At 35.1% G+C, this 71,357-nt stretch overlaps 8 protein-coding genes across 9 annotated transcripts; 5 read left to right on the top strand and 3 right to left on the bottom strand.

Moving 5' to 3' along the window:
* Positions 1-2,229: 2,229 nt before the first annotated feature.
* On the bottom strand, positions 2,230-3,173 carry LOC110804100 (histone H2A). The gene is made up of 2 exons (XM_022009664.2): positions 2,856-3,173; positions 2,230-2,690 (listed from the first exon to the last, which is right to left on the bottom strand). Exons 1-2 carry the CDS (start codon positions 3,069-3,071, stop codon positions 2,448-2,450), a joined length of 459 nt encoding a protein of 152 aa, XP_021865356.1. The 5' UTR covers positions 3,072-3,173; the 3' UTR covers positions 2,230-2,447.
* Positions 3,174-11,475: 8,302 nt separating this feature from the next.
* Positions 11,476-15,050, bottom strand: LOC110804104 (glycine-rich RNA-binding protein 4, mitochondrial). Of its 2 annotated transcripts, none has more exons than XM_022009670.2 (5): positions 14,877-15,050; positions 12,598-12,745; positions 12,267-12,335; positions 12,066-12,172; positions 11,476-11,959 (listed from the first exon to the last, which is right to left on the bottom strand). In XM_022009670.2, the coding sequence occupies exons 2-5, from the start codon at positions 12,689-12,691 to the stop codon at positions 11,912-11,914; spliced, it is 318 nt and encodes a 105-aa protein (XP_021865362.1). In that variant the 5' UTR covers positions 12,692-12,745; positions 14,877-15,050; the 3' UTR covers positions 11,476-11,911. The 2 variants fall into 2 exon arrangements, with proteins under 2 accessions (XP_021865362.1, XP_021865363.1); XM_022009671.2 differs by having other exon boundaries at positions 11,476-11,815.
* Positions 15,051-18,199: 3,149 nt separating this feature from the next.
* Positions 18,200-28,045, top strand: LOC110804099 (phosphoenolpyruvate carboxylase 4). Its single transcript, XM_022009663.2, has 20 exons — positions 18,200-18,507; positions 19,727-19,890; positions 20,157-20,271; positions 20,390-20,467; positions 20,569-20,637; positions 20,716-20,794; positions 20,874-20,950; positions 21,044-21,139; positions 21,795-21,936; positions 22,279-22,383; positions 23,253-23,326; positions 23,518-23,745; positions 24,609-24,734; positions 24,844-24,945; positions 25,025-25,171; positions 25,313-25,411; positions 25,536-25,624; positions 25,959-26,085; positions 26,164-26,370; positions 26,887-28,045. Exons 1-20 carry the CDS (start codon positions 18,355-18,357, stop codon positions 27,709-27,711), a joined length of 3,102 nt encoding a protein of 1,033 aa, XP_021865355.1. The 5' UTR covers positions 18,200-18,354; the 3' UTR covers positions 27,712-28,045.
* A 300-nt stretch (positions 28,046-28,345) lies between these two features.
* Positions 28,346-29,557, bottom strand: LOC110804092 (F-box/kelch-repeat protein At3g23880-like). The gene has a single exon (XM_022009655.1). It carries the CDS (start codon positions 29,555-29,557, stop codon positions 28,346-28,348), a length of 1,212 nt encoding a protein of 403 aa, XP_021865347.1.
* Positions 29,558-41,525: 11,968 nt separating this feature from the next.
* LOC110804103 (histone H2B-like) lies at positions 41,526-42,217 on the top strand. The gene has a single exon (XM_022009668.2). It carries the CDS (start codon positions 41,612-41,614, stop codon positions 42,041-42,043), a length of 432 nt encoding a protein of 143 aa, XP_021865360.1. The 5' UTR covers positions 41,526-41,611; the 3' UTR covers positions 42,044-42,217.
* An 11,144-nt stretch (positions 42,218-53,361) lies between these two features.
* LOC110804093 (uncharacterized) lies at positions 53,362-53,970 on the top strand. Its single transcript, XM_022009656.2, has one exon. The coding sequence runs from the start codon at positions 53,412-53,414 to the stop codon at positions 53,757-53,759; it is 348 nt and encodes a 115-aa protein (XP_021865348.1). The 5' UTR covers positions 53,362-53,411; the 3' UTR covers positions 53,760-53,970.
* A 1,103-nt stretch (positions 53,971-55,073) lies between these two features.
* Positions 55,074-57,012, top strand: LOC110804094 (xyloglucan-specific galacturonosyltransferase 1-like). The gene has a single exon (XM_022009657.2). It carries the CDS (start codon positions 55,204-55,206, stop codon positions 56,800-56,802), a length of 1,599 nt encoding a protein of 532 aa, XP_021865349.1. The 5' UTR covers positions 55,074-55,203; the 3' UTR covers positions 56,803-57,012.
* Positions 57,013-60,503: 3,491 nt separating this feature from the next.
* LOC110804096 (uncharacterized) lies at positions 60,504-66,924 on the top strand. The gene is made up of 4 exons (XM_022009660.1): positions 60,504-60,864; positions 60,968-61,111; positions 65,275-65,480; positions 66,454-66,924. The coding sequence occupies exons 1-4, from the start codon at positions 60,623-60,625 to the stop codon at positions 66,615-66,617; spliced, it is 756 nt and encodes a 251-aa protein (XP_021865352.1). The 5' UTR covers positions 60,504-60,622; the 3' UTR covers positions 66,618-66,924.
* Positions 66,925-71,357: the final 4,433 nt, after the last annotated feature.

The raw sequence follows: 71,357 nt of genomic DNA, 5'->3' as shown, positions 1-71,357 counted from the left end.
CTAACAATTTGGAACTTATATTGCGTGTTGGGTTATCTGAGGATTGCTTCACTTTGTAATAAACTGCTGCTTTATTTTGAAACACAAGTTTGGTTATAACTTATAACTCTTATGAGGTCCTGAATGTTGTCATGAAACTAATAACTTGCATTTGATACTAACTGCATTGTGATATATGGCAATAATGTACTTAGCTCCTCATTACTGATGAAAATGATAGTATGAGTTGCTGAGTGGATAATTTGTGAAGCTTATCCTGAGTATTTTGTGTGTGAAGACTTGTCTAATTAGTGATGCCATGACTGAGAGTTTCTTCCTGGTAGCTTGTTTAACTCAACCTGTTGCTTGTTACTAGTCAAGCTACATTGCTTTGCTTGCATTCTGTAGTGTCAGATTGTCTATAGCTGATTCATTATAAGCTTTAACAAGTAGTTGAATAAGCTGTTTGTAATACATGGATCAGATTGCTTTTGTATCCATAAACTTGGTAAGTAGTTGAAAACATGGAGAATGCTTTGATATTATCAGAATATCAGATTGCCTTGGTTGTGGTTAAAATGATAAATAAGGAGATTGTTGGTGCTGATTGTTGGAGCAATATGGTGACTTTGTGCAGGGAGTTGCAGCAGCCAGCAGGGCCTAAACGCAAGTAAGATTAGAAGGGCAATGCTTTGGTGAAGAAATCTACGGCTGTAGTTTTAGAAATCAATAAATAAATTTCACTGCTCCTTAATTATTATCTTTTGGATTGTAATAGGCTATATGCCTAAAACTTGATTTCAATATATGGATCCTTTTTCACCCAAAAAAAAAAGTTGTTTGTAATACTGGTCACAATAAGGTCTCAGTATATAGTTCTGCAGTCTGTACGATTCCTGACTTTATGGTATGTACAGTTAGACATTTGCGATTCCATCATCAGTAATTTAGTATGAAAATAAGCTTTCATGTACAATTACACTAGGGAATGGCTATGAATATGATGGCAGTGCCCATTGAATATGTAATTTGCTACTTCCATAACGGTTGATGAGATTTTCAATGGTTGTTTCCTTTTTGTTTAGAAACCTTAGTCAAGAAATGGTTTCATGTAGAAAAAGGAAATTAGTTCAGATAGAGCTACTTCAACCCTACAACTGCCTAGTGTGTTAGTTCTGACTTCTGACTTCTGACTTGTAAACTTGTCATATCTTTTTTTTATGCAAAGATAGGAATTATATTAATAGGAGGCGATGAAGGCCTCTATAAGAGTTTTCATACAACGAGAACAGCTAGAGCTGTCAAAGGCATCAACCAAAAACCAATAAAGCCTAGACAGTACAATGATTAACCTGGAGTTTATAATACAAAGCAAAAGAGGAGAAGTTAGACATGTTAGCAAACTGTTCACTGTACTTCATCCTTCAAGACCCGTCCAGCATCTGAACTAAGCAGCATCCCTTGGAATCGATTCTTTCATGTAATCATCAAGAACATTCGGGGGAGGTTGGAAGTGATAAGTCTTGACTATAGACATCTTACGACCAATCTCAGCAAGCCCATGAGCAACTACATCATGGAAGATGTTGACAGACCAATTCTTGTTGAGAAGGGTAACTACATCATTGATTAGCGAAGCGAACTGGTGATCTAGATATCCACCAGGATTTTCAAGCATGTATTTCAGTGTGCTAGCATCTATCTCAAGCTCCAGTCGAGTTATTTTTCTTTCCCAAGCTATAAGGAGCCCTTCCTTGATTGCAGTTAGCTCAGCAGATAATGGTCCTAGGCTCTTGAAATGAATATGTGCTATCATCAACTTTTTCTTCAAACTGACTCAAGTCTTGATTACAGAATCTCGTTTATTTTGGACAAATTTGCTAATCGGTTAGTTGATGAAATGGTAACTTGCTCTCAACATTTCAAAACAATCTTCATTTTTTGTTTTCCGAAAAACATCCATCTCTATTCTAAAACATCACTTGTATACTGCATCTACACTTCCAGATAATAAAACCACTTTCATTACTGTCTAATTCTTCAGAACATTCAGATAAGCAATTATCAAGTAAAACTATCATCTTCAATTTAATTCATCAAATTCAAAAACCACTAAGTTTACAATATGATTCAAGGTGAAACTTCAATTTGATTGATTAATTGAAATTTAGTTTATTACAAAGGTGAAACTTCAAGTAAAATTCAATTTCAATTGACAGGGCTAAAGAAGCAATAGATAACAAACGTAAGTAGGAGAAATAAATATTTTTGATTAATAACCATATGATTACAGAAAATAGACCAATCAGATATTGATCCAATTCCTATTCAACCCATTACTAATACAACCTTCCTATTTCATTAAAAACCCTAACTAGAACTCGTACTAACAGTAGATACAAAATGCAGTAAATCAAAACCCAACAAACCATCCATCTTTCTAACTTGGACCAGAAACGATAAACATCCTATGCTTTCTTAGGGGATTTGGCAGCCTTGGTCGAAGGCTTGGCTTCCTTGGGAGCCTTTTCTGCTGTCTTCTTTGGCAACAATATTGGGTTGATGTTTGGTAGGACTCCTCCATGAGCAATTGTAACTCCTGCTAGCAATTTTCCGAGCTCATCATCGTTCCTTACTGCTAGAAGAACGTGCCTTGGGATTATCCTTGACTTCTTGTTGTCCCTTGCAGCATTTCCAGCCAATTCCAATACCTTCATTTTACAATTAAATCAAAACTTAGAATCCAGATCCAAAATCAATTCATTTTTCAATTAAATCTGTGAATTAATCAACAACTATGTACAAAACAGATTCAGATTCAGACAAATTAACAGAAACAATCGGAAAATTGAAATGAGTTAGGAGAGAGAAACTACCTCAGCAGCAAGGTACTCAAGAACAGCGGCTAGGTAAACAGGAGCACCAGAACCAACACGCTGAGCATAACGACCCTTCTTTAAGAAACGCCCAATTCTTCCGACTGGAAACTGTAACCCAGCTTTGACGGAGCGAGTAACCGACTTCTTCTTGGGGCCTCCGCCCTTCCTTCCTGCTGCTCCCTTCTTACCCTTTCCTCCTGCTGCTGAATCCATTTTCTAGATTTGGAGATTTTTGAGAAACTTCTAGTGAGAGAAAGTTGAGAGTTATAGAGGAGAGAGAGAGATAATGAAGATTTTGAAGTGAGATGGAAGTTTATGATGGAGGGAGAGGTTTATATAGTGGAAGGGGGATGGTAGAAATGGGAGATGTTGGTGGTGGGTTTTGGGGGGAGATTTAATTGTTGGGTTTTTAACCGTTGGATTAGGGTGTATCTACGGGTGAGGATTTGTTTTGGTTGCGATCCGTGTGCTTTTGAATGGACCAATCAGAACCGACTATCAAAATTGCTTGAATTTTGGTTTTGTCAATTGGAATCCCGCCACTTTAACCCCCAATTTTGTTCACCTTGAATTTTCGTCCCTCTTTTCTACCCCCAATCCCCAATGTCAATTGTCAAAGTACTTTAGAGATGTTACCAAACAATAAAATTGTGTCCATTAGTTGGCCATTACTAATTTTTATACGGAGTACATGAAAATATATTTTATCAATTTTATATTTGTAACTTTTAAAATAATAGTGATACAAATTTGTAAGTTAGATATTAAACAGTATTGTATAATATAATAATTACTCAGTAAGTTTTTATTATTAACTTGATAACATAAGTACATATTAATATGTGGGACTTTGAATGAGTATATGAGCTAATGAACACATTGAAATGCAAATTCGAATAAGATTATAATGACAACATTTTAATTGAGTTGAATTTCTTGTTCATTTCAAGTTTTGGTGCATTGAATCGAGAAAGAGTTGTAATTCATTAATTAAAAACAAACAAGGTTTCGGAATTTAGATATACTTAAGCAACCAACGTAATGAGATGTTATTTATTGGGCCTATTTTGAGTTTTTCTAAAGGTTCACACATACCAAATTCTTAGTTAAATTCACTTCACTTCAATTTCTAGTGTGAGCTGCATTGGAGCGATGGACTTGATTGTCACTTTAATGGTGGTGAGGGTGAATTTTGTCTCTTTTAGATTAACCATTGTTAATAAGAACAAGGTATTATGTTAATATAAGTATTTTTTTATATATTGATTCTTGTGTTAAACAACAACAAGGAGTTTTAATTTATTAATAAGAGCATCCCCATTGATGAGTCTCTATTGTATTGGATTTCCTCAATCGGGATTAATTTATTACAAAGAGGCACATAACTGGTAACATTTTGCTTGCAACTGAGTTGATGAAAATATACCTTATGAAAGCTTACAACTAGTTGAATGATCCTTTTTTAAAAACTGTTATTTTTGAGTTAGGCTTCCCTGAGATTTTTCGCTAGATTGTGGCTTGTGTAATTACGGTTTCTTATGCAGTTCTCTTAAATAGTAAACCTGACAAGTCTTTTCATGTAAATAAAGGTTTAAGACAAGGTGACCCTATGTCTCCTTTCTTGTTCGATACATGAATGGAGTACTTTTCTAGATGTTTAGAGAATGCTACTATGGACCCCGTTTTTTTTTTCACCCGAGATGCGAGAATCTATAAATCTCTCATATGATGTTTGTCGATGACTTGTTGATGTTTGCTATAGCATATATTATTTATGTTCATATTTTGTTCATTGCTTTCTCTAAGTTCTCTAAAGCCTCGGGCCTAGAGGCAAACTGGGACAAGAGTAGTGTGTGCTTAGGTGGTGTCACAAGTGAAGAACTTGTCACTTTTAGAAATTTGTTTGGCGTGTTAGAAGGGGTTTTCCCCTTTACGCGTCTCGAAGTTCCTCTCGCAACTAGAAAGCTCAACTTTGAAACCCCTGATTGAAAAAGTGATGGCCAAGGGTTAGATTTTATGCTGCTAAACAATTGTCCTATTGGGGTACACTGTAGATGGTTAAATATTTCTTGATTGCTATTCAAAGCTATTGGAGTCAAAATTTTGTTATGCCCAAGGAGGTTATGAAGGAAGTCATAAGTATTATAGGACTTTCCTCAGATGGTTCTGATCACTTTAGAAAGCCTCCAGTGGCCCTAACGTGGCAGTGAGCGTTGGAATTTAAAAGACCTTGGTTATTGGAATAAGGCGGCTATATGCAAGAACTTTTGGACAATTTCTTTTAAACAAGACAAACTACGGGTCATGTGGCTAGCTACTATGTGAAACAAAACGATATTTGCACAATGATAGTTTCCAAGAGTTTATCATGGGCTCTTAGGGGAATATTTGATTGCAGGGAGGTTTTTGTGCAACATGGTGATCCTAGCAAGTTTGTAAAGCATGTAATTTCTCTATAAAGTTGGTGTATCGAGAAATGCAAGGTCAACACAATAGACGTAGGTTACATGGATATGGGTGATTTGCAACAACCAGGCTAGCCCAAAGAGCTTGTTTATAATCTGGATGGCCCTGCACTCTAAGAAATAAACTAAAGACAAACTGAAGGCGTGGAACATGACTACAACTGATGTTTGTGTCCTATGTTTTGGTGCAACATAATCAAATTTCCATCTCTTCTTTAATTGTTCATTTTTCTACGAGTATTTGGAATAAGGTACTTCAGTTGTTAAAACTATAAAGAAGTCCTCTGCATTTTGACAAAGAAGTTGAGGCTGCAAGTAGAGCTTGTATGAAGAAGAAAATTGATAGCAAACTGCATGGTAGGCTCTTTGAGGAAGTAGTGTACCAATAAGAGTATAAGACACAACTATATTTTTGACATGAGATATTGTGATGTACGCATGTCTTGTAATAGGACATAAGTGTTCTAATGACTATTGGTTACCCGTTTGGTGATTCACCAATTGAGCATTTCTTTTTCACAATAAACAATTAATTGGGGTCTACCAAGCGCAACACTACGAGCTTCCATAGCTACTTTTTCCCCTTTCCCCATAAAGCTACTCCCCCATATTCCAAACTTGATTGAGCAACCAACATGAAATAATTTCGATTATCTCTACCTACACCTCCCAAAGTTGTTTTTCTTTGTCAACGTCATCTACATTAAACATACAACATTAAGACTGTCTATTCATCTTATTTTCACTTATTTGGAAAGTTTGGAAAGTTTAGGTAAGATAAATTCTTGAAAATGAGGGTTATCAAAATATAATTTATAATTAAAATAAATTTTAATAAGTTGAGATAAGTTACATTCAAGAAAATCATGTGAATAGAATATTAATGCACCCCAAATCTAGTCATTTGATAACTAGTGATTCAACAAATTAGGTGGTTGTGTGAGGCATACATGCTAAAGCTAGTTATTGGCTCAGGAGTTGCCCATGTATTATATATAATATGAAACTAAATGGCTTTACCTTAAACAATTGTTAGTGGCATATGAACATAATAGCTTGATGATTATTAAATTTACAATTGGTGATAGGTGGAGTGGCCCACCAATCTTATATGGTAGCTAGTTATCCCCTTTCTTCTTTCTCAATGTGACAATGTGGGGCAAGTAGTTTGAACTCACACGTGGGACATTGTTTTCAACACCTTCAGTCACATGTGAGTTTATCTATTTCTCTTGCAATTTGGATAGTTCGTTCATTACTTCCTCATCGAGCCTTATCCGTTCTCCCACAACGAGGTTAGATGACCCCTACTCGAGGCAATCCATTTTAGTAGCATTGTTGCTTCAAATATCTCTTCATCTTACATTCTTCAATTCAATTGGTCCTTCTCTATTGGGTGTTTATAATTGGCCAATAATCTTGCTCTGGTACCATGAAAGAAAAAAAAATCGCGAGGGGACCTTAGCTAATACTCTGAGCCAATTAAAAAGGGATGCATGTGAGAGGGACTGATAAATATTCACTTTGGCTCACGAAACATCACACATGTCCTGTATTGAGAAAAGGGGACCTCAAACGTGGGAGGAAATGTTAAAAAATTGACCCATGAAACAATACATTCGAGTGGCCCACTTTGATAAAATAGAGAGAAATGCTCACTTTATAAGGCTAAAGAGCTACACCCTTCATTTTCTCCATATTGTTTTAAGGTGGAACTTTAGTTTGTCTTGTGAAAGTGGACTATCTCTTCTACCAAGGGGTGCGACCCATGTCTGTATTTAACAAGTTCATTTGTTTCCAATAAAAATGCATACATCCCACGTGACCGCCACACACATAAGACAATTAATGTGAACAATAACAAATGTAACTACATGATTACATTGAATAGAAAGTATAACTATTTGAGCGATTACAATTAATAAAAGATAACTATTTGGTAAAAAGTTAATTTCATACATAACTATCATATATAAGAAGTAAGTTATTGTATTGATTTTTAGTAACTCATTTTATGTGATGGTGATATTTTTTGGACCACATGTATCACATATGATGTGGCGCCATGTCAAAGTCACTAAGGACTAAGGAGATAAACATATAGGGAAAACATATAGCCTCTACATTTTTTTGTTAGCATATATCATTGTATATAATCTAATGTTTTTATTAAGTGAGACACTTCCTATATGTTGAGATTTTTATTAATCATATTATATTACCCCTCTTTTTCCATGTTATCCATCCCCAATTATTTTAATTTTCTTCTTTGTCATGGTCCAGGGGGCGTTTGGTATAGGGCATTCAGGAGAGGGAAAGAGATTTAACAAGGGTAGACAATTCCCTTTGTTGTTGTTTGTAATGAAAATTTCTCTACCCCTCTACCCCATGGCTATCTACTCTCATTCCCCACCCCCATAGTATTTACATTCCCTTTCCTTAACCCACCACCACACCACCACATCCATCAGGAGTACCCCTATTGTCACCGGCTTTGCTTCCCTACCACACCTCCTCAAACCATCGCCTACCACATGAAACAACCGTCTACCACATGAAACAATAACAAAACCCTTGCCTACCATTGAAACCACCACAAACCACAAAGAAACAACCCCTTACTAGCCGTAACCATCCTTCCCACCCCTCATAACCACCACAAACCATTTCCCATCCAACCCACATACCAAGAAACCATCTCCACCCACCACGAAACCACCCCCTTGACTCAGGAAAAAAATCCGTCATGCACTCCAAATCAAGATCACCATCCCGAATTCCACCAACATCCACCAAAAACTCTATAACCTTAAAAACTAGAAGGAAAAAAAAACTAAGAGAAAGATTGAGAAACACCTTTCTTATCAATTGTTATGGTTTTAGATCTAGAGTTTAAAAGGTCGAATTTGGCATTTAAAACCTCAAACTTGACCTTTAATGGCCGGTGGTGTAGAGACATAAGAGAAGGATGAGAGAGAAAGGGGGCGATGACATCTTCGGGGGAGGGGGGGGGGGCAGAATCTTCGGGAGGAAGCAACTGCGAAATTTTCGGGGAGAAGGAGGAGGCGACGACGACGACAACGAAAATAGGGTAGCCAAACAACCTCTTATATCAAAGGGGTTTTCTTTCCTTTTCCTCTCATTCCCTTTGTTGGTTTAATTTTCTTTACCCCGTCTAAAGCAAAACCGTTAGTCACACCGTCTGTTTCTATAATAATCAATAAACAATCCATTATTATCATTTTTATAATAATCAATAAGCTTCCAGCCCAAAGGCAAGCACGAGAGGTGCGTTATGGTTAGACTTGAAAAACAGGTCGTTTGGATTAGATTCGGGGCGGTTCATTTTGGGTTATTATTTTTCGGGTCGGTTTCGGGTATGGGTTGGGTCCATTTGGGTTTTGGGTTACTTTGGTTGTTTAATAACTGAGACGGGTCTGATTCAGGTCAGGATTTCAGGTCAATATCGGATCGGTTCGTATCAGATCAATTCATATCAGATCGATTTTTTCGGGCTATATCGAGTTTTTCGGGTTATATCGAGTTGGATCATATTTTTCGAGTTTGAGTTTTGATTAGGTTTTTAGATTTGGTGCTCACTATCATAATATTATCATACATTTTTCCTATAACAAAAAAGAGTATAAACTACAAAAGGATAAAAATAATAATAATACTATGAAATTAAATAATAATAAAATAAAAAATTAATAAAACACAAAATAAATAATAATACTATGAAATTAAATAATAATAATAATAAAATAAAAACAAATTAAATAATAATACTATGGAAAGCTAAATATAACTTGTACTCCCTCCGTCCCAGATTAGTTGTTACACTTTCCTTTTTCGTCCGTCCCAGATTAGTTGTTACACTTCTAAATAAGGAATGACCCCACAATTATTATATTGTCTCTCTCTTCCCACTAATTTTTTTTGTCCCCACCCCCTCTCTAATTCAATTAAAAAAAATACCCCACTAACACCTATCACATCCACTTTTTCAATAAAATAAATTGATAACCAAACAACCACTCAGTGGCGGCACCAGTAAGGGTTCAGTGGGTTCAACTGAACCCTTACTGGCCCGGAAGAAAAACTGCCACATTTTTAAAATTAAATGCCGTTTGTATATAATTAAATGCGCAAATATGGCATAGCAAACCTAGTGAGGTGGTGGTTTTGACATCAACATATTAAACCGAATGTCTTGGGTTCGATACCCTCTAGCTGCATATTTTCCCCTTTTTGTTTATAATTTTGTATTCTTCCCCAAACAAGCCCTGTCATTTTGAAATAATTTATACTGCATACAAACCTTTTTTTTTTCCTTTCCTCTTTTTCATTTTATTTCTCTTTTACATTAAATTGAATTTTTTTTGATTTGATTTTAAATAGGTTGAGATGAGATGAAGGGCTTATAGTATATGTTGAATGATTGTGCGTTAAAGTCACAAAAATCACCCGTTTGTTTCCCCAATATATATTCAAGACCACTTGAACCATCTCAAAATCTCCAATATGAAAATGAAAACTCGTCGAGTTCAATTGTATTTTTTTAGTGTCATTGTAATACAACATATTTACCACCGAATTATTAATTATGAGTTGGATTTTGATGTTTGATTTTATTATATGTTTTTGAAAAATTTCGAACCCTTAAGTGGTGAATCCTGGCACCGCCACTGCAACCACTTATCACCTAAAACTTTGTGCAAAGGTAAGTGTAACGACTATTTTGAGACGGAGGGAGTATATATTAAAACTAAGGAAAATTCTTATTGGTAAACCTATGATTTTATACATTTGATTTGGTAACCAGAAAAAAAAAAACTAAATTATCATTGATAGCCTTGAAATATTGTATTTATTAACCGTGATATTAGTGAATGTTTATGCTTTCATGTACTTTCTTTATGTGATTAAAATTACACAAACACCTCTACATTACCCCCAGACCCCAGTTATACCTACCAAGACCCTATCTTCTCTATCCATTCTTACACAGCTTACACCATATTAGACTCGTCATACTAAATTACTTGCATACGTTGGGCATTAATGCCCCCAAACTAATTGGTACATTTGCTTGCCTCTTTGAACTTTAATATCTGACATAAACCAAAATGAAAACTATAACATCAAGTAATCAACACGATACTATTACTCAACCCGCACTGAAGAACAAAGAATTGCAATGTAAACGTAAAACAACAGATTAAAGCGCACCGCACCACGAAATTAATAAGATTGAACAATAGAATAAGAGAGAAATTAGTGTACTGATTGAAATAGGAGAAAAGTGGACACGGGGGAACATATTCAAAATAAAAATCAAATGAAGCATTTGAGAAGAATAACTAGGAGGTGAAGAAGGGGAAAAGTCGAAAAATCGAAAAAGAATGTGGTGGTGTTGTTGAAATTGACGGTGGAAGGGTCACCACAACCGGCTGCGAAGAAGTAAGAGATGTTAATGGCACGGTTGTGGTTCTAAACGGGTGTAAAATTATGGATGGGGGTAGAAAGGACAGAAGGTGAAGATAAAATGATGTACTTTGTATTACGTAGGGATGTTTATGTAATTCTAACCCTGTAAAATAAATAGTTTAAGGTTTTGAACCCTCATTAATGTCACAATTGGTAAAATGTAATATTACAGGGCTATCGGTGATAATTAAACAAGTTTTTGATTACCAAATAAAAATAAAATACAGGGTTACAAATGAGAACTTCCTTAAAATTAATTGGTAAATTCGAGTTGCTCTTCGGTTTCGATCGGTTCGGGTTAATTTAAATTTTTCAGTTATTTTCGATTCGGGTTAATGTGGTGTCGGGTGAAGATCAGTTCGGGTTAATTCGGTTTCGGGTACTTCGGTTCAGGCCGTTCGGGTATCAGGTCAATACAGGTCAAATCACTTTCGGATCAGTTTCGATTTTAGGTCGGGTGTATTTGATTTTCGGGTTAATTTCAGATCGTCGTTTCAAACCAATTTGGGTTACAGATCGGATCAATCGAGTCAATTTTTCAGGTCTGGATCAGTTTTGACAGGTCTAGCTATGGTCATGGGTGGAGCAATATCCCCGTCTAGCATCACAGATTTACAGCAGGGTTTTGTTATTGTTTACCTAATCATTAACCAATCACACGATTAATTGTAAACCAGCATTTTAGCTCCTGCCTGCTTCATGGATTACATTACTCAAATAGATGTAACCAGAGAATTTCACGTTTATAGATTACAAACGACTCCAGTCTTAATGCATGACCAAGAGAAACAACGGAAATTACAACTCCAAGTAAATATTATCACAGACACAGAGGATCAACTGAAAAGATATTGCACGGGGAGGTTTTCCTCATTGATCCCATAGCTTGCTTACCACCCAAACAAAGAAGATGTACCCTTGTTATGTCACAGCTGCCAACAAACATAATCACCTCCAATTTCTTGCTCCAGATCATCAAATAAGCTCATGTTCCACATATATCTGGAAACATTGTATTGTATTCCATCAGTAAAACTAAAACCACTTCATTTACATAGGCAACAATGATTCAACCCCGAAAACTGAACAAATTCATCATCATTGCTTGTGAGCCTGATGAATACGGATATTCCTCCCATCCACTACCTGTTTGGTTGCATAAAATACGGGTTTAAGTGATAGCTTCACGTTCACCATGTTCAGTTGCTACATGTGCGAAATTGATGTCAGCCACTGGACACTATTCACTAACCTGGCCATCCATTTCTTTAAGTGCTGATGCAGCACTATTTTCACAACTAAACTTCACAAATCCATACCCTCTTGATTTTCCAGAGACATGGTGACAGATAACTCTAACTATAAAAGACAGATTCATCAATCAGCTTTAAAAAAAATAAGTAGAAGAATATTCAAGCCTTCAACAGGACTATTCAGTACAAGTAAATATTACCTTCAGTAATTTCACCATGCTGCGAGAAAGCATCTCGTAATACAGTTTCATTTGTATCATAAGAAAGTCCTAATCACAGAGGAAGAAATTGATTGAAATATGATGAGTCAGCAAGAAATCTACGAAGAAAAAGAGATTACTGGAATTAAAAGCCATCCAAGCATGGTATGATTCACGTTTTATGTGGAGAAGATTGACGTAAAGCTAAACAAGGAGTGGGATTTCAAAATTAGTAAATAAATATTTGGTTAAGCAATTGCATGCAAATGACTTCAGAAAAGAGAGGTGGGAATCGGGATAGATCAAACAGACAGAGAAGCATTGAGATTACCTCCAACAAACAAGTTTGTGCAAGCATACCGAGCAACCTGACACATTGCAGATGGGTAGGTTATACACTTGCAACAAAGCACTCTGTTCAACATTATTCTGCTTAGAATAGAATAATAGGGAGAGATGGAGCTGTGTTCTTCAACTCACTGTCAAATGAAATAAAGGACTTGTATTGTCAGGCAGACTGAACAGTGAACATAAATTGCAGAATGTGCAACATAATTTGCAAGAGAGGCTATAAAAATGAAATCACAAGTCAACGAAAGGACGGCATGACTATAGCCAAACCATCCTCGATCCAGAAAGAACTCTGAGGAAAGATAACACTGAAAAGACAGACATCAGGTCATTTGATGAAATTATTACTGCAAATGTCCCTGTCATGCATGATGAGAGCTTTGCCAAAATTCTAGAACTTTGTGAATCGTGGCTGCTATTTTTATATTCCTACTTTCACAACTAGTTTTAAACAAAGCCATGAAGTAATGGAATGATAACAACTTCATAATTGCTTTTACGTAGAACATGCAATGCGACTGCCAATATGAATGCATATCGATCACCAAGTAGGCCTTTTCCTTCTAATTTTCACTATCACTTATTACCAACTACTACACAGTAAACAGTAACATGGGTCGAGGTATAAAGCATCAAGCGTCCAAAAACAATATGGTTGATTGCCATTTGCCAAGGGAAAAATACAAGTAAAGACTAGAGCCCACAGGAGCAAAATATTCAAAATCCCTGGGTGAGTTTAATAGGCCCAACAGCAATTTCAAAAACGATTACAGAATTTAGAATTTGATGTGCTGGCTCTATCTTGGACAGATGCAACATCTATGAGCGACCTTATAAAACCAAACAGGGTTTCAGCAGACTGAATTGAAATTATAAGCACAAAACCTAAGAGAAAACTTTTAAGAATCATGATACACAAAAATCAAGGCAAAACAAGCAAATACCTGCAGGGGGGGGGGGGGAGGAGAAGAGAGCACTACTTTGGTAGTCACAATATTCCCATGAGATGGCTCCACATTATACAAACTTGTCAACTAGCCGGAACTTCAACCCTATGTTTCATAACTCACAAACTTAAAGAAACAAGAAAACAAGACAAACTAACCTCTTTGTAGTGCATTTTACCAATCCGGTTTAATTGCTCTCTTTCTCAAACCTCTAAGTAAGCTAGAAATGTATTCGCTTCTTCTACTCAGGCACATTAGTGTTTATACAACGCAATTATAGTAAGATCTGTCCTAGAAGTTAGAACTTATCTAGACTGCTTGTAGAATGTGTCATTTACCACTTCCTTGGACCTCGAAAATATTGATAATTTATCGATATAAAGATAATTCTTAGGCCAAAGAGAGAAGCAGGAAGGGGGAATGGGAGAAGAGATGCAATTCGTCTACTACAACGTTATATTCCAGTAAAGAGGTGGCGGAAGTCTCAAGCTTAGAGCCTCGAACTATGGCCAAGTCTGGATAAAAGAGCCTTAATTCAGTAGCATTATTTGCACAATACCGATGCACATAAAAAGCAAGAAACTTGGTGTTAGCATTGTTTGCTCTTCAAATTCCATACATATTCTTACTTTAAAACTCAGTTGATCAGTGAATCTTCATCCAAATTCAAGTAACACATGATATTGAGATTTTTTTGTCATACTTAATTATAAAAATGGCAGCACACCAGCACGAATCAGCAGGTTAAGTGGTTAACGGACAGCATGATAACACAGGTTTTCCCCTGTGATTCCAAAAATCACGAAATATAAATACGACTTCTGATTTATGAAATGAACCCGTTCAAACTACCCACAGCAACAACAATGTCTTATATGTCGAAACCTTAATCCCAAAAGCATGGGGTCGGCTCCATGAACCAAGAATTCATCTCATGTGGTCGTTCACAATTTTAATTACCCACAAACACCGCAGAACGTTATAACATGATCAAACTATCAAAGTAGAGAGATAGGAGGACGAAAATAAAAAGTAACGAAATAACTTCTGCAGGACATTTCATCGAACATGTGGCAGGCATTATCCATCTGAAGCTAATACAAACCCCCAAAATTGATACTTCAAAGTTCAAACATATATACCCATTAAACAGATTAAATTATAGGGTTTTCCATCAAATTTCTGCAGTAATGCGATAATTACATCCAATTTTTTTAACATAGTTTACTTTTTAAATAACAAATTTAGTCAAAAAACTGGTGAATTAGAGATCACATTACACATACATATTCGACAATTTAGCAAAATGTACCTGAAAACACTTGGAGATTAACTTCAAGTCGATAGAGATGAATGGGTACAAAAATGTTGCTTCAGTTCTTCGCTTCTTTATCCCTCTATCAGTGAAATGCTCTGTTCTTTTTCCTTCCTTTATTCTTTATAGGGAATTTTGAGCTCCCCCAAGTCAATTTTGGCGATTAAAGCATATTAAAGGTGTTTTTTGTAAATATATTGTCAAAATATATCATCTAAATATGAAATATACAATGGTCCTGTTTGGCAATTGGCTGTTGGCTGTTGGCTGTCGGCTGTTTTATTTGGCTGGTTTGACTGGCTGTTCAAGTTGGCTGCTTTTGTTGGCTGTTTGACTATGGATTGGTTACAAATATGTTTGGTAAAATCATTTTTGGCTGTTGGCTGTAGCTATGTAAAATGACATTTAAGGACATTTAATGTCTGTTATTCATTTTTCAATACACGTAATTACAAATAAATAAAATATAAATTAAAAATAAATTACTTTATGCAATAGTATTAATAATTAGTCTTTAATTAATACTCCGTAATTATTAACTTTTAATTATTAATTATTAATATTAATTATTAATTATTAATTATTAATTATTAAAAATTAAAAATTAAAAATTAAAAATTAAAAATTAAAATTAAAATTAAAAATTAAAAATTAAAAATTAAAAATAAAATTAAAAATTAAAAATTAAAATTAAAATTAAAAATTAAAAATTAAAAATTAAAAATTAAAAATTAAAAATTAAAAATTAAAAATTAAAAATTAAAATTAAAATTAAAATTAAAAATTAAAAATTAAAATTAAAAATTAAAAATTAAAAATTAAAATTAAAAATTAAAAATTAAAAATTAAAAATTAAAAATTAAAAATTAAAAATTAAAATTAAAATTAAAAATTAAAAATTAAAAATTAAAAATTAAAAATTAAAAATTAAAAATTAAAAATTAAAAATTAAAAATTAAAAATTAAAAATTAAAAATTATTAATTAAAAATTATTAATTATTAATTATTAAAGATAAAAAAGTAATTTAGATAGTAAAAAGCCAAAAGCCAACTCCAAAAAGCTAGTGTTACTAGCTTTTCATTTTTGGCGGAAAAGCTGGCTTTTCAGCAAGCTAAAAAGCCAGTTACCAAACATATTTTTTCGCTGTTTGACCAGATTAAAAAGCCAATATCCAAAAGCCAGCAAAAAACCATTTGCCAAACAAGGCCAATGTATTTTTATATTAAAATTAATTACTTTTATTTTTATTTTTTTAAAATGTCAGATAGATGTGCATGTCATGTTTGGATTGTATAGTAGTTCATTATATTTACGAGAATGTCACTTGATTGACATATTTCACAATCAAGGAGATCGTTTAGAAATTTCTCGGGAAATACTCTTCAGTAGAAATCAGCTCTTGTAAATTCTCAATGGTAGCAAAATATTTGCTAAATCCTCCCAAATAACATTACTTTTTAAATTTTCTGTATGGTGGAATTATTTTTGTGATTAGCACCTAAGTAAAAAAATATACACCGACATAATTAACCAAGTAAAAATATAAGCACCTAATTATTATTCCGTATTTTATTTTATTTTTAAAAAGTTTGGTCTTCGCAGCATACTAGCATGGACAAAAAAAGAAGGGAAGAGAGCGGAGAGGTTGCGTGGGTGACTGGTCGGAGGGCCGAACTTGAGTCAGTGGTGCCGTTGCAGTTGGATACATGTCGTTTTTCAATGGTGGTGGGTTAGAGGAAGAGAGAGAGAGAGGCGGGTGGTTCAAGATCTTTTACGGGAGTAAGCTATGAAAATGAACCTCGTAAGTCGTAATCAACGGCTTCCGGAAGGAAGCAAGTCTCAAGAATGGAACAACAACCTCCATTTATTTTAAGATCACGAACTGCATCAAGAGCTAAAATTTGGATTGATTTTCTTGATTAGAAGAAGTGCAGTTGAAGTGTTGAAGGTGAAGATGAAACCAACGTTGAATTTGTTGTTGTTTCGTTCAGATATTTGAGTTTTGGTTTCTTATATATGATCTATGGGTTTCAAATTAAGCTTGTATAAAGTAGAAATTTTATTTATTATTCTTTTGTTACGTTAATTTTCTATTAACCAGATGCTAATTTTTGTTATTAAGTGCTAATTACAAAAATACTACTCCCTCCGTTCCTAAATAAGTGTCACATTTCCATTTTTGGCGTTCCCTTATAAGTGTCACATTTCTATTTTTGAACATGTACTTTTCCCACTTTTCCATACACTTTTCACACTTTTCATACACTTTTCCCACTTTTCTATAAATCATAATTACTTTTACTTACACATTCTACACTTTTCCACTTTTCAATTCCCACATACACTTTTATTTGTACTTTATTCAATTAAACAATTATCTACTTTATCCTTTCCCCAAAAAAAACATTCTCAATCATTAACTCTTACACACTTTACAATTTTATTAATTACCGTGCCCGAGCCCAAATGTGACACTTATTTAGGAACGGAGGGAGTACTACTAGAGAGAAAATTTATAAAAGTAATGCTATTTAGGGGATTTGACAAAAAATTTACTACCATTGAAAATTTGCAAAAGTTCATTGTTATCAAATAGAATTTTCCTTCCGCCTTTTTTGTTATTTTTAGTTGGAATGGGTAAGAGAATTAGGCTTTGTTTGATAGTCAACATTTTATACTCAATTCTTGAGAAGTAATGAGTAATAAAAAAAAAAAAACACAACATGCAAGTTAAATCTCAATCAAGTTTCTTTAAAGTAAGCCTATTGTTTACAGAGTACTCCGTAGTAATTTAAAACATGTACTTCGTATTACTTTACAATCATATGAAAACGTTATACGAAGTAGTAGTAATTGCAACTTACACAATCAAACACATACAAAAGCACTAAGCACATTATACTCATTTGAAACACGTAGTATTGCGTTCAATTTATCCAACAATCATGTTTTATTAGATAATCGTTTCATTTTTAACAACTATGAGGGACGGCTCCATACATAACATTTACATAGAATAGAGGTACGAGCTCAATACAACATAATTTTTCTTAGTCTATTCTAATCACAGTGGTTTAACACGTGTCTAACTCTAATAAAAACTACCCTTTGAAAGAATATTCGTGCAAGATACCATAAATAAAAAAGGGAGTAATAAACTCCAAATTAAAAAATCAGAAAAAGGTTTAGAGTTTTTTTCAAAAGAAAAAAAAGTTTGAGTTGCGCCAATGGCAAGAACACACTCACACACATGACACGTGACATGACACAGGTTCCCTTAACACGGGCACAACAACTAAAATAAAATGAGAGATCCTCCCTGAATTTCTCCTTACCAGCCTCATGACACTCTCCCCTTTTCCCCTCCCTCTTACACTCTCTCCTCATTCATCAACCTGTGATTCCTTCCGTCATCCTCCCTCAATTTTCTCTCTCCTCCATTTTCATCTTCAATTTTTCTGGTGACAGTTTTAATGGATACCACGGATGATATTGCAGAGGAGATTTCATTTCAGACCTTCGAGGATGATTGCAGAATTCTTCGTAGTCTTTTCAATGATGTTCTTCTCAGAGAAGTTGGCTCCGATTTCGTCCATAAACTCGAACGTATTCGAGTTCTTTCCGAGGTTCGAATTTATGAATATTTCATTTTTCTGTTTGTTGCGTTAAATTTTAGTGTTTGAGATCAATGCTGTTATGTAAATTCATGATTATTATCACGAGAATTAACAAATGATCGGATTCTTACGATTATAAATTGTTTTTATGGAGTGTAATCGGCTTTTGACATCTTCTATTATGGAACTTAAATTTTAACCTTGATCAGCTTTTGAAGTTTAGAATTTAATAATTTATCATTATACTCGGTGGTGAATGGTGGTGGCCGTTTAATTTAATCGGTGGATTCGGTGGTGACTCGTGAGGCATTTAACTTCCAAACTCACTACCTGTGTCTGATTCCTCATCCCGGCCACTCTCCCGTGGGCTTGTATCCCGTGTTGGCAACTTGGCATTTCTGATATAGGGCCCGAGTAAGGGCCCATCGTATTTTAATTCGTAGTGCCTTGGCGTCTTGTATATATATCCTCACCACATTTCTAAGTTTATTTTTCTTACCTTAGTTTAAACAAATCGGTTAGCAATTTGCCAATTTAGCAAGAGTATGGGTGCAATTTAGATCCTACACCCAGGAGGTTGATAATATGTAGAGCCACGCCCACGGCCCACCCTTGGGACAATCACTGCACCGCCTTTACATGTTGCCATGTTGGATTATTTTGATCTGCTTATATTTCGATTTGGAATATTTTGATCTGCTTATATTTCTGAAATACTCCGGAATATAGGATGACCAACTTTTTAATTTATCTTTTTTATAAATCATTAGAATAAAAATACTAGTGATGGGATATTCAACAAATTCCCATAAAAAGAATAATACTTCCTCCGTCTTTTAATACTCGCAACGTTTGTTAGTTTCACGCATGCCAATGCACAATTTTGATCATTTATATCTTAAATTCTCTTTATGCAAAAATTATAAAAAGTTGATATTTTGAAAATATACATTGAGACGAATCTAACAAGATCCCACATGACTATGTTTTATCTTATATAAAAAGCACTAAGAATAGTCAAAGTATATTATATGAATAGTGGCAAAAGTCCAAACGTTGCGAGTATTAAAAGACGGAGGACGTATACAATAAGGTGCCTTAATAAGCTTTTGAATAACATGAGGATACCTAAGCTGGCTACTTGTGTAGAACTGTTGCTTATTCTGTCTCAATATGGTTGTTCACTGTAAATTTGCGTATTCTCATGCTGCATTTTGAATATCTGTAGAGTGCATGTAATATGAGAAGTACTGGAATTGAGGACACAGCTGAGTTGCTCGAGAAGCAGCTTATATCTGAGTTGTCCAAAATGGGTTTAGAGGAAGCTTTGATGCTTGGTCGAGCATTCAGTCATTATCTAAATTTGATGGGCATTGCTGAAACTCATCACAGGTATGGAATGCTTCTGTAGACTTGTGATCCTTTCTGTCAACTGAGAGACTGAGATTAAATGTTGAGAAATAATGTATTAAGCTTGCAGTAGACTTCTTTGGGCAGGTTACAATATGGAGTACCATATTTTATGCTATACTTATGAAATTTAGTTTGAGCAGTTGCTGATAAATACTGTTTTTGCATCTTCTCTTCTGGGAATCCGAACCTTACTTTCTGTGAACTCTTCCCTTAAACAAATTTTAACTTAAGCTAACCCAATGTAGGTTACGCGAACAGAAAAATGTTCCACAACTATCGAAATCATGCGATGATATCTTTAGTAAGCTGATTCAGGAAGGAGTATCTCCAGACGACCTTTACAACCATGTTTCTCAGCAGGTTTGTTTTCAGAAATGTTAATATGTAGTATTGAAAGCATGATGACCTTCTGCAAAAATATCTCCATTTGCAAAAATAACTTCTAAACATGTGATTTCTTGACAAAATGTATTTGTAGGAGGTAGAAATTGTTCTGACTGCGCACCCCACACAGATTAATAGGCGTACCTTGCAATATAAGCATATTAGAATTGCTGTAAGTTCTTCTGGTTGATCTGATATCATGGCTGCAAGTTTGATGCTGTTGGCTGTCTTTGAGTTGTTAACAAGTTTTGCAATCCTAAATGTTTCGTGCAGCATCTTTTAGAGTATAATGATAGACCTGATCTTAGTCATGAAGATAGAGAGATGCTGATTGAAGATCTGGTACTGTACTGCATTGACCCTTGCACAGTTTCATTTTTACTACTGCTTAATTGATTTTATAGATCATTTTTTTTTCAGGTAAGAGAAATAACTTCAGTTTGGCAAACAGATGAGCTTAGACGGCATAAACCAACTCCGGTAGATGAAGCTAGAGCAGGTAATCTTGCCTGACCTTTAGATAAAAGTAAGCATACATTTCGGGATTGTTCTTTCTCAAAGTGGAATTTCTCTTGCAGGTTTACATATTGTTGAGCAATCACTTTGGAGAGCCGTTCCTCACTATTTACGCCGTGTTAGTAATGCTTTAAAGAAGGTAAGCTGCATTGTGAAATGGCTGTATCTTTCCCATATAAGAGCCGTCTAACCGTTTCTAATGCTAGTAATCCTATATGTAATGCTCTTGTAGCACACTGGTAAGGCACTTCCTTTGACATGTACACCCATAAAGTTTGGATCATGGATGGGAGGTGATCGAGATGGAAATCCTAATGTGACTGCCAAGGTAATGTTATGATATCTTGACAATAATATTGATTCCTGAGAAGTATAAAGAAATGTCCCCAGGTCTAGAGTATTGTATGTTTCTCTTGTCTAGTTACGCTCTTTGAGAACTGGTTTCATGTGTAGATTATGTACACCAATTACCATGTCGTGGCAAAGTTTGATTAAGCATATTTGTAGTATAACTTTAACTTCAAAATTTTATTAGAGATCCAGCCTACTACAGAACAATGTGTGAGGCTTCCAGTCAATTAATCTCCTTCATTTGTTTCAAGCATCAAGCCCCATTTTCCCCTCTAGTCTGTTCTATGGTCTATATTTTTGTCATATTTCCTACATGTTCAAATAAAACTGTTGAAAGTCTTTAAACTGTGTTTCTTGAGCTGGTCTGTTCTTCTTTATGTATTATGGCAAGGTTGTTCCAGGGTTTGTGTAGAATCAAGCCCCACTTTCCCTCTAATGTGCTCTTTCTGTTGTATTTTTGCCTACATCCTCAAATATAACTGTTAGAAACTGTGTTTCTTGAGCTGGTCTGTTCTTTTTTATGTGTACTATGGCAAGGTTGTTCCACAGTTTGTGTAGATTCTTTTGTTGAAATATACAATCTATCTCCTTTAAACGGTATGCACTAATTGAATTTGTTTCTGTTTTGTTAGGTCACAAGAGATGTGTCTCTGTTGTCTAGATGGATGGCTGTGGACCTTTACATCCGTGAAGTTGATAATCTTAGATTTGAGCTTTCCATGAACCGTTGCAGTGACGCATTACTAAAACTTACACATGACATCCTAGAAAAAGGTATGTCTTGCCACACTTCTCTGTGAATTTGTTTATACAGGTATTAGGACTGAAAACATATGCATGTGCCGATGCACGACCATGTTATACGATTGCTTATTGATCTACTGTATTGGAAAGGAAAGCTTGGAAGAATTGTTTATGTGCCATCATAAAAGTTAGGTTGCTAGCGCTGGTGTAATGCGAAAATTGTGATGCCGACATAGGTTGCTTATCTTAGAGATTACTTTTAACACCTAAAGTTGGTTTTGGTCAGTTTTTAGATGCTAGTTCTGCAGAGTTATATTTTCTCGGTACTGCCATCATCTAAAATTTTATTTGCTGCTCCTGTTTCCATCACAGAAAATGCAGCAAAAGATAAGTATGACAGCTGGAATCAACCTATACAGAGGAGTCAGTCAAAATTTCAGTCAATGCTTCCCACGAGAGTTGATCTTCCTCCCACAGGTGAAAATGGTTTTACAGTTCGACTGATCCCTTCTGTTTTTTTCCTTAGTTCAATGATCCTATTTGTGTTTTCACTCCATTGCACTTGTTTAGTTGCATAAATCTTATCCAAGCCGATTTTATGAGTTGTTAATTCTCCTTGCTATTGTTTACCAAATTTATTGGACTTTTATTACGAGTTTGCTTCTGTAAAACTTTATAGTTTCTGTATGCTTTCTATGTTTGCAACTTCATTATGTTTTTGGAGAATGCAACGTTTACTTTTCTTTGGCTCTGGAATGTAATTGTAGAACTTGAAAAGCTGTTAGCATGAGCAGCTATTATGTAAATACTTACCATTAAGTGAAACAAATTGGAAACTTCATGCCTACTGGAAAGATGCAGAAGAAAAGGCGTTCGGGATAGACAGGATGTTTTAATCACATTAGGTACAAAGGCCAGTTGCTGTTGGTTAAGATTAATATAATCAGAACTCAAAAACAGATGCTCAAGGAAATTGTGTTTTTAATTTTTAGCAATGTGGTCCGCCTGAAATTTTTCACCGAGCAAGCCAAAAGAAAGTTAAATGTTGTTTATTGTATACAACCTTGTCAAAGTCATTTTTTTTTGGAAGCCAAATACGATCTTGAGAAATATAGTTTTTGGTTTCCGGAGACTTTTTCTTCGCATTTATCTTGTCTGTTTCTATCATTTTTGTCTGCTGAGGTTGATTGCATTTACAAAGTTTAGAAATCACCCAGCAGCAGCCTTTTCCTAGTGCGGTGTCTTTCTTACCCCCCACCCCCAATGGACATTCTGTCCTTGCATAAAAGGTAAAGGAAAAGCAAGAACTTGCTCTTTATTTTTTAATTATTTGACTTATCGTGTAGATTGCAATAATGGGGATTCTCAGCATCCCAAACTGGAACTTCCTGGCACTGATTACATGCCACTGAATCGACAGGTACTAATTTTTCTGGAATAAGTATTTGATTAATCATGTAAAGTGCTGCTTCCGTAATCGTTTCAAAAGCAAAGCACTTTCCTGCGTTATGTTAGCCCTCGATACTTTAATATCAAGATATTTTGTAATATTTCTTCCAGCGTTTCCCATTATGAGATCAGAGTTTTTAACTTCTTGGTGAAAACTTTCAGGACAGTGCAAGAAAGGCCCACATGCCTTCTGTGGAGGAAAATGGATCTGCAAACACTCAGTCATCACCAATATCTCGCAGCTCCTCGAGTCAGCTGCTAGCTCAGAGAAAGCTATTTGCGGAGTCTACTGTAGGAAGAGCAAGTTTCCAGAAACTCCTGGAGCCAAGCCAGCCACAACAACCTGGAATCGCTCCTTATAGGATTGTTCTAGGAAATGTGAAGGACAAGGTAAAAAAATCTTTAGGAAATTGTAGATGATTGGGCGCTAACACCCGTTGGATCCTTATGGGAAGTCACTCAGCAAGTTTACCAACTTTTTTTTATTGACGATTTGAAACTTACTTTAAATGCGGTAAACTCAGGAAATGAAATTTAGTGCTTCGGGTCCTCAATAAGTAATTCTCACTTTACTGGATGCCCATCTAACTTAGGTCTAAGAATCATTAGTGTGGACCAAAAAGGTCATGATAATAATTTTTAAAAAAAACATGAGATTATTGGCTAAAGCGAGGAGTAGAATGTGCGACGGATTCTGCTTTAAGTTAGAGTGGAACACTATTTGATGTTAAATCTATGCAATCGTATTCATGCCCCTAAGCTGGATTATGGTGATTAGAAAGGTTGCATCTGTTTTGTTTAATTACACCATGCTGGTTGATGGAATCATGGTTACATCTCTGCCAACCGCAGTCTCTGGATTTGTTCATATTAGTCCATCATTATTACGTAGTATAATCTAGATATTCTGTGGTCTAAATCCCCATGGACCATGGTTTCCTTTTATGTTGAGGGTTTTCCTCTTTTCCCACTAATATTGGTGTATCCTAGTTTAATTTCGTTCTACTATCTTTGAATTCTTTAGTAGCTTGTGAAATGGAAGGGGAAGTAGCGACATCAAGGTGAAATTGGAATGCATGGAAGAAATATGGGGAGACATAGACTTCATCTTATTCTTTTAAAAAAAAACAAATACGAAGTATAAATTTGACCGTAGTGATGCGTTCTTCTGTTTGAAGTTTCAACTTTCTTGTCCGTTATTTATGTATACTGGGGCTGATTAAAGATGCGTGTGTATTGCTGTTGTAATCTAGCTTATGAAGACCCAGAAGCACTTGGAGCATCTTTTGGAAGAGCTTCCTTGCGAGGCAGACCCTTCTGATTACTATGAAGCATGTCAACAACTTTTGGAACCCTTGCTTTTATGCTATGATTCTCTGGTAATTAGTATAACCTCTTCCACCCTCCCTCTGTGGTTCTTTGTGATATTTCCCGCCATCATGGTTCATTTTATCCTCTAGTTTGTGCCTAATAATGTAACTTCTGCAGCAATCATGTGGATCTGGAGTGCTAGCTGATGGTCGGCTAGCTGACTTGATACGGAGAGTCAGTACATTTGGCATGGTGCTAATGAAACTAGATCTGCGACAGGTAATTTTTAGCAGCTTCAATTTCAGAGCTTAAGCCTACTTATATTAATTAGTCTATTTTTCTCATGAATATTTCCTAGGAATCTGGCAGACATTCTGAAGCACTGGATGCAATTACAAATTACTTGGACATGGGTACATACAGTGAGTGGGATGAGGATAAAAAACTGGAGTTCCTAACCAAAGAGCTGAAAGGAAAGAGGCCTCTTGTTCCATCAAGTATAGAGGTGTCGTTATTGTATCTTGTTGCTGTGCTATGTGGATTTAATCTTATTGGCTGTACATTGTTGAAAATATTGTGGTAATGCTGTTCAATAAGAAAATATACCAGCTCTAGTTAATTACACCTGTGTCTTTGATATTGCCAGGTTGCTCCTGATGTGCAAGAGGTCTTAGATACATTCCGTGTTGCAGCTGAGCTAGGGAGTGATTCACTCGGAGCTTATGTGATTTCAATGGCATCCAATGTATGTCTAGCCATTAACAATTATGATTTTTGGGCTGGTTTTATCTTAAAGTTGCCAATACGTCAATTTCCTTCGGTGTAACTTTCAAATGCGCTTATAAGATCCTGCCTTCGTTATGTTTTAGGCAAGTGATGTACTTGCTGTTGAGCTTCTACAAAAAGATGCCCGACTTTCTCATAGTGGAGAGCTAGGGAGGCCATGCATTGGGGGAACGTAAGTGTGAATTCATTGCATTCATATTATATTCTCCTGCTGGAGGTGATGATTTTGCATACACTCAAAATACTCAATGTTTAGGTGGTACAGAGAATATTCCAAAATAAGTTTTTTAAAACTTTTTTAATAGTAAATTCTGGCCCAGTTTATGTATGCCTTTTTTATATATATATACTTCATAAGTCATAACTATTCATTAATAAGAAACGAATTAGGGATCGTCTCTGTATAGATAAGCATCTTTATATATCAGTTTAGGGGAAAGCTGGATGGGCTTTGTTGTCATTGATTATTTATCTCCAAAATGCAAATGCCTTATTTGTTGGAATAGGTTGCGGGTGGTTCCCTTATTTGAGACTGTAAAGGATCTTAGAGGAGCTGGATCAGTTATCCGGAAATTGTTGTCTATTGATTGGTATCGGGAACACATCATAAAGAATCACAATGGACACCAGGAGGTAAACATTGTCAAAAGTTATGTAATTTTCTTTAGGATCCTAACTAAATTTCCGGAGCTTGATATATTTTGTGAACAGGTCATGGTTGGATATTCCGACTCTGGCAAGGATGCTGGGCGCTTTACAGCTGCATGGGAGCTTTACAAAGCCCAAGAGGATGTTGTGGCAGCATGCAATGAATATAATATTAAAATTACTCTCTTCCATGGCCGTGGAGGGAGTATTGGTAGGGGTGGTGGTCCGACTTATCTTGCCATTCAATCACAGCCTCCTGGTTCTGTTATGGTACGTATTTTACAACTGGTTTGTATTAAATTGCCTGTTCACTTACCGAATGACAAGTGACATTCTTGTATTGTCACCTTCAACTCTTAGAATCCATTTTAGCTTATCTGAGTCTTCCCTAAACAGCGTTTCTACTAGTATCAACCAGTTCAGGGTTAGTGGGGTACTTCAGAAGAATCTGGATCTTCCTAGCTAGTTCCCAACTATTATTGTCCATAAACCTAGATTGAGTTGTTCTTGAATTAGTTTATTCATTGGTCTTGCTGAATGTGCAATGTTGTGTTTCAATAGTGGAAACATCCACAAGTTCTTTCATCCCAGCTCTCAGTACTCCTTGCAATTCTTTGTATAGTATAAACTCTATGTTATTTGGAATGCAAGAATGTCACAAAATCTGATGTATTCATGGAATACTTCCAAAGCCAGGTTTAGCTGGAAGTAGGATTCCAGCACTGAAGTGAACCTATTTTAATTATCAGCTAATTGAGAGGCTGTAACTATGCATGGAACTTGCAGGGTAGTCTCAGGTCTACTGAGCAAGGAGAAATGGTGCAAGCAAAATTTGGACGACCACAAATAGCAGTTCGACAACTGGAAATCTATACCACAGCTGTACTACTTGCAACAATGCGGCCTCCTCTCCCACCGAGAGAAGAAAATTGGCGTAACCTTATGGAGGAGATTTCTAAAGTTAGTTGCGAGAATTATCGTAGCACTGTGTATGAAAACCCCGATTTCTTGGCGTACTTCCATGAAGCTACTCCGCAAGCTGAGCTAGGACACCTTAACATTGGAAGCCGACCCACAAGAAGAAAGAGCTCAACAGCAATTGGGCACCTCCGTGCAATACCTTGGGTATTTGCATGGACACAAACAAGATTTGTCCTTCCTGCCTGGCTTGGTGTAGGAGCAGGTTTGAAAAGTGCTTGTGAAAAGGGGAATGCAGATGAATTACGAGCAATGTATCAAGAATGGCCATTTTTCCAGAGCACTATAGATCTTATAGAAATGGTTCTAGGGAAGGCTGATATTCCTATTGCGAAGCTTTATAATGATGTGCTTGTATCTGAGAGTAGGAGAGAACTTGGTGGGCAGTTAAGAAATGAGTTGATGAGTACTGAGATGTATGTGCTGGTTGTGAGTGGGCATGAGAAGCCATTAGAGGGTAATCGGACATTGAGGAAGCTGATCGATAGCAGACTTCCTTATCTCAATCCGATAAATATGCTGCAGGTAGAGGTATTAAAGAGGTTGAGACGTGATCAGGGTAATCATAAACTCAGAGATGCATTACTCATTACCATTAATGGTATTGCTGCTGGTATGAGGAACACTGGTTAGTTCGTTTCAGACACTAACCATGTGGCACTATATATACACTTTATTAAGTACTCTAAGATAAAGAAGAACACTGGCTAGTTCGTTTCTGCTGGTATCAGGAACACTGGTTAGTATGTTTCAGACACTTACGAATGTATGTTATGTAAAAATTAAATCTACCTATCTCGTAATGCTGCTTGTTGCATGAGATGTCAGTTCAGTCTTCACTATGACGAACGCCATCACGATCGAACAGGCACTAACTTTAGTTATTTGATGCCCTTGGAAGTGCCATCTATTCATTCGAGTTTAAAAGAGTAAATAATGTTAAAACTCTTTATCTGTTGATTGTCAATTTGTCAAGGTAATATCAAATTCTGCTTTTCATTTATTGGATTAATATTGATTTTGGTAAATATGCATTAAGTGGTTGAATTTAAGTAGGTGACATTACACATTCGAGAAGAGGTGAGACACAAGATGTAACGTGAATAGAAACAGTTAATACAATGCATAACATGAGGCAAAGAAAGACTAAAAAGCTTAACTAAACTACTTCAGCAACCTACCTGACTGACTATAGCAGGCATATTCTAAACATGAATTTCATGAAACAACCTAAATAAAACTAGCATCTGCTGGAATCTTCCAATAATTACTTGGCCGAGAACAAGCTTTGCACATAGTTGAACATCCATAGTTCTGTTCCATTAAACCCAAGTTTCTTACTTAAACCAGTAGCAGGATTGATAAACACAAGCTCCTTAACCCCATCAACTTTACTCGGGTTTTCAAACATGATGTCACCATCCTTCAATACTCCAATAGGTCTTCCAACTTCACAAGGAAAATTAACATTCAATGTCCTGCTCCATGATCCCCCATTTTCCATAACCCATACTTGACTGCGCAAACCATCATCAAAACTCATGATTATCTCCACAACACCGCGATTTGCCACAGCAATCGCGTCTTCTCCACGAGTTAATTCTACAGGCAAGGAGATCACTTTGAATACCTCATTACAAAAATCAAAACAAATTACTGCAGGATTCAAACTACCATTCTCCATCTTCTCACCACATTCCTTAACAAACCAATAGAATTTCCCATCATCCATAAACCCATCACCAGTAATAACCTTATTAACGAATGGGAAATCACAAACAACCCCTCTCCAACCATTATTCCTCATTGAATAAATCTGAAACAACACCTTATTCTTACTCTTTTCGTTTTTTGTAACAGATAAGGTAAAATGAGCTATCAAAAACTTGAAATCTTGACTAATTGGGTCAAGCCCAAATGCACAAATTTGATCACTAAGCAAAACATCATCACTAATCCCACAATTATCAAGCAAATCAAAACCCCAATTCTTTTTAGGGCCATCAAACCGCCTAAACTCCTTTGTTGATGGATTCCAAACAACATGAAAATAATTCCAACCCAAACAAACTAACCCATTAACAACACCAAATTTCTTAAAATCAAGATTATCAACACCCCCAGACGATGAAATCATAACATCGGACGAATCAAAAACAGAATCATCAAGAAATTGACCAAGATTAAGGGCAAGTGAAGGGGAAACGTTATGGAAAGGAGGAAAGAAAAAATGGAGTGTGGGTTCAAAAGAGAAGCTTTTACGCCATATGAAGAGGCTTGAATGTGAGCGTTTTTCTGCTTCAAAGTGCTTTTTCTTGAATCCATGGCTGTCGATCAGCGTTTTCCAGGGCTTGCACACACATCGAGAGCGTAGTATGTCTTTTACTGTGAGTCTTGAGAATATTTCTTCTTTCAATTCGGAAGGTAAACGTTCGCCATTGTTGAGTGGTTTTGAGCTTCTTGTAGAATCCGTCGCCATTGTTATTTGAAGCTCGCTTTAGGGTTAATAGCGATTGTGTTTGTTGTAACGAGGAGAGAGAAGGGTAGGTATGATTTAATTTAGATTGTGTGAGCCTTTTCCTCATACAGTATACTGTTCGTCAAATTTCTTTAAGTATTTTTTTCGTCTAACATAGACTTCCACTAATATTGCGACAACACATTGCTTAGAAAACAGGGACTTTTTAGGCGGGAAGTTTTTGGCAGAATTGCGCCAAATTGGAAAAGTAGGTGGCAAGTGGGAACTTAAGACGAGTGTAATTTACATAATTACATTACATACCATGAAAAACTCTAGACAATTAAAAAAAACTACTAAAATTTGAGAAATGTTACTCCAAATAAATTTCTACCATACAAAACATTCTTTGATCAAGACATATAAAAATAAAAACATTTCTTGGCGGGAAGTTTTTGGCAGAATTGCAACAAATTGGAAAAGTAGGTGGCAAGTGGGAACTTAAGACGGGTGAAATTTACATAATTACATTACATACCATGAAAAACTCTAGACAATTAAAAAAACTACTAAAATTTGAGAAATGTTAATCCAAATAAATTTCTACCATACAAAACATTCTTTGATCAAGACATATAAAAATAAAAACATTTCTTGGCGGGAAGTTTTTGGCAGAATTGCAACAAATTGGAAAAGTAGGTGGCAAGTAGGAACTTAAGACGGGTGTAATTTACATAATTACATTACATACCATGAAAAACTCTAGACAATTAAAAATCTACTAAAATTCGAGAAATGATACTCTAAATAAATTTCTGAATTTTTTGTCATTTAACACCTTAAAAAAACTAGTTTTTGTAGTTTAACACCTTACTTATTTTTTATTGTTTTTAAACATCTTAAAAAAACCAAAAAAAATAGAAATCAACACCACTTGACAATTTTTGTTAGAAAAAACATTAGTTTTTAACTATGCTAAAGTTCTCAAGGCATGATATGGTGGTAAACAACTCCTTCTACCATTAAATTATGCTTTGGAAGTTATAGCATGATTAAAAATCAACGTTTTTTTCTTATGGAAATCGTTAAGCGGTGTTGATTTATAAATTTTTAGATTTTTAAGGTGTTTAAATATAATAAAAAATAAGTAAGGTGTTTAATTACAAAAACTAATTTTTTTAAGGTGTTAAATGACAAAAAATCCAAAATTTCTACCATACAAAAATTCTTTGATCAAGACATATAAATAAAAATATTCTTTAGAAAACCTTATTTGGACTACTCTCTCTAAAGTATTTCGTGTTTTAATTTTATCGGTTTTTCATGAAATGATTCTGAGATTTGGAACGCACCAAACACCCCTTAATTTTTAATAAAAATATACGAAATAATATACCCCTATTTAAACTTAAATGCACAAAACTCTCTTTTTTTATTGTTTGTTAGGCTCCGTTAAGTAATGTTTTATAACTTACAAATGACACCTATTAATGAACTTATTGCGCTATATGCCTATATACCCCTATTTTAAACTTATTGTATCAAATACACCTATTAGGCTATTATGATGTTATTGTCATCCGCATTGCTGCTACTAGTATACTTCTCTAAGTACTCTACGTTATATATGTACCGGGCATGATTTCTACTCTGATGAAAAGATTTTCATCAAATTTATCAGCCATTTGTTGCCACTTATACAAGAGTTTAGTCAACCCTTGGTCTAATGTTTTGATTACTGTCAAAGTTGTTATAATCTCAGGAGCGAGTTTAACCTTCCATGTAAGAATAACCCCAAAACTACCACCAGCACCACCTCTAACCAGGGGCGGGCCTACTTGACACTGGAGGGGTTCAAAGGGACCCCCGTTATTTTTTAAAAAATATATTAAATAGACATTGAGGTAATTAATTGTACTTAAAATAATTAAGGTATATATAATTAACCTATAATAATGACAATGAAATATCTTTGGCTTAATGGTTGCTTGATTAATATTCTACCCATGCAATCAGCGTTTGGATCCTATTAATTACAGTTTTTTTATCTTTTACTTGTCATTCATTGATCCTCTAAATTCTTCATTTTTTTGTTCTACCCTTTGTAAGTCGTATTTTCTTCATCACATTTTATTCTTTTTGTTCCCATAATTAATGATTCATGATTTTGCTTTATAAAAAGCACAAAAATAATTAGTACTTCTAATAATGTATTTGATGTAGTGTTATTTTTTCTTCAAAATTTTTTTGGACTTTTCATAAGATATACTTCTAATAATATATGTAAAATCTTCACTTTATAGACTTATAGTTGTATGTTACTTTGAACTTTTTAGAGGTCTAATTAATTACTTCATATATAGATTCATAATTCCTCACAAGTGTCTTTATGTGATATTTGTTCAGTGACAATTATTGTAATAAAGTAAATCTCCTTCAAAGTATAATAAACTCGTTTTTTTATTTTAAATTGAAATCGCGCCAAATTTTTGTTGTAATTTGGACTATGTATTGAGTATTATTGTTATGAAAAACTAAAATTAAATTTCTTAAATTCTCCACATAATTTATTACGGCGTTGATAATATTTCGACTATTTACCTTTCAACCACTAAAGGGAATTTCATCAAAAAAAAAAAACCACTAAAGGGAAAGAAAATCATATTTTTTATTGGACCCCCATATATAAATTACTGGACCCGCCCCTGCCTCTAACAACCCAAAACAGGTCCTCTCCCATCGATGCTCGGTCGAGAACTTTTCCAGTGGGGTCCACCAACTGAACATTGATCACATTATCAACTCCTAGACCATACTTTCGCATCATGGAGCCATAAGCACCACCAATAATATGGACTCCTATACCCAAACTGGTGCACAATTCTGCAGGAAATCCATGCACCTTGCTCTGCTCATATATCATGTAATAGAGGTCCCCAATTGTTGCCCCAGCCTTAGTCCACGCATTGTTATCATCGATATCAACAATAAATGACCGCAGTTTTGACCTATCAATCATAACGAAGGGATCACCCATCTCAAAGGCATACGAGACACCCTCGTAATCATGACCTCCGCTACACACCCTTAGTTGAATCTCAACCTTTTTAGCACAAACAACAACAACTTGTATATAGGATTCATCTAAGGGCATGTAGATTAGTTGTGGTTTTTCAACTAAAGGTAACAACAACCATAAGTCAAAATGCCACATAATTACCAGCCCCATGCAGGTAATTAACAGCAGGAAAATGACTATTATCCAATTATATTATAGCAGGAAGATGAAGTATGCATTTGGAGACGCTACAGTTCGTTGAAGAGTTCCCGATCATCCAACGCTCCAGAACTAAGGGAAGCAAACGTTACTGAAATTGAGGATTTAGCTGTGAAATGAGCACAGAGTTGAACTCGTTTAAGGTTCTTTGAACGTGGATTTCCAGCTTAAGTTTATTCGCTAAGATTTTGAACGACTAGAGGGAGTTTCTCTGCTGAGAAAGAGTTCCAGGTGAAACATAGACCATAACATTGATTTTTCTTACAGAGCATTTGGATGGTTAACATTCTTGCACAATGTTATGCCCATCTCTACAGTCTCGAGTTACAAGGTCACAAGAATGGCATAACATTTTGATAATCTAAAAATGAAAATATGCTTCTTAAATGTAAATCAAGTAACAATTGCAGCTCACTGGCTCTGTGAAAATCGCGATTGGGTGCATTTATTCATCTCAAGAATAGACATTTCACATGTTTGAAGTAAACTATCAAAAAATCGAAAATCTGATTGAACAAATGTGATTCTTTTTCTCTAGAAAATAAATACCTGACAGAAATTTGAAGAAAGCTTTTTTTATTTATGCGATCCTTGCATACTAAAACTAAAATAAATTCAACTTCAAAACTGATTCTTATCAAACAAATTTGTTATTTGGGGAATTAATTTGATCGGTCGATTCAGATTCGTTGAAACCCAAACTCTAGATTCGCCAACTTACCCAATCAACACTCATGAACTCGCCTTCACAATGCGCAACAAAATTCAAACGAACAATGAAGATTTACCCATAATTTTTAGGGTTTCAATAACCTTCATCAATGAGGAAGAACAGGGGAGGGAAGAGAGAGAAGAAGAAGATGGATTTTTTTTTGAAGTAAAGTAAAGGAACCATGGGTTAATCGCGTCAAAGGAGCAATAAGGGCAAGCAGGTAAATTGTTGCTAACGGAGGACTAACGGGCGTTAAGTACAAGTGAATTTAATGAGCACTACGGAAAAATATGTGTATATTGTGTTTTTTAAATATGAGGGGTATTTGGTACGTTCCGTGAAACTTTGGGGGCATTTCATGAAAAAACCGTCGTTTTATTGATATTAGGAATAATATATTATAACTAAATCTGAAAATTAGCCCATAAATACATAAGCAATAATCAAGAGCACGACGACAACAGAATACAAGGGGTGCTTTGGGATGTTTGTTACTTATGTCGTTCTATTGTAGTTGCAACGTTTCTATTTTTGGTGTTTCTTTATAGTTGTAACCTTTCTATTTTTGGCAACTTACTCACTTGACTTTACCAAACCACCCTCATCCATATTCAATAACCCATGTTTCCGCGAGTTTACTACCTAACCACTTGCATTGCAAAAGTTGGGATAAATACTAAATGTAGCAACCAAAACAAAACATGGGAAGTATAAAGAAGAGATAAAAGGGAAGAGGGGAAGAAAAATGGTAGAGAATAAACAAGTGATTATCTTATTGCATAATAAATATATATATTCTATATACATACATCAAAAAGGGTAAAGTGTCAAAGGTATAGTGGGCATCCACAAAACAATATATTTATAATACTCTCCTTTGGATGTCCAAAACAATACAATGATTTATACGTTGTAATGCGCATGAGAATATGAGATGTTGCCTCATAAAAAACTTACTAGGGGATTAGCAAAGGGAAATAATACAACAATCACCATACGAGGGATCCCACTTGGGATTTTCTTCGTTAAAAAAACCTTACTAGGAAAACCCAGTGGGGAAAAACATGGTTAAGGTAAAAAGAGTGCAACGCGAATTTTCTCCGTTTGATGGATACATCACTTTTAGATCTTTTGGTGCAATGTATCTAACATTGACCGATAACTTCTCAAATGTAGCAATAGGAAACTCTTTGAAATTTGATTCTCCAAGTTTTAATTTGAATCTTTAACACTTGAATAGATGCGGTGAATATTTATATTACCAGTATTTTAAAAACAATACATGTAAGACGTGCTTCTCTCTATCTCTTTTGATATGTATGTTTCCGAGTTGCTCGATATCTATAATTATAATACCTTCATAGGTCAATAAAGATTCATCCGAGATAAATACATTTTCTTGTACATGATACGAAGTATTACAAAATTTATTCATACATATTTGACATATACACCGTATTCTACATCACAAAAGATAAGGATGTTAAGGGTACGTACGTCATAAAGCTAGGATAAGGATGTCAAGGGTATAATGGACATCCACAATACAATATAACAATGTTGCACTTTTGGATTGTTGGATTTTACATTTTAGTGTATATGATGTTGTATACACCTAATACGTATCTCCTTTAGAGTCCAATGACTATACCACCAATAGATTTGGGCGGTTAATTTCTAAGTGCAAGCTACCTGTTGCAAGGGACATAATTCAATTCAATTTTTAACTTTCGTCCAAAACTCAAGTACAAATTCCAAAGCAAATGCAATTCCAACTCAAACATATTCTAACTCCAAAAATCCAACTCCAATCCCTTATTCAAGCCCATACAAATTCAATCTCCAAGTTCAATTTATATTCCGAACTTCCAATTCAATGCTGCAAACCTTAGGTCCAACTCCTAATCTCGGACTCCAATTAAAGCTCAAGCACATTTTCAAAATATAATTTCAAAATCCAATTTCAATCTCAAGAAACGTACGCCACCATCATTCTCCGAGGTACGTTTCCACTCAAAATCATACGGAGTACAAGGCAAGTCAAATACGGGCGTCAACTCGTAAAACCGAGCAAAACACGTACAAATCAGAAATCACGATAAACTCCTAAAAATGCCGCTTTCAAGACGTAAAAATGCATGCCTTAAAATCCAAGAAAATAGGACGGAAGGTACAAAGAGCATCTTTGCAAAACCGCCAAAACGCGCAAAAGGACGAAAATTGTCGTCATATGGTCAACATAACCTACGCCTGGCGCAGCCCCAACTCAATCCAAAGATAGTTCCTATAACCCCCCCCCCCCTTTTTTCCACGAACAAACAATGGTCAAAGGCAGAACGACCGAATTTCGAGCAGCGAAGCTCTACCTATTTCAAAACTTTTCCATATTCAATCTTCAATTCCTTCAATATTCAATCCTCAAAATTTATACAAAATACTCCCATACAAACACATCAAAATACAAGTTTAATGTTCTATCGTCCTAAGCAATTTGGGAGTCCAAGTTTGTAAATTAATCAACACCTAAATCTAGCTAATTAAATTTTCGAGGACTCTTCAAATCTATTTTTCATACTTTGTTATTTCAAGTTTACTAATCATATGATGTTCATGTTATGTTCATACTCACTTGAACTAGGAAATGCTTCAAATGAGTAATCTTTGAGGGGATCTCATACTTAAGACCCCCCCTCAAATGACCTTCCATACTCCATTTACAAATTTCAAGTTTCAATCTTAATGCTTATTTTTCAACAAAGCATGATTAGTAAGTTGAGGTTTTCACTCTTTAAAAAGTTTCCTTACAAAAATCATCATACAAATCTTAAAAAACCCTCACTTTATTCAAGTTCAATGATGCTTGAAGAAATGAGATTCCTTCTTCATACTATAACTCATGAACCATTAAGTTCATGTTCAAAATGCAATTTCTATATTCAAAGTTCGATGATGTTTAAATGGGAATAATTTCTCTTTAAACTAGAACCAATTTCAAGTCATGGATCATATTAAAGATGAGGTCTTTTAACATGAAAAGTTATAATCTTTGAAAATCAAGCCTCCTAATTTCAATCTTCAAGTCCAATATTCAAGTTCAGATTCAATATAATATTCAAATCCTATTTCAATGTTCAAATACAAAATCGATGATACTTTTTAATGAGCAAACTCATTTCAATGTTAGATTCTTTCTAAGTTGAATCCATGGGAAACCAATTCATACTTGAACAAGTGTTTCTCGTTTGGATTTCCAACATCAATCATACAATTTCCATTATGCAATTTCAATTATCTATGCCTACTTTATTGTTTATTTCAATATTGCACTTTTCATTTCTGCACCTATACTATTTATTCGATTTGCACGCCTTAGTCCTTCTAGGCGGTTTTGTTTCACATAGTCCATTCCAGGTGGTGTATAATCTTTACTTTCGTGCAGCTTATTTTATAGTATGATACTTGATTTACTTGTTTATTGCTTTCATCACCCAACATGCTAAATCAACAATATACAAGTTCTAATCACGCTTAACGAAGATAATTCTTGGATAATCGGACCAGGTTCCTTTATTTTGACTTAAAGCGAAGTGATCATGCACAACTTAGCAAATTCTATGTTCTAAAATGTATGTCCACCAACCTAAACATAGTGTCATGATTAGGATTATGCATGAAAATGATCCTCTTCTTGATTGAACAAAACTTGTAAAGTCTTTCAAAATAAGTGACTCATTCCCTTACACAAGTATTTATGGGTTTCAAGTCCTAGTCTTATCCCAATTCATTTGGTCTTTCCAAGCCGGACCCATAAACTTGTTTGGTAGCGACTCCGTCAGAATTCAATATTCAATAGTCGTAGGGGTAATTTCTAACGTATTTTGTGTAAGTTGAGTCGGATTTTAGAAATGTTCAAACTAATTAAAGTCACTAATTCGAACTTACAATTTGGATCCCCTTTGGGGTGGGATTGTAAAAAAATCAAGTCAAATCTAATGGTCGTATTTTTCGATAAATTGACCAAGTTTAGGTTCTTGACGTTTTCCAAATGGGATTCGTCAAGCTCCCAAAACTTACATTACAAAATTCGAACATACAAGTGTACAAAATACGATAGAAATACAACTCCAAAATCAGCCCCCTACAGATGCACTCTCACTCGTCACTATAATGAGAGCAACATACAAGTAATAATATTTGTTTCCAATTGAATCAATCTTGTAATATTAAAATGAGTATAGTAGACAAGGGAAAATAAGGGGTCGAACCCTCAGGGATCAAACGTTTTCTATACTAGATATGAACATGCAATCACTTCAAAAAACAATTGTTGATTGGGGGTTGTTTGCACAACGTACTTGTCACTAATTGCACAAACAGGGTAATCTATACTAAGGGGTAAGACTAGGGAAAAGGGGTTCCTCCTGGTGTAGATATGGCAGATGAAAGTCTTCCCATACTCCACTCATACATGAACACAAGGCGAATTACAAAGTAGTTTAGAGAGCATTGCGCACTACAAAAAAAAAACCCCCCACCCGATGGCTATGGTGTGGTTCAAAGAATCTAGAGTTGTGTTTATGATTTACTATATAGGTTCTCGATGGTCACAAACGGTAATAACTAGATAAATAGAAATGATCAAGGGCTCAACACACATTGTAATCAAGCTCTCAGGGTCAACACGAAGAGCGGGTGCTTTCCCGTGTCAAATGGAGCATTTCCGGTGTCAACGACTCTGTGCTCAAAGCCAAAACTTTCAATTGGTAAGCGAACATTATTTCGCATACTATGGAACAGAGAAAACAAAATTCTTGAAGTTGAGTACCAAGCCAACGAATTGTTAAAGCATAGTTTTTTGCGACGTGGCAATGTAAAAACAAATGATTTTGGCTTTCGATGTGATTGGCACGAAAAGGGAAAATTTTGGGGATGTCAATATATGTTACAGTAAACTAAGTTTTTCCTCATAAGAAGACCATTTTGCAAAAGTTGTCGTAAAAAAAGTTCTAATGTTGGGGAAATATCCAGTTTTCATATCCAATGGGATTCCTATATGCTAGGAGATATGTCGTTATGAGCAAGTCAGGTGGCAGATTCAACACTAAATTCTCCAGTACTAGAAAATCCTCAACATGGTTCGTCTAGCAAATCAATGATATGTAAGTGAATACCTTTAATAACTTGAACTACTGAGAGAGGAACCACCAATGCAAGGGCATGCTAATTCCAAGTGCGAGCTGGAGTGATAAAATGATATACCGTGATATCTATGTGTTGGATATTAGAGGTATCTAAATTTAATAACAATACTAAATTAGTGGAATAACAACAATTGTCGAGCCAAAAAACGACATAAGATCTTGTACCTAATTTCGAGTGTATGCCTTTAAGAATTAGGGGTCAAAGTTGTAAGATTCTTTTCCATATCCAAGAGTCTTTCGTTTGAGACCTACATTCAAAAATTGAAAGTTAGTGTATTATTTGAACCCAAAAGTTTGACCGGCCCAATTTGATCTTCCACAACCTAGTTCCCCCCCCCCCCAAAAAAAACGCAGAATTTACCGCATCACTTTTACGTAGCTCAAGACCACCTTGGTTCTTGGGTTGACAATTCTTTCCCCTAAGAAATCACAGGTATGCCTTCTTTTTCTACATATTGTTTCCAGGAAAAAAACGAGCTGAGTGATTTGGTCTAGGGAATTAGAGATAGTATTTGGAAGACGAGTCGTTGTTATTGCAACGTTACATTTGTTTTTGCAGACTCATCAAAAAGTGCAAAATAATTTTAAGAGAAAAATACAAATATGAGTTAAATCTAGTATATATAATTAATGCGGACATACTTGTTGAGTTTTTAGAGAGACATATAACACTTCATTAGATTTCAACCAATAAAAAATAAGATTTCTATTTTATTTTAAAATTAATAAATGTATAACTAATACTTAAGTAAAAAGGACGAATGAGATTACTTAGATCGCCACATAAAATCACCATGTCATTAAGGATAATATCATATAAATATTATGTATGAAATAATATGATAAAATAATTTTGAAATATTACGTGATTTCAACTACACATCGAAGATGGATAAATCGATTAATTTACAAATTTGATTAAGGTTTTGTGATTTGCAAAATAATTAAACAAAAAGACAGATTAACATAAGGAATTGGAGTTAGAATACAATACTTCTCCAATATATAGCCGACAACGGAAATTTTAAGCTTTGTTTGATTATCACATTAAAGGAAACAAAATATTAACTTGAAAAAGATAATGGTTGATAGATAAGTGGCAATGTTGACCGATTGAACTACTTATATATAATGCCTTTGCCATGCATTACGTCTCCTTAATCTTTATGAAACATTTTATTATACTTAAACACATGCCCTATCATACGGACACGAGACCTCAATATATACCACTAGACCAATAAATGGTAGGTTTGGATAAGATATACCTCGTATACAAAAAAAAAGTTTTGGATAAATTGAGTTGATCACTCCGTCTTTTTTCTGTTATACGATAGATTTGTTACAACGTAAAACGTAGCGCTATACTAATTTATCATAAATTTCAATCATAATACACATGAATAAAGATTTGTGAATTACATGCTTACATCTAGTAAAAAACAATCAACGTGTATCCTTTGTGTCTAGCCACACCTTCAACTTGATGGTGTGATGCACGTGTAAATCCCTCGCGCGTAACAACTACGGAGAAAGTTATTGAAGGGTGTTACTTGACTTTCTATGTTGGTTTTACTTGTACATTGTATTAGCGGTTACTTTTCTTGTATTTATTGCAGGTTCTTCAATTTAATGTTAGAGGTTCCATTGGTGTTATTTGACTTTTTATTTATACATTGTATTCGTTGTTACTTTTCTTGTTTTATTGCATGTTCTTCAATTTCATGTTAGAGGTTTCTTGTATAGACTGGTGTTACTTGATTTTATATGTTGGTGTTACTTTTAGTTATTGTAGCTTATTCAATTTAATGTTAGAGGTTCCTTGTATAGACTGTTGTTACTTGAATTTCTATGCTGGTGTTACTTATACGTTGCATTTGTTGTTATTTTTCTTGTTTTATTGCAAATTCTTCAATTTTAAGTTAGAGGTTCCTTGTATACTGTTACTTTTAGGTTCCGTTGACCAACGCCCTGAACTTTAAATAAACTGATCTTATTTATAAGTGTGAATATGCCACTTGATAGCGTGGCTGATCACACACTCTATAAGACTTGAGGTAAGATATTGAAGCCAAAATCACATTAAAATTTGAATTTTTGTCACTTAACACTTTAATAAAACAAATTTTTGTAATTTAACACCTTACTTAATTTGTATTATGTTTAAACACCTTAAAAAACTAAAAATTTGAAAATCAACACCGCTTAACAATTTTCATAAGAAAAAACGTTAGTTTTTAACCATGCTATAGCTCCCAAAGCAAAATTTGATGGTAGAAGGAATTGTTTACCACCAAATCATGCTTTAGGAACTTTAGCATAGTTAAAAACTACTCCGTAACATTTTTTCTAACAAAAATCGTTAAAGTGGTGTTGATGTCTAATATTTTTTATTTTTAAAGTGTCTAATACGGAGTAATAAAAAATAAAAGATATTAAATTACAAAAACTAATTTTTTAAGGTTTTAAATGTCAAAAAATCCTTAAAAATTCGAGCGCAAATGTAAAGAGCCCTTTCGACCAAAAAAAAATGTAAAGAGCCCAGGTTTGTCTTACTGCCATGTCACCGATCCGGAGAAAAACAAGCAAACCTATTAATTTCTGCCACGTCTTTGACAACCAAACACGCGCGGCATTTTCCCTCTCAATTCTTTTTAATTTCACCCGTTGGATCAATACTCAAAGAGGAACAAATCAACGCATATTCTCAAGTCCACCTCATCAATCCGTGCCTCCCAAATTTGTCCAATAAGACCAAACCTTGATTTCCTATAAATAAAGATCTCAAACAATTTCTCAAACACACCGCAAATATCTCTCTTTCTCTATCTACTCATAAACAGAAAAACTCAACAAACTTCCAAGTTTTCCCTCTCATCACATCAATGGCGCCCAAGGCAGAGAAGAAGCCCGCAGAGGAGAAGAAGGCCGCCGCCGCTGAGAAAGCCCCGGCAGAGAAGAAGCCAAAGGCCGGGAAGAAACTCCCAAAAGAAGCCGGAGCAGCTGCCGGAGACAAGAAGAAGAAGAGGCACAAGAAGAGCGTTGAAACCTACAAGATCTACATCTTCAAGGTTCTCAAGCAAGTTCACCCTGACATCGGAATCTCCAGTAAGGCAATGAGCATCATGAACAGCTTCATCAACGATATATTCGAGAAGCTTGCTCAGGAATCCGCCAGACTTGCTCGTTACAACAAGAAGCCTACCATCACTTCCCGAGAGATTCAGACTGCTGTCAGGCTTGTTCTTCCCGGTGAACTCGCTAAGCACGCCGTTTCTGAGGGTACTAAGGCTGTTACCAAGTTTACTAGCTCTTAAATTAGGTTTTAGTGCTGTTGTTGAATTTGGGGTTTTATGGTAGGAATTAGGGTTTGTGTTGTGAAAATGGGAGAGATGTGGGATAGGGTCATGGTGGTATTTTGTTCTGTTATTGAATAGGTTTTGTAATGATGTATCTAATCTTGCAGTTTAATGGAAATGCTTTTGTGAAAATCATTGTGTTATTTTCCTTTTCTTTTGCATTTTGTTTCTGAAATGGTTGATGTTTCGTATGCAGTAATTGAAATGATCAGATTAATGTATGTACAATAAATTTTCTATGTCTCGGCGTACATAGAATCTGATTAATGTTAATTTTTTAATTTCTGTTTGAACCAGTCATTTTCACACGAACTTTTTGATGATGATCTGTTAGGGTTTGTGAACAGTTTAATGAAAAATTGGAAAATCTGCGAAAAGTTTTTGTTGTGATGTAAAATGGAGAGGTTTTCATTTAGATAAAATGTGAACTAAATCTGATATATGGGGAAATTGCAGATTCCAATAAACAGCAAGTAAATAATTATGAGATTTTTTGTAGTATGATTCTGAAAGGAAGCTGGTATAGATAACATGAAACTGTGGTGTGCTCTTTGTGATTATTGCCTGTACTCAGATGAAGGAGTAATGAAATTTAGGGGATAATTATGTTGGAAATGGTTAGCATTAATCATGGTAAGCTCAATCCTCTGTTTTTCTCCTTAATTAATACAGTACATTGTGCAACGGAACCAAATAGATCATTAATTTCTGCAAATCATTTTGTAAATGCAAATCAGGCTGCTATGATGCTTAATTCCTGCAAACCTTACTTTTGATAGGCAGGCTGAGATACCTGTCTAATTACAGCGGGGAAACACCCAACAACTAAGCCAGAGAATCTCCTAATCAGGCACAAGTATGTCCTTGGTAAGCTGTAAACTAAGAGATTTTGACCGGAATTTACAGTATTCACTTATTGCACGCTTTTCGGTTTATGTATTTTCATGTTCTGACTGCTAAGTATTCAAGGTTCTGCCTAAATTGTCTTGCAATCGGAGTGTTTGATTGCTCTTGGGATTGTTTCCGATTCTGATCTGATATAGTTGAGTAAGTTGAGCTCTATTTTGATAGATTTTTATTTCGTAGGCCTTGTGATCTTTTTGGCAATAACAAGTTGAGCTCTATCTGGTATGGAAGAATTTAGCAATAACAAGATTATCAATGCAATTGTTCTCGTCTCGTGTATTTGACGATGATCGGTCTTAAATTTATCTTCTCATTGACCTGATGCTGCATAATATGGTTCTTCCCTGCCAGTATTTTCCTTATGCAGGGTTTTTGTTATTTATACTTCCTAAGTAATACGTTGTGCAAAGGAGTCAAACATGGACATTTAGGAATGGAGTTGGTTATGAATCTGGCGATCACTCAGTAAATGCAAATCATGTTGTAATGTCTGCAAACTTAGATACATGTTTGCTCACTGCAGAGAATATTCAAGTATGTCTGGAGGAGGTAAACTAGGAGAGTTTGATAGGGGTTTACAATTTACTGTTTCATCTGGCTATGTTCTTGCCTTTCCCTCTCTTAGACAAGCCTAGCATATGTAATCAATTGATATAGTTTGATATAGATGATTCAGTTCCAGTTTTGGTAATGTATTTTCATGATCTTGGGATTGTTTCCGAATCTGATTGGATGCAGTTTGAAAGTTAGTGTTTGATTGCTCTTGGTATTGTTTTTGTACCTGATTTGATGCAGTTACTAATTTCGGCTCAATTTATTTTCTTTCTTACGCCTTGTGGTTTTTATTCTGTTTTCTGGACTTGTTGATTTGATAAGCTCAGTTATCATATAGATGCTGCTTCCCATATTGTTCATGTATGCTTTAACCTTATGTTTGTTTTCTTAAATTAGTAAACCCCCAATTGTTTAACTTTTTTGATTCAGTTCAGGTATGCTATAGAGTATAGATAATGGTTGTTCTGTCTGCTTTATATATTTTCCTGGATCATTCTTCAACGTACGATTAACATTTTGGTCCACGTATGAACATTTAGTTGCATGTGTTAGAAATGAAGCAACTGACTGATGAGAACAGTTGGCATCTGCTGTTTGGTTACTGCACCCAAGGTTTTCTGAGCCCTTGTAAATTTGTGCACTTCACAGATGATGGTTGGTTATATACATCTGAATAACACTATCACATCTAAATTTCCGGAGAGGTTGATTGAGACATGGTATAAATGGAGTATATGGAACCTAACTTTTATTTTTGAAAATTTACCACCTCAATCTGTAGTTGGATAATGTAGTATGCTTTGCCCCAAGTGTCTGAATACTGTTGTATACAAGTTCTTATACTACTAATTTGAAATTATATTCTGTGTGATTATTGCTTGAAGTGTTCAAATAATTTATGGAGATGCTTTGCATTCAGGAGAAGCTCATTCCTCAGTTTGTTCGTTATCATTGCATTTGAGCGACTGGTGTGAATGGTATGGGCGAATGAATTAGGTCAGGTTGCTAAATATTGCACAACGATAATAGTTTAGCCTTATATGGCACCAATGTTCTTTTGCAGAAATTGTTGTAGTTTATACTCAAAATTTATGGTGCTTCCTATTATGAATAATACGGGAGTACATTGTGCGAAGGAATCAAGCATGAAATTACACATGAAGTAGATTACGGATCCGGGACTGTCATTCTGTTGCAAATCATGCTGCTATTATGATTGTTTCTGCAATCATTAGTTTTGCTAGGCAGGCTGAGATACACGCCCACTAACTGTTGGGCAAAATTCCCAATAACTAACCAACTAAGGCAGAGTTTCTCTTTAAGTGTTATCAGGCACAACCCACACAAATATGTCAAGAGGAGGTAAACGTAGAGATTTTGGTCTGGGTTTACTTTCATCCTTTTGGATATATGCAAGCATTTGATAGTGTGAAATGGATGCCTCTGTTTTGGCTGCATTATTTGCTTTTAATTCTTGGTTTTTTTAGAGGTTTTTGGATTTCCCTGGCCTGAGCCATCTCTCTTTCTAGTCAAAGATTTTCCGAGCCTTTTTGTTGCGCCTTCACTCTTTATGTGTTTTATGACCTTATATGCTAGCCTGAATTGCTTGGAAGTTGGAGTGTTTGATTGCTATTAATTATTTCTGATTTTTAACTTATTGAGACGTATTTCGATGTAATTTTCTTTTTAGGCCTTATTAAAATTTTGGCTTGGAAGTTGGCATCTTAAATTGAATAAGCTCAATTATGATATTGATATTGTCTGTATCTTGTGTATCGTATATATCAAACTGTGACTTTCTCAAGTAGCCTAGAAAACATACCCTTGTAAATATTATCATTGGATGCTAATTTGTTGCTGATCTATGAAGCAGGTTAACATTCTGGTCTGTCTACAAAGATTTAGCTGTGTGTGATATGCAGGCAGTACATCAAAGGAATGATCAGAACATTTTATTTGTACTGCATCCAAGGTTTTCTGAGCCCTTTCTCAACACATTTCTTTTTCTCCCCTTTCGTAAATTTGTTTAGTTCAAGTGATATTTGATTATACATCTGATCGAATTACTTAATAGGATTATGAAGTTGAGGCTTATGTGGGTGCCACCAGGCCTGACGGCTAAATTTTTTGAGAAGCTGACAGATCTAACTTTTGTATTTTGGAATATAATAGAAATTGGATAATTTGGAATATATGGCTTATGATAGAAATTTGACCACCTGTACCTGTACCTGAAGTTGGATAATTTAGTATGCCAAGTATGTTTTTCTACTGTTTTCTTGGTCTAAGATCAGTTTTCCTGGTGTCGAGCTCTTCCACATGAATGGTGAATCCAACCTGGAAGTTGTAGAAAGGAATATCTATGCTTTAAGAAGTAAATGGGGATTGCTATGTTTCCGAGTATAGATCTATTTCTTTAAAAAGCACACAGCCACTATTTAAGCTTGCTCATAACAAGTAATGGGGAATGGCCTAAGGGCTGTTGCTGACTGCTACTCACCCCTTCAGACTGTTGTTTGGATGTTATTTTGCTGATTTCCAAGAGGCTTTTGGATTACCTTTTTTTTTTTTAATTTTTTTAATTTATTTTACGGAGTATGCTCAAAGTGTTGAATACATCACTTAGATCAGTAGTATCAGGCCCTTCAAAAACATCAGTATTCACCCGTCTTCTTGGTAGAGTTGGGAAGGGGAACTCTTCATTTGCAGGACCTTACAAAATAATCTCTGTTATCCAACCATCTGGGTTAAAATTCTGTTTTAAGATCTCAAACCTTTGTGTACAGACGATATGGGATGGCTGCTTGACTCAAGTTTACCTCAAGTCAGTTGTGAGTCAAAACCATTAAGTGGTCGTTGTAAACCCAAGACCTTCAGGAAATCACTGGCCTTTGTCCACACTGATTTAGACTATTTAGTATTTACACTGAAAAAGAAGAGTTGAACATTTTCAAGGCTCTCACATATGCGCATGAACTAGCTCTTGTACCTCTCAAAACCTTCCTCTAAGAAACTTTAGCATACGAGCCACACAAACATCATATATAAACTTGAAAGAAATAAGTAGTGTGATGCAGAACATCGTGCCCATTACCAACTGAACTCGTCAAATCTCAGCAATTAAAGATTATTTTTAACTGTAAGTCTGCTATCTTCTGAGCCCCACTTTTTATCAGCTTATTGGCTGCTGCTTTGTGGGTGCGACATTCCGGCCACCTGCCACTTTAGGATAGCTTTTAAATCCTGGAATACTAGAGCCTTGTTTGGAGTAAAGGAAGTTCCTAGAGTATTTTTCAACCTCCTCCATTATTAGGCAAAAGAGATATCTGATTCCAATAGGTTTAAAGGATAAATAACACCACATTTTTGCCGACTGAAGCCTATCAGCATATATGAAAGGCTTCTTACAGCCCAGGTTACAGGATTTTATTCTGGCATTACCCTTCTTCCTTCCCCGAGGTTACGTAAGCACTTAGTTCCGCACTTGAATGCTGCGTTTATGCCAATAACTTGAATAATGTGATTGCTACGTGGTGATGTGGTAGATAGTTAATTTCCTGTTACATGCATTCTATGAGAAATATCTGAATTTGGCCCCCGAACTATTTATTTGTACAACCTGGTCTAAGTAGTAAGGGTGTATATTTGAGATGGATGTTTGGCAAGGTGTGTGAAGCTGTAAAACTTGTTCAATGGTCCTTAATCCTTGGCTATCATCAGTAACATTCTTGGGGGTCAGTGCATCATTAAGTGGTACCATGTACGTGTACTGCAATGTGCAACCGGAGAGTGACTAACATTCTGCAAATTTAACTGGCTTTTATTTGAATTTTCAGATATCTACAGTTGCTGCTATATGTGATACAGCCATATATGAATAATGTATACCTTTTTATCAGGATTAACACATTGATCTTGTCGGCCTGTCTGGAGATTCGGATGCTGTCAGATTACCATCACCATGCTGTTTCAAAAGGAACCAACCCTGACATCAGAATACCAGCAAGGCGATGAGCATCAAAGAGACAGCGATATCTTCGAGAAGCTTGCTCAGGAATCATGAACAACTAAGTTTCTTTTTAACTTTAGTGGAATTTCAATATGAATCAAGTATCTGAAAGTGTTTGAGACTTCCCTGCAATTGTTTTGGGGAAGCCTTCTCTACAATATGGTGAATTGGTGATTATAGTACTCAATTTTGGTGATTGAAAATCGTAATACAATGATAGAATTGATTAATACCTTAAAACTTGTTGATTGACAGTATGAATTTTCAGAATTTAGGTTTATCATTTGTTATTTATGGTGCTATCTTATTGACCTGTTTTAGTTCCCCTTGTTATACGTTTTGATTCCTCTGGTTTTTGGTGTCGTTTAATGATATGTTAGGTTACTGCTAGTAACACTAAGGTGAACTGTATTTTTAATGAGATTTAGTGGGAAATTACAGTCCTAAATCGCTCTGTTTGTTCACACAGAGGTTTGATATCCGACTTTGGTCCCTCATTTTCAATTCTCATTATCTGTTTCGTCCATTCATGATAATCATGGGTAGAGACCATAGTGTATATGACTGCTGCACTCAAACAAAATAAGTCCACATAAGTTCAATTTAGTTAAGTTAAGTTCAATTAAATTAGGTTCAGATAGTATAAGTTCAGAAAAAATAAGTTTTTTTCCACATTTTCTCATACAAATAAGTTTATTTTAGACAAAATAGGTTTTTTTTTTCCAGATAACATAAGTTCAGATAAATTCAATTAAGTTCAGATAATATAAGTTCAGTCAAAATAAGTCGAATAGAACGTGGCCTTAATGAACGCAAATCCGAATACTAAAGTGTATTCCCTCCGTTTTGAAATTATGGGGACAGTTTACCTTTTCACGCTTGCCGATGTAAATGTTTGGACATTGATATCTCTAATTTTGTATTCGTAAACATTATAAAAAGTTGATATTTCGAAAATACATATCGAGACGAATCAAACAAGACCCCGCATGACTATATTTTTCCTTAACCATAAATCACAAATGATAGTCAAATTGAAATGTGTGAAAGTCAAAGTGTTCATATTATTCTACCAAAAAAAAGTGTTCATATTATTTCGAAACGGAAGTAGGAATAGGCAACTGCTCCCTCTGTTCCATAATGTTCCTCATGTTACTATTCATATGGTCAAAATATTAACAGGTGACATATCATTGGATTCGTTTCAATATACATTTTCTAATTTTTTTTTATAACTTTACTAATGCGAAATTAAAACTATCAATGGTCAAAGTAGTACATTGGAGACCGCACATAATGAAAAAGTGGGGAACATTATGAAACAGATGGAGTACTATTTTAGAATTGCTCTTAACAACATAAACAGAAATCAAGATAATCGTGGCACGCGCTTATTAGCACTTCTTTTTAAGTAAATTTTATTTATTTAAAAATTTAGAAATGGGGTATGTATAAGACTTGAACCCTCGACCTCACATTTAAATAATGAGGTGTTTACCACTGCGCTATAACATGTTATATGTTATCATTGTAAAAACAAAAACTAGTAAATGTAATAAAAAGGGAATTGATTAATAATATTTTCAAATAAGAATAATATAAATGCAGTAACACGAAGCGTCGTCCGAGCCTAAAAATAGCTAGTTTAAGTAAATGCCTCTCCTTTATTACTCAATATTACTTCTTATAATATATTTTCTATTTTAGTTACTCTAGAATCATTATGCCAGTTCTTGTAGAAAGTCAAAATGTAACCATTAAATTTTAATGCGGGAAATATCACTTATTCAAATAGGATTATAATCTATACTAATCAATACTAAAAGGCGCTGTGAAAAACGTCTATGTGGCACGTAGTATTCTTCCCTTTATGCCACATTATCCATTCACCAAATGTCATGTCATGTCATGGACAATCAAAAACTAATACAATGAGATTTGAACACAAGACCTCATGTGTAGATGATAAGTTTCATTACCATCTTAACCAACTACCAATTGTGGTTTATTTCTTCATATTAATTTATAAACTAGTTTTTGGGCCAGGGCGATGCACCGAGTTACTACATTAAAAACATTTACATTTACTTACATTTTTCGCAACAATAACATAAAACATGCCATGTCTTAGTGATAAATGCTTTATTGTTTAAACTCAAGGTTGGGGGTTCAAACATTATCCAAACCATATTTGACATTTTTTTGTATGTATTTGAAGATTACATGGAGTGAATATGACTCTGTTTACACAAAATTTCTAGTCTAGTAAAATAAGATAGAAAATAATGTAACAAAGTAATTTTATTGATATTTGAATGTTTGGGTACAATCTCTGTATTTGACAGTTTACAAGAAAATAAACTAAGTCCTCTGATTCTGTTCCGCAGCTGACGGTGACACGTGTATGACACCCGGATTTGATTTTAGGGTGACAGTCGTTTGATGACGTCAACCTGAGTTTGAGTTTAGGGTGACAGTCATCCGATGACGTTAACTTGAGTTTGAGTTTAGGGTGACGTCCACTTGATGATGTCAACCTGAATTTGAGTTTAGCTAAGGAGAGTGTATGGGCTCTTGAGAATAATGAATTATCTGGTCCCCGCTACCGAAGTAGAAAAGTACTCCCTCCATTCCTTTTTGTTGTTCCCCTAAGGAATGTTGGGTGGTTTTTAAGAAAACTGGAATCTTGGTTTGTATTGGGATAAGAGTAATGATTGGGTGTAAGGATAATGATTGGGTGTAAGAGATTATATATTTTAAAATAAAGTTAAGAGAGAGAAAATATTTAAAAAATAAGATAAATGAGAGATATTTTATTATTAATAACAAAAATAATATCAGATTAAATTCAAACCAGAAAAATCAACAAAATTTTGAACAAAAAAAATCAAGAAAATTCAAACCAGAAAATCAACAAGAAAAGTAACCAAAAAAACCCAGAAAGTTCGACAAAACAAAACAAGAAATTCAACAGATTAAATTCAAACCAGAAAAATCAACCAAATTTCGAACCAAGATCAAGGCAAAAAATCAACCAAATTTCGAACCCAAGATTCGACCAAATATAACCAAAAAATTCGACCAAGATCAAGGCAAAAAATCGACCAAATCAACACAAAAATTAATTCGACAAGAAATTCGACCAAAATCAACTCAAAAATTCAACAAAAATCAACCCAGAAAATCGACAAAAATCAACCCAAAAATTCGACCACAACCAACCCAATAAATTAACAAAATTCAACCCAAAATTCGACCAAAATCAACCAAAATAAATCGACAAAAATCAACCAAAATAAATCGACTAAAATCAACCAAAAAACCAAACCAAAATCAACCCAAAATTTCAACAAAAAATAACCCAGAAATTCGTCAAAAAATCGACAAACATCAACCTAAAAAATTCGAAAGAAGAAGGCAAAATTAAATTCATACCAACGTGATCTCAATATCACGATTTTGAGGATTTAGAGGTCAAATTCGACCATGAAAACTCTAGATCTAGAGTTTTCATGGTCGAATTTCACCATCTAAATCCATAATACGTATTCTACAGCTTTTTTCGGAGGGTGGTGGTGGTGGCGGTGGCGGAGGTGTGGTGGTGGTGGTGGCGATCTAAAAGTTCACCTCCAGATTTTAAGAACAGAGATATTGTGGAGGAGAGAGAATCTTAGTGTTTTAAGAAATCAGAGATTTTGGAGGAGAGAGAGAGAGAAAACGTGAGAGTAAGATGGAAAATGAAGAACAATTTGGGGTTCTTGAGAGTTGCATAGGTTTTGGAGGAGAGAGAGAGATAGAGAAAAGTTAGAGGAGGAAGGAGAGAAATGAAGAGAGAGAGAGAGAGAGAGAGAGAAATGAATGAATTGTTTGTCATGAATTCATGATAGGGGCGATTCAAATGGGTGGGGGAATGGGGAAGAGAGAAGAATAAAATAAGGAAAGTGGAGAAATTTAGGTGTGAATAAGAGTAGAATCTTAAGGTTTTTTGGTAAATAGTGGGGAATCTTAGGGTAATTTGGTAAAAATAAAAATTATGGCTAAAAATAGTAAAGATTCAGTATGGGTACAACAAATAGGAATGCCAAAAAAGGAAATGGGAACAACAAAAAGGAATGGAGGGAGTAGTATTTATAGGTTTGGGCTCGGGCCCGTTTTGTGACTTGAGAGTTTTTAACCTGGTCCGCTTGATTTCTTTATTTTGGGCTAGCAATACGAACTAGCCCAAATGCCCATGACCCAAATTGTATTTGAGTAATTCAGATATCTAATTTAGGTGGGCTAAAATAATTAAAATGGAATTAATTTAATTTAATTGTAATACACTACAAATTTTTAGTGTCTACATACTCATAATCAAAACGTCACGTGTCACATACGTTTTTTCAGAAACACCTTTTAATATATACTCCCTCCATTTCTTTTTGATGTATCCATTTGGAATCTGGTGTGGTTTTTAAGAAAATTGAAATATTGGTTTGTATGGGTATAAGTGTAATGATTGGGTGTAAGAGAAATGATTGGGTGTAAGAGATTATAATAAATAAAGGAGTGAAAATAATAAAGAAATAAGGTAAGAGAGAGGAGTGAAAATGATGGGTGATAAAGGAGGTGAGAGAGTGGGTACATGGGGAAGGGAAAAGAATTAAATATTATGAGTGGGGAAAATTAGGTGGGAATATGGGTAGAATCTTTAGGTATTTTGGTAATTAGATAGAAATGTAAGGGTATTTTAGGATAAAATGTATGTCCAAAAATAGAATAGATTCCAAATGGATACAACAATATGAAACGCTTAAAATGGAAATGGATACAACAAAAAGAAACGGAGGGAGTAGTATAGATAAATGTTAATATAATTAAGTCTAAACACAACTAAATATTTATATATGATATTTTATTTTCTTTGGACTACTTTGATAATAATAATAATTAAAGCATTAAAACATGAAAAAAATGTTGACATAAATTTCATATATGTATAATTTGGTGTTTAATAATTTGAAGCAATTAGTTTCACTAGAAAACAAATTATATAAATGGTAAAATGATCTAATAAAAATTTTTTTTGGAATGATAAATGACGTAGTGTATTTGTGTAGTTGATGAACTCCATGGATGTTTTCACTTTATGAAATACATGTATTTTGGTCAAATATTGAGCTCAAGAAAAATCTAAACTTTTAACTATTGAATGTAGCAACCGGGATATCACCCGAGCCACATACTAATTATCTCTATTTTATAAAGGAACACATGAGACAACGTAAAGAAAACAAAGTACCCGTTATACAGTCACCTAATTCAATTTTTCAATAAAAATAAAATAAAATTTCTATTTTGCTAACCATAAACAAATATTGAACTTATATGAAGGTAGTATACACAATTCCTCATAAAAGTATTTTCGGCTTTATACAAAATGTAATCCGTATTTGATTATTATAATAAATAAAAATAAAAACGTGATTAGCATTAATTTATGATTTTTAAGAAGGGATATTTAACCATTGATAATGATTAGGGGGCTTAGGGAAATACTTTTAAAAAAGGGGATAAGAATTAAGATAATCATTCTATGATAAGGAATGTCGATGTCTTAATATTGGTTTTCCTCTGTGCTAAAAACTACATACGACCATACATACGCGTGTATATAAATGTTTGTATTGATAAAGTGGAAAAGCCCTTGCATGTAGATAGAAATGGAACACATGCAAGTAACACAATTTCACACCTTATAAAAAGACAACGTAGTATGCTTGAGAACATATAAATATTCACTTATATGTGAATGAGACATAAGAGCAATATAAATTACAAATAAAAATACAAGTAGTTGTGTCCATTAAGCAATTAATGTCTCTAGTCTTAGCCTTGACATCAGCTTACAACCATTTAACAATTCTACGACCTACATTGTATTACGCAGGAATATGGACAACAATGTTGATCTTGACGGTGGTGGTGGCATCTTTCTCTCCGGAGCTAGCCTTCATGTCGGCGGTTTCTCTCTCCTCGCTGTATTCGCAGTCGTGTGGCGGTGATGGGTATGTGAGGATCCCATTAGACATGCCTGGTGAAAGAGTATGTTTGCCTGCTCATATGTTAAAGAGGTCTGCTTTGGATGTTTTTATCCCTACTTTGTTCTCTGCTCTCATTGTGGCTTCTTCTGCTTTGCTTCTTCGATCTTTAGGCTTTTCCTAAAATTAAAACCCATCTTTATATTTTCGGTTACTTAGAGCTTGGAAAATTGAAATACTTGTGATCGAAATGGGTGTTGGATGAGTCATGCCATTTTGTAAGGAAGGACATCATGTACCTTCAATTTCTCATCTAGTATTTGCTTAACGATTAGCAATTAGCATATGATCGATGCATGTAACGGTGATGCTAACCAAAACTTTACAATGAATATTGAATGACATATAGTATTGTCATAGTATAATGTTGTTTGTTGTGAAAAACTTATTACTCGTATTAATTTTTTTTTTCTTGGCTACCATGATTAATGTCAAAATTCTGGTTCCACCACTTAACCGAGTCCGGATCAGAACCGATCAGATCACATTATATCCATTGGATGAAATCGACATGACACGAAACCAACTCGAACACGACCTATTTAGATTACTTTGTCGTATTATGTAATTATATATATTCTACGTTACACCCAGAATAATATTTACTTTAACATAGGTTTTGAGAAATTTTTGTGAAAAATATAAAATTAACTTTATACCAAACACGAATATGGTTAGGGATGGAAATATCCATTGAATGATCCAATAATTCGGTCACCCGCTATAATTAAACGGATGAAAAACCTAAATTAAATAGATGAAAAACGGGTGATGGATGCGGGTCGGATATACGTGTGTTTTTATCCATCACCCGATCCGTCATCCACTTATGTTATACTAGTCTTATATGCACGCGATGCGTGCGAATATAAAAAAGTAAATTTGATCTCCTTAAGCAAGCATAGTGTAAGATCAAGATCAAATCATCAATATTAACAAATAACACAAAAATTTGTTATTGATTGAGTTTGCTGAAGGTTTTGGGTTAATCCTTTTTTTTAAATGATTTTCCTGATTTGTTGAATTAAGTTTTTAAAATGAATTAATATCCAGCATTTTAAATCAGTATATAATCAGATTTTGAATTGAATTTAGTTGTGCAAGTGTAGAGGGTATATTAGTATTTTTGATTGGGGACACCAAAAGCGTGATTACGCAAATAACCCTCCCCTCTTCCCTTATGTAATAGAGAATACATTATTTATATTTATACTTTAAACATAATAGGTTCTAATAAAATTGATAGTTGCAATATTTGTATTTATGTTTCCCTAATTCTTTTCCTTAAAAAAAATATAATAAAGGTATTGACTAGTTCCAAACAGATTCACTGTATTACCAAAAATGGAGAGGATCAATTCAATAGAATGAAAGTGAAAGATAAGATCCTGTAATATCTGACTCATAATAAAATGAATACACGAGACTCCGAAAAAAGAGAAACAAATCAATATTCAAAATAATGTAATCAAGTAAAAATAGAAGAAATGATTCACTTCCTTTTGTCTTTTATTTTTTATTTTTTATCATTTTAATATGAAGTTTTTAGGCCAAATACATTAATAAAAATGGCTAAAAAAAGAGCATCATCAGAGGTTGAAGAGCGTGGCTTCCGGCCTATCTCATGTGTATACAAATTAATGAAGAAAATATTGGCCGCATTTGTTCTGATTATTTTTGTAATTTTCCTATGGTCTTCTTCCACCATAATCATATCAGGCTCCATTGCTCATGTTTGTGTATCATCTAGAAAACTCAACAGCCGTTACTGCCTCTCGACGACCAACTACGACAATGTCTCGATCAAGAATACGGTTTCACGTGTTGAAAGAGGTAACACAACCGAGTTCTCCGAATTTACAAAACCGTTGTTCCGGAAAGGCGTGGACAGGGCAAAGGCAGAGGAGAAAGCGGATTCTAGGAAGGTTGTGGAAGTGCAACTAGCGATTCTACGATCCTACATTGTCAATTCTTCTTCTTCAAGTTCAAGGGCGTCGGATAATTGCGAGGGAAAAAGGATATATGTGTATGATCTGCCTCATAAGTTTAATAAAGATTTGGTAGACAAGTGTAATGAGATCATGCCATGGTTGAACTTTTGTAAATACTTGAGCAATGATGCCATGGGTGAGCCTATAGTTGAGCTAGGGAAAGGATGGTATAACACTCATCAATTTATGTTAGAGCCTATATTTCATAACCGTATTCTTAGACATCCTTGTAGAGTTGACAATCCAGAGGAGGCCAAGGTTTTTTATGTGCCATTTTATGGTGCTTTAGATATGTTAAGCTCTCATTTTAGTCATGTAAAGGTCCCTAGTGACAAGCTCTCTAAGGAAATTGTTGATTGGCTCAAGCAACAAAAGATGTGGAATACACATTTTGGGTTAGATCATGTATTTGTCCTTGGGAAAAACTCTTGGGATCTTCGAAGGTCAGAGTACGTACCATGGGGGACACCCTTATTGGAGCTAGATGAACTCCAAAACCCAATCAAGCTCATAATTGAACGACAACCTTGGCATATGAATGACGTGGGAGTCCCCTACCCGACCTATTTCCACCCGAGATCAGACCAAGAGATAATATCATGGCAGCAGAAAATCAGTCAAGTCCAACGAAAATACTTAGTCAGTTTCGCAGGGGCTCCACGAAAGGATCCAATGAGCATAAGATCGATCCTAATTGAGCAATGCACGTCTTCCCCTGAGGTCTGCAAATTCCTCAACTGTGGAGAAAAACTATGTGTTGAATCTGCACCTGTGATGAAACTTTTCATGGAGTCGGAGTTTTGCCTTCAGCCTGATGGGGATAGTCCCACAAGAAAATCAGTGTTTGATTCACTCGTTGCAGGCTGTATTCCTGTTGTATTTGATCCTTTCACTGCGCATTACCAATATCCATGGCATTTACCCGAAGATTACAAAAAGTATTCTGTATTTATAGATCAAGAAGAGGTGAAGATGTCGGAGGTGAACGTGGTGGAGAAGCTTTTAAACATCCCCCTTAAACAAAGGAAAGAAATGAGGAAGTATATCATTCATGAGTTGATGCCTAGGCTAGTTTATGCACATGCTAATGCTAAGTTGGAGATATTTGAAGATGCATTCACTATTGCTGTCAATAATTTGAATCAAATGGTAATTACTAGATTGCACCAACATTAGGATTTTCAGTTTTAGAGTGCTGTAATTCAGCTATTCTATTCTATGCTATTCACTAGCTAGCTAGACATCATGTACTACATGTCCAATTTATACTTTATACTCGATCAATCCATGGGGTAATGTTGCAGATTGACATGGGATTAATATGTTCAGTTACTTTTTTTTAACAGAGTTGCTTTTAATTCCAGTTACTTAGCCCCTTAAAACATTAGGAAGTTGCCTTGTTTCTTACTAGGGTTATTTATAATTTAAGTTACTTTATACTTTTAAAAATCTAGTTACTTAACATTAGGAAGTTACTTTATTGTTTATTAGAGTTACTTTTTGTATGCCTACGGTGTTACTTTTAAATAATAGGCATAGTTACTACTAATATTACTAAAGCTCCGTTTGGTAAGGCGTAAAACGTTTTCATTGTAAAACGATTTTCCATGGAAAACACAATTCCAAACTAGTTTTCCTTTGTTTTGTAACTTAAAGGAAAATGGGGGAAAATGGTGAAGATTGAGGGGAAGAAAGGAGAGGGAGGTAAGGAGGAAAGAAGGAAAAGTGGTTTCCCTCCCTTTCAAATGGAAAAGGGTTTTCCATCTTTGAGAGAGTAATGGAAAATTGTTTTACATCCCTTACCCAACCAAACAACGTAAAATGGTTAAAAAGGGAAAAATCGTTTTCCATGAAAACGTTTTACGCCCTACCAAACGGAGCCTAAAGGTTACTTCTATTTATAACTTAAGTTAATTTTATAGTTTTAGCAGAGTTACTTTTAATCTAGTTACTTATTCACTTAAAACATTAGGATGTTACTTTAATGTTTTACTAGACTTATTTGTTATATGTTAATGATGTTACTTTTAAATATTAGACACAATTACTACTAATATTAATAAGGGTTTACTTCTCCTCATAATTATAGTTACTTTTATAGTTGTAACATCGTAAGTTTTATTAAGAAGGAAGAACCCTAAAAGTTATTTATTTGTCGACTTAAAGAACCCTTAAATCGTGATTACTTTCTACTAAATTATGGATAAGGAATAAAGGGATCGAGTTTATGGTAGGAGCTTCTCCCTTTATTTGTCGAATAACAAGAACCCTAAAATCTATTGATTAATTTCTACTGAAACATACATCAGGAATAACACGTGTCATTTTCTGTTGAAATTTTTTTTCCCGCCGTAATTTTTTTCCTTTTTTTATATTCGTTTATTTATTTCAATATGTTTTTATGGAAAAGATTCAGTATACATGACTAAAAATTTATCATTCTTTATTTGTTTGATCTTCAGTATAAATTGTCGGCTGTAATTTTATTTGTCAAAAAATAGTATTTATAAAATCATAAAATATATGTTGACTTTATTAATCTTTTGAAAATATTTCAAGATCTTTATATTTGCACTAATTCTTAAATGGACATGGTCCACACTAATTTATCGTGGAGCATGCTTAAAGAAATGTCAACAAATTCTTATTTTTGACATGTTTATTAGGATTATTATGGAAAAAAATATATCAAAATGGTGTAGTTGATACATGTTGTGCTTGAATAATGTGATTTTAAGTCACAATTTAATTTTAAAAACATAAGGTTACTATGATTCAAAAAATGGTTAATATATATATCTAAGTAATTTGGTGTTTAATTTATTATAGTCATTATATGAACAATCGAGATTCTTGTGTTTGTAGGAAGGGTGCTAGAAAAAATTATTGATTTTGGGTCCATACTTTATTTTGGATCAAGTCCAAACAAGAATAATCCTTAAATTTGTACTCCGTACTACTTTATTTTTTACGCAATTCTTTTTTACTCAAATATTTTGTACAAAATTGTCAAATACGCAGTAATAATTTTAAATATCGGTGTATGCACGAGATTTATGATTAATACTCCAAAGGTATCGTCTTTAGTTTCAGCTTTACCTCTAATCTACTCCCTCCGTCCAGAAATACTCGAAACGCTTTCCTTATAAGGCCGTCCCAGATTACTTGTAACGTTTCCAAAAATGGAAATATTTATTAATATTATATCAATTTCTCACCTACCCAGGACCCACCTACACCCCTACTCCCTAAAAAAACATTAAAAAATTCCACTACTCCCACCCCACCCCCCTTACCCCTTTAAAAGTTTGACACACATTCCACTATCTATATTAAAGAAAATATCCCACAACAACTACCGTCTAATTAAATAGTACGGATTTTTCATGAAATACCCCCGAATTTTGGATTAATTCACCAAATGCCCCTCGACTTTCAGAAATTCATAAAATACCCCTATTTCAATACTTAATGTACCAAATAGGTAAATACCCTTATGACGTCATCAACCCTAATTAACTCTAATTAACCCACCCATTAACCCACCCATTAGCCCATTTTTTCTTAATTACCCATTTTTTCCTTTTCTCTCTCCCCCATTTGTTTATTAAGGTTCCTACTTTCTTCCATGGATTTCCCACCTCCACCAAGACTGTCAACTTTACCGCCGCCACCGTCGTCGCCAAGCACCAATAACAACATTACAACTACGGTGGAAGCAAGACAGGTTGCGACTGGTTTTCTTTGATTTCCGGCTGCACCACCAACTCGTTTTCTCTCTCGATCTTCTGCTGTGAGGAGGAGAGATAGGCAAGGGGAGGAAGAGGTGAGATAGAGGAAGGTGGAGGAGGAGGAGAGATAGTCGAAGGCGGTGGAGTTAGACGAGAATGTGGGGGAGTTGGAGAGGAAGGCAGAGGAGATAGAGGAGAAGGCAGATGCGTAGGAGTTGTCAGTGGTTGTGGTGGCGGTTGTAGATCAATTAGATTTTTCCCATTCTGTGATTGTTGAGATTGTTGTGGTGGTTGTGGTGGTTTTTGTTGGGATTGTTGTTGAGATTAAACAACAATGATGAACAAAGCAAACAAAAGCCCCAAAAAATAAGAAGCTTCATCAATGACAACCTTGGCTCCATTGCAAGATCATTTGTCTTCTCAAATTTCACTGATTTCTTGTATACCCATCAAATTTAATCACACGGGGTTTCCCCAAATCTCTAGAATCCAACCAATTCGTGAAATTAACAAAGTGGACAGCTCGATTAAGCTTCCAATTGGACAAATTTCAATAAACTCGATCTTAATCTTCCTCAAACCCACCAAAATCGACGAAATGGTTATCTATAAATTGCATCAAAAATGACAACCCTTTGATTTTAAGCTCAGTCATCGAACAAAACAAGCAGGAAGGAGAGAGAGAAAAAAAATGGTTAGTTGATGGAAGTAGGAAGGAGAGAGAGAAAACCAAAAAAAATGGGTGAGTTAGTGGGTTAATGGCCGGGTGGGTTAATTAGGTTTGTTAATGGGTGGGTTGATTAAGGGTGTTACTTAGGGATTATCTGGGTTAATTAGACGTTAATTTGTCGATTATAGGTTTGATGACGTCATTAAAGATATTTGTTATATTAAGTTTTGAAATAAGGGTATTTGGTACATTAAGTATTGAAATAGGGTATTTTATGAATGTCTGAAAGTCAAGAGGCATTTGGTGAATTACGCCAAAATTCGGGGGTATTTCATGAAAAATCCGTAAATAATAAGTCATTTACAATGCATTAAACTCGTTGTCGTTAAATTCCGGGACGGGGAAGTACCTTTTATTTTATTTTTTAATTTTTTTAACCTCAATTTTTAACTATCCCGGGAAGGAAAACAAAAGGAAAAGAAAAATTTCAGATTTGTGATTTCAATCTTCGTCTTCCAAAAAGCACAGACATCCACAAAGCAAAGCTGAGAGAGAGAAGAGAAGATCTCAACTGAAGCCCGGTGTCTAAGTAAAAATGGCGGATTATCATTTCGTTTACAAGGATGTTGAAGGAACATCCACACAGTGGGACGACATCCAACGAAAGCTTGGAAACCTCCCGGAAAAGGCGCCGGCGTTCAAACCTCCGTCATTTACTCCGGCGGAAGACGAGGATTCGAAGCCTAAAGACAAGTCATGGATCGACTCCAAAACCCACGATGAGCTCGAAGATCTAGAGGATGATCTTGACGATGATCGATTCCTTGAAGAATACAGGTTTCCTATTTCTATTTCAGTTTCTATTTCGAATTTGTAGGGTTTAAATTTTTGATTAATTACTGTGGGGAGTTAATTGGATGGTGGGAATTGTTAATTGTAGGAAGAAAAGGTTATCAGAGATCAAGGAAGCTGCTAAAGTTGCGAAATTCGGGTCAATTATTCGAATTTCTGGCTCGGATTTTATCCGGGAGGTGTCTCAAGCTCCGCCGGAAATCTGGGTTGTTGTTATTCTTTACAAAGAAGGGTGAGTTTTCAATTAATGTCGTAATTGATCAGTATGATACTAAGATTGTCTCAGCTTGTGAATTAGGAGTATGTTCTGAGTGGTAACAGGAGTTAATTAAGCTTCTGAAACTACTCAACAATGGAGTTTAATCAGAATTTAGAAGTTAAAAAACGATAGAAGAAGATGGAAAATAAGAGAGAGGAAGTAGGATTATTATCTTTATCAATGTCCTGGAGTTACAATGTAGTTGATCTATTTATTTATTGAGATTACCTCTTGTACAGAATTTCCCACCAAAGCCACTAGCTAATTCTCTAACTGATTTTCTACTTCACAGTTAACTGAGACTAACAGAATTAATATTCTTTCACATACCTCCCTCTTTAAGAACAAAACTTGTCCTCAAGTTACACAATTAATAAAGAACAAAATTCTTAGTCAATTGAGCAATCAGGAAATTTTGTTTCAAAGGCTAAAGCTGCTTCCCATGTTGCATCAGCTTCTGAAAACCCTTCCCATTGGACAAGGTATTGAACCTGTGCTGCGTTTTGATGCTTCACCACCCTTCTATCTAGGACATCACTAGGATTTATTACAGCATCATCTTGTCTTCCATGTAGCCAAGTAGGGATGTGAGTTACAGCCGGTAATTCACCTTTGAATGGCTTCAATTGAGAGACATGAAATACCGAGTGGATTTGAGCCGACTCGGGAAGCTGCAGCTTATATGCGACTTTTCCAACACCTATGACTTGAAAAGGGATAGAATTCAGTTGATGTTTTCTCTGGTAGACTTCTGTTTGTAAGGCTGCAATTTCAGCCATACTCAATATCCCACTTGAAATACAGTCACTCCTGATAGAATTGGACAGTCTTTGTCGTTGATTCCCTTCTCTGCAGTGTCTATTGACTCCGTTTACCTTAAATTACCCAGGCAAATAGGGTAATAAGGTTATAAGGGTGGAGGCTGATTGTAAACAACCTCATATGGGGTTATCTGAGCTGAAGACTAAAAAATTGTGTTGTATCCCTACTCAAGAAGTGGTAACCACAAACTCCAGTCCTTAGGACACTCACTGCACCTGCACCTGCACCTCTAGAAAGTTTCTAGGCATTGGTTGACATTTTCGGTCTGCCCATCAGTTTGTGGATGATAAGCAGAAGACACAATAGTTATGTACCTTCTAATGGAGAATAGAGCTTGCCAAAAGTTGCTCAAAAACACCGAGTCTCTGCAGGCTACCCATGTAGTTTAAACACATTGTCAAGCAAAGATTGAGCCACATCAAGTGCTGTATAAGGATGAGTTAATGACATAAAGTGGCTGTATTTGTTAAGCCTGTCAACCACCACAAAGATGACATCTTTACCATGTGAATGTCCCGCCTGAGGTGAAGTGTATAAGTGTGTAACCACTGTAAGATTGCCACCTTGAGTTCATCCAGACCCCACTAGTATCTTACCCTTCCTTACAATCATGCCATCAACCAATGAAAAATTCTCAACTACTTAGACCCTGCTGTGGTGTATCATACAAACATCATAAAAACGCTGAAAGTTATCATTCAAACCATAGCTCTTTGGTATTAAAGAAGCTAAGTTAGAATCTAGGACTGAAGTAGCCATTAGTAGCAATTCAGACCCATTTACACTTGAAAGAGCATCAGCTTCCAGATTTTTTAGCACCACTTATAGTGAATCTCATAGTCGAAGCCCATCTTTCGGATAGCCAAAACTGCTGGAAAGGAGTTGAAATTTTCTGTTGTAGAAGCCACTTCAAACTCTTTTGACTTATTCTAATTATGAAGTGTTGGTTAGTGAAATATTGTTCCCACTTTTGCACCGCAGTAACTACAGCTAGCAACTTTTTTTCATATACAGATAATTTCCGCCACTTAGGACCCAAAGTTTAAGGCTAAAGGATCCCCATCTTGCATAAAATTGCACCAATACCTCCATTTGATGCACCAGTCTCAATTTCAAACATAGAGAAATCTGGCAATGCAAGAACGGATGCTGAACTCGGTGCTTTTTTCAGTGTATCAAACAAATGTTGTACGTGCTTCCTTAGACCAATCAGATTCTCCGTCTTTCAGAAGATTAGTAGACTAGAATCTCCCTTTGTAACCGCATCAGATATAGTTGTGTTGCATTATCCATTAACTTCCGATAATCCGACCCAATAGCAGCCTTTATTCCCTTAGGAGGAATACCTTTAATTCTTTAAACACATTGTCAAGGAAAATTATGAGTAACTTTCTCATAGAACTTTTATCTAACACCTGTTCTACAGTAGGAATTCTTCAAGAATTTGAGAATATCTTGAAGATGAAAATGGTGGAATTTGTGAGAAGTAGGAAGAAGAGAGAGAGAGAGAGATCACCTGTAAGGAATTTTCCCCCAAATCTACTAACTAACTCTGTAACTGATTTTCTACTTCACAGTTCACAGCTAACTAACTGACAGTCTGACACTAACAGAACTAATATTCTATTATAGGAACCCCAGTATTTTTTTTTGCAGGAAACAGAAATGATTTCTACCGTGCAAAGTATTGTTTCAAGATGAAAGTGTGTAATTTTAGTGATGGTCATTTAATACCCTTGAATCTTTTTTAACCTTAATGGCATTTGGGATGGTTGATTGAGTGTTGGTATGTAAATATAATATGCATTTGCTGTAACAGCCATTAGTTCTCTTGATGTTTCAGACCTTTTTCTGGGACCGAGCACCTAGCGAAAAGCTATGTTGCTCTCAGGAGTCAGGCAAATTGGCCTACGATGGAGGGTAAGGGCCTAAGGGGTGCTGGCTTATATTACAAATTGGTGTTGGATCATGACGACTTATTGACTTCCGTGTAAATATGTTTTGCATGCTCAACTTAGTTCCTTATAGGCTAACAGAGTTGACATAAGGATTTAGCTTTTGGTCAAGGACTCAAGGGGGTTCTGTCGGGTTGTGTAGTCCTTGTTTTGGCTGGTGCATCTGAAAAACAGAACTCGTTCGCAAGATGTTTAATTTAGCCTTCCATTCTATGTTCCCTACAACATGATCATCTTTGCTGATGCTCCTTATTCTCTTCTCATCTTTGTTATTCCAGGAAGTCTAGTATTCCCTGTACTTCCAAGGGATAACTAGTTAACTACCTACATGTCTAAGATATACTTAACTGCTCTGCACTTCTGCAATACTTCTACCTAAAAGGAAACACTGACATACATGTACAATCTAGAGTTGAATTTGTTTGAGGAGATACACAGAGCTAAATCATCTCGGTACATGTGTAACAGCTGCAATATGGATGCCGCTTATATGCCACATGAATTTTTATATTCTGTAAGCTATATCTTAAGTGTAAAACATTCTGTCTTCTCCTCTCTGTCTTTGGATGTAAATATATTTCTTCATCCCATATGGTTATACAGTAAGTTTATTACTCTTTATTTGTTCTACGTTGATCACCATATAGTCATTTTCAAGATGAAATAATGTACATCATGAATAGGTAATATGCAGCACACCACCTACCCTGATCATTATCAAAATAAATAAGTACTATAAGTTGCTGAAAAAAATTGAGCTTTAAACCACACCATTCTTATAAAGTAATGTGTCCACTTTTATTTTTACGATTTACAATTTGGATTGCAACATTATCTCCAAATTAAAATGAATTTCTAGAGCCAGCGTAAGAGTGATTAATGAGATAAAATTTGAGTTGAAAAACATAGACTTCATTTAGAAAATATAAAATGAGGCGCTGCAATGCACAAGGGTAAATTTGTAGTGTCGTATGCCTACATATGCATCATCATCTTAAAAAGACTGTTGTTGTTGTTATGGTTTATATATGAACTTTTTCCCTTGTGCATATAATGTACTCCGCATACCAGTAAGTTACTGATACAAGATTAATATTCTTTGGAGAATGTTTTCCTTTTTGCGTGAGCATTACTCATGCTCGGTATATCCAATTTGGTAGACACTTGCAAAGAAATTATTTCTCTCGGTGTCATTGTGGACATGAAATCACAAAGCATACTGTATCAGGCCATAGCATATTTTTACTTGCACATTGGTGACATGTGCTATAATAGTAGTTCAATAGCTAACTGTCAATATTATGACTGTCTTTGGATATAGGATGTTTATTTAAGTTTCAAATTTTAAAACATTGGCAGATTTGCAGCATGTGAAATGTTAATGGGATGCTTGGAAGAGCTAGCAAGGAGATACCCAGCAACAAAGTTCGTCAAAATAATATCTACAGATTGTATTCCTAATTATCCTGATTGTAATCTACCCACACTGTTGGTATACAATAACAGTGCGGTCAAAGCAAACTATGTGGGATTGAATTACTTTGGAAAGCGGTGCACACCTGAAGGTATACTTCTTTTTCTGAATTCTTATTATTGCCAATGTTCTTGTTATAATGACATTATTTTGTATTGAGTTGTAGTGTTGTACCGACTTTTTGAATGGTATCATACTTTATATATCTTGTTTAAAGGCACATAAGTTTTATATGTCGCATGGTTGAAGTCAATTTCTATACCGCTGAAATCGTATATGATGAAATATATTTATTTAAAAATTTTGTTTGAAGATATATGGATTAAAATGGCTAGATAGAAGAAAAAGGTCCGATAGATCATTCATTATCATTATCATTACCCCCATTGACTCAAAGAGGCTCCCGCAAGAAGCGGGGTAAGGAGGGGTCGGGTGTACGCAACCTTACCCCTGCAATTGCAGAGAGGTTGTTTCCAATTGACCCAAAAGCGATAACGGGAAGACAACGGGACGACCATCTTCTACTTCATGGAAAGGAAGCGAAGAGGTTTTAAGAGCCATTTTGATTTAGTCCATTACATCCCACAGCCAAAAGAACAAATGAATCTTTGGCTCCATCGGAAATGGATCCGATAGATTATCGACCTAAATCATTGTTGATATACTTTGCTAAAATTTCAAATTGTTGTCACCGAAGATTTAGAAGGTATTAGGGGATGTGCACCTACTGTTATATTTCTCTTGGATCTTGTCATTTTCAAAGTGTGTATGTACATAGTTCAACTTCTTTCAGAAATGTAAATCTGTAATGATCCTTTGTGTAGCTTGAAGCTGGAGAAATTATCCTTGATATGTCAGTGTGGTACATTTTATTAATCTGAAACTTGGTATCTGTTTTGAATTTTCACTTGTTTGTCTTTTAGGGTAAAATCTTCTTGTACATATAGTCATTCTTGGTGAATGTTATGAGTGACAAAAACTAATGGAACATATAGTGGTACATATTTGCAACAGACAAGTATCTATTTTTATTGTCCTTGATTGCTTTCTGTTTCATATGCCAGGTGTTGCATTGGTTCTTTGCCAATCAGATCCGGTGCTTAACGATGGTCAAACTGGCAGTGATTCGTCAAGAAGATCTGTTCTTGACGGTGAAAGTAAGAGGCTTATCGAAAAGTTTGTGGCAGAGCGTGAAAATGTGGAAGATGATGGTGATTCAAGTGATTAACTAGTCTATAAACTAGTGGATCTTTTGAACTTAGACCTTTTTTTTTCCTGTTTTTTTGTTCTTTGGCTTTGGAAAGGGGAGAGTGTGGCTTTGGAAATATTCCGTTCAAGGGAATGAAGTGGTTGTTTTAACTTATGACAATTCATTCAGCTTCAACATATTGATGATTGTATTGAAACGTCTTTTGTTCCTTTGACTGGTAGAGCAGCTTAGCATCGCTTTCCTTATGGATTGTACCCTAGTTCACTTTTGAAAATTGGTTATGCTATATTTTTTTCAACAATGATGATGATTTGGTTTTTCTTTACTTTCAGCATTCTTCATCTTTTTAATTAGTGCTTACTCCTGCCCCTCCTCTAGTTTACTATTTCCCTCCCTAATTACGGGGTCTTATTCTCTTCTTTACATGACCCATATATAGTTTGGTTTAAAACTTTAAATTGATCATAGTATACCGTTTCATCCTGTTACTCTAATTTATTTTATCCTTCATCTCCCTTTCTTCACACAGCTTGTAATACTATTGTGATTTGTGAGTTGAGCCACACATAGCATGGTGTACTCTGTTCTGTGGTTTAGACATTTCATTGCAGAAAGTTGGCTAAACTGGAGCTAAGGATTCACAGTCGATCGTAAAGTGTGAGACATAGCCAAAGGCCTATGAAGATTGCAAAAGTTGGTGGAGATCCAGTTATGTTGTAAGTTCTCCCATTGTTTGAAGAGTAATATTAAAGATATCTTTTTTATCTCAAAGGGAGCTCCTTCTCATCCTGAAAGTAGACTTATAAATGTGGCTTCATTAGTCAATTTTTGTGATGCATAACTGAGGCAGAGCTTTGAGTTGAAAGATATTTTTCCCCTTTAAATCTCATTTCAGCTAGTTTACAGAAATGGATAATGACGGATGAAGCCTGAACCAATGAAGCCAAGAAAAGGCATTGCTGTTATTTTGTTTTAAAACCTGCTGGAAAGTGGAAAATAAGGCTCGTTATATGATTGTTAACCTGCTAGTGCAGAATCAGAGCTAATGGTATGGAACAGTCATTTGTAGTTTTAGGACTGGTCGATGTCAAGAGTAGATGCTGGAGAAGATCTGGCCCTCTTTCAGTTGAGTTGGAGAATGGTAACTGCCCTTTTTGTTTCTAATGTGGTGAATTAGCAGTTTATTGCATCATAAATAGCACGAATCTTGTTTTAACATAGTATGTAACTATGTATCATGCTTGCCTATCGTTTGGGTATCTCATAAGATGCTTGTATCATAGTATGCTTCAATTTCCTATCAATTAGGTTTCTCAAGCGTTATTTTAACACTTATGTAAGATCCTTTGTTTAATTCTGAGCACATATTCATGAGCTGCTTTGAGCTACGATTGACTTCTGTTAATTTTCTGACTCAGAAAACCTATGCTGCTAGTTTATTTATTACAGTGTGTGATTTGTGTCAGTCATTGTAGTCAAAATGGCTGAAGATACATTGTGGCTGACTGATTTTGATGTTGATGCAGACAGCAGCTGGAAACCGGAGATAAAAGACATTTTGGTCTACTGATTTTCTTGGTAGTGTATCTTCGTTGTCATCAGGTATACTGTAACATTCTAGATTCTCAACATTGGCCGCAGCTGCTGCTTTGAGAAGATTTCTGCTTAATTTTTTATTCTAGGATGGAATTTGAGATACTTCTAATCATTGGTCAAACATCGTTAGTAGCTATTGTCTATAAATTTTATATTTATTCCCATTCCCAATCAAAGAATAATTTCTTAGTATTGATGACTCTTTCTGGATCTGATATAAGAAGAGTATTAACAACAATTTCTCAGTGTACTGTTTTTCATACTCTTTTTAGCATTCTGGATCCCATTATAGTAAAAATCTACTCATATCTCCAGCTTGCGATATTAGTTGCTGGCAAGATGCCCAACCTACTGACAAATTTACTCCAATCTCCCTCTAACTTCACATGTTTTCATAAAATAATTTGTCAATGATGTGTTATGCGTGAGGTGAGGTTAGCCATTACCATTTAGCAGAAACTACAGAGAACTAGTCCATTTCGGAAGAGTTCTTAGTCCCTCTCCTTTCTTATTGATCATCAGCTCTTTTTATGCTGATACATAAGCTTCTTTATCTCATTCTCCCTCTTAACGTACAGATTAGTAGAATCCCTAAATCTTTTTGTTGAGTATTAATGTCACTTTCGTTGTTCATATGCTCGTTTTATCGTCAAGTAGCAACTTATGATGTATCGTTCTGCCGTGTTGGACTATGGTCAGGATTGTTGGTTCTGGTGGCAGCTGTGGCCATATTCTCCCCGGAGTTTGCCTTTTTATGGGCATCCCGAAGGTGTGGGGTTTACGGTTACGTGAAGGTCCCACTAGATTTACCTGGAACAAGTTTGTGCTTGCCTATTCATATGGTGAAAGGGCCTTCTTATGATGTTTATATTCCAGTTTGTTTGGCTCCCATCATTGTGGTTTGTTCTGGTTTGGTACTTTCAAGTTGCAGCTTGCCCTACATCTAACTCTCGGCTGTGTGTAGATTTGTCATGGTTATATCATTATATGCAAGAGGGGATAATTTGAGTGAGAGAGACAACAGTGATAAGAAGGGATGTTCAAGACATCATTGTATTTGTTAAATTTTGGCACATCTGTCATTGCTTCTGAACATTGTCATTCAATGTGTTTTGTATTCTGAATTTCTGAGTTCATAAAACTTGGGGTGACTCTAGGCTCCGTTTGGTAGGGCGTAAAACGTTTTTCCTTTTCAATCATTTTACGTTGTTTGGTTGGGACTCATTCGAAGGTGGAGTAGCACATAAAATATCCTCCTATTGTTCATTTAAATTATCAAAGTTATTCCTAATATGAACTTATTGCGTAGGGGGCACTTATTGGCTAACAACTGACAGTTGAATCCTTCAGCTTCTTCATTAGTCAACGGCCTATAGTGCTCGAGGTGAGGTTATCCATTACTAGATGTCTACATCTAAACACAAGTATTCAATTTCATAACTTGTTATTCGGTTATCATTCTCCCTTTGAATTCTCTTACATTGGCAATCAAAGATCAAGATGTCCATCTCATCGGCTTTAAGCTCGCTTTATCAGCGATTAGCAACGTACAGTCAGTCGTTATGTCGTGCTGGGATGTGGTCGGGTGTATTGATCATGGTGGCAGCTGTGGCTGCATTCTTTCCCGAGCTTGCTTTCTTATGGTCGTCTCGTCGATGTGAGGTTCATGGGTACGTCAAAGTACCTCTGGATTTGCCAGGAAAGAGTTTGTGTTTGCCATCACATGTGGTCAAGGGGTCTTCCTTTGATGCTTTCATACCACTCATATTTGCTCCAATTGTGGTTGTTTCTTCTGGTTTTCTTTTGTCATCCTTCGGCTTGTCCTACAATGACCAGCATTCACAAAGGATCACTCCTGTTTCTTAGATTTTTGTATTTCTTCTTGGGTTTGAGAACTTGGATTTGGTTCATATTTATATTTTACTTTGTTTTAAATGTATACTGAAATTCAATTAATCATGTACCTTTATAAAGAACAATATTACTTGTTTGGAATTTCTAAATTACTAAAACTTTTATCAAAGAAATGTGGCAAATTTGTCAATAAGTATCTTATTTTTTCCTCACTTTGTAAACTAGTACCTTGGGGGTGTTTGGTTAGGAGTAGTTTGAAAGAAAGAGAGATTTTTGGAGTGAATTAGAGGTTTGACCTTTAGAAAAAGATAATTGGAAGTGTTCGGTTAGGAGAGGTTTGGAAGAGAGTTATGGGGTGAAAAAGCTAATTTTTGAAAAAGCTCAATATAAGAGCATTTTGCAATTAGAGGTTTGAGAAAGTAGATGAAAATGACTATTTTGTTCTACTATTGCCTATAGTTTCTACCACTATCAACCTTGGAACCATACATTAATTTTCTCGTAAAAACATTACTCACACTCCCTTTTTCATTTCACCATATTTACTAGACTCGTTTTTTGTTGTTATAAATTTTATATTAGTACTTTGAAGCAATAAAAAGCTATTGCAATCATACTTGAAGTATCATTAGTAATATTTCTCTATATGCAAATAATATATTATTAAAAGAAAATTAAACCAAGAATAATTTGTCTTAAAAAAAATATTTGTTTTATTTAGTCAATGTTTATTAAAAACATAAAGGGAAAACAAATAACACAATAAACTATTTGTATAATATTAATAAGAAACAAAGTATGTCAATGTCCTTAATGGTCATTTACATATTAAACAACTAACATCTATTAGCTAATTTACCAAACACTTTTACACAAACAGCTAAGGAAAACTTAATTCTAATAATCCAACATTTGTCGGGTAATCCATTAACAGTCTCACCTATGCAATATTTCTAGTTGATCCAACCTTTCACACCTATTTTCTTTAAATAGACCCTTTTACTGGTTACTTGAAAGAAAAGGCAACGAATTTGAAATTGACTTAATTTAGCATGTGTTATTTGTTTATTGTTTTTTTTAATATTATGCTGATTGGGACATAAACCCTTCATTTCCCTCCCTATCCCTCTCATTTCACGAACCGTTCATCTTACTTGAACCTGACATCGAGTCATCACCACCGCCGTAGATTTCAGGCGACCCATGCCTAGAACTCTACGCGCTCAGTACCCTAACATAACCATCTTCCACTGGTTTAGTAACATCCCGAAATTTTTAAACTTGATTTATTAAAGTTAAAAATATTTA

Source organism: Spinacia oleracea, chromosome 6 (assembly GCF_020520425.1).
Source record: "Spinacia oleracea cultivar Varoflay chromosome 6, BTI_SOV_V1, whole genome shotgun sequence".
Taxonomy (NCBI): Eukaryota; Viridiplantae; Streptophyta; class Magnoliopsida; order Caryophyllales; family Amaranthaceae; genus Spinacia; species Spinacia oleracea.
This window is presented reverse-complemented; position numbering and strand designations above follow the sequence as displayed.

What these genes read in the sequence shown, in the direction of transcription:
- LOC110804100 (XM_022009664.2), bottom strand. Translation starts at nt 3,071, where the DNA reads ATGGATTCAGCAGCAGGAGGAAAGGGTAAGAAGGGAGCAGCAGGAAGG. An exon ending in TTGAGTACCTTGCTGCTGAG is followed by an intron (nt 2,691 to 2,855) that starts GTAGTTTCTCTC and finishes TGTAAAATGAAG; the next exon opens with GTATTGGAATTGGCTGGAAA.
- LOC110804104 (XM_022009670.2), bottom strand. Translation starts at nt 12,691, where the DNA reads ATGTTGAACAGAGTGCTTTGTTGCAAGTGTATAACCTACCCATCTGCA. An exon ending in CACAAACTTGTTTGTTGGAG is followed by an intron (nt 12,336 to 12,597) that starts GTAATCTCAATG and finishes CTCTGTGATTAG; the next exon opens with GACTTTCTTATGATACAAAT. An exon ending in TTAAAGAAATGGATGGCCAG is followed by an intron (nt 11,960 to 12,065) that starts GTTAGTGAATAG and finishes GCAACCAAACAG; the next exon opens with GTAGTGGATGGGAGGAATAT.
- LOC110804099 (XM_022009663.2), top strand. Translation starts at nt 18,355, where the DNA reads ATGGATACCACGGATGATATTGCAGAGGAGATTTCATTTCAGACCTTC. An exon ending in ATTGCTGAAACTCATCACAG is followed by an intron (nt 19,891 to 20,156) that starts GTATGGAATGCT and finishes AACCCAATGTAG; the next exon opens with GTTACGCGAACAGAAAAATG. An exon ending in AGCCTCCTGGTTCTGTTATG is followed by an intron (nt 26,371 to 26,886) that starts GTACGTATTTTA and finishes TGGAACTTGCAG; the next exon opens with GGTAGTCTCAGGTCTACTGA.
- LOC110804092 (XM_022009655.1), bottom strand. Translation starts at nt 29,557, where the DNA reads ATGGCGACGGATTCTACAAGAAGCTCAAAACCACTCAACAATGGCGAA.
- LOC110804103 (XM_022009668.2), top strand. Translation starts at nt 41,612, where the DNA reads ATGGCGCCCAAGGCAGAGAAGAAGCCCGCAGAGGAGAAGAAGGCCGCC.
- LOC110804093 (XM_022009656.2), top strand. Translation starts at nt 53,412, where the DNA reads ATGTCTCTAGTCTTAGCCTTGACATCAGCTTACAACCATTTAACAATT.
- LOC110804094 (XM_022009657.2), top strand. Translation starts at nt 55,204, where the DNA reads ATGGCTAAAAAAAGAGCATCATCAGAGGTTGAAGAGCGTGGCTTCCGG.
- LOC110804096 (XM_022009660.1), top strand. Translation starts at nt 60,623, where the DNA reads ATGGCGGATTATCATTTCGTTTACAAGGATGTTGAAGGAACATCCACA. An exon ending in GTTATTCTTTACAAAGAAGG is followed by an intron (nt 61,112 to 65,274) that starts GTGAGTTTTCAA and finishes AAACATTGGCAG; the next exon opens with ATTTGCAGCATGTGAAATGT. An exon ending in AAAGCGGTGCACACCTGAAG is followed by an intron (nt 65,481 to 66,453) that starts GTATACTTCTTT and finishes TTCATATGCCAG; the next exon opens with GTGTTGCATTGGTTCTTTGC.